The sequence below is a fragment of the Pleurodeles waltl genome, chromosome 12 (assembly GCF_031143425.1).
Source record: "Pleurodeles waltl isolate 20211129_DDA chromosome 12, aPleWal1.hap1.20221129, whole genome shotgun sequence".
Taxonomy (NCBI): domain Eukaryota; kingdom Metazoa; phylum Chordata; class Amphibia; order Caudata; family Salamandridae; genus Pleurodeles; species Pleurodeles waltl.
The window spans coordinates 716,133,528-716,205,616 of record NC_090451.1 but is presented as its reverse complement, the minus strand read 5'-3'; the positions used below and the strand labels follow the sequence as shown (position 1 = coordinate 716,205,616).

The 72,089-nt window shown below is 45.5% G+C and overlaps 2 protein-coding genes across 2 annotated transcripts; both read left to right on the top strand.

The window, feature by feature from the left end:
- Positions 1 to 2,815: 2,815 nt before the first annotated feature.
- On the top strand, positions 2,816 to 3,930 carry LOC138266969 (zinc finger protein 79-like). The gene has a single exon (XM_069215776.1). The coding sequence runs from the start codon at positions 2,949 to 2,951 to the stop codon at positions 3,789 to 3,791; it is 843 nt and encodes a 280-aa protein (XP_069071877.1). The 5' UTR covers positions 2,816 to 2,948; the 3' UTR covers positions 3,792 to 3,930.
- A 40,893-nt stretch (positions 3,931 to 44,823) lies between these two features.
- On the top strand, positions 44,824 to 55,078 carry LOC138266970 (zinc finger protein 79-like). Its single transcript, XM_069215777.1, has 2 exons — positions 44,824 to 44,968; positions 49,814 to 55,078. Exon 2 carries the CDS (start codon positions 50,487 to 50,489, stop codon positions 51,318 to 51,320), a length of 834 nt encoding a protein of 277 aa, XP_069071878.1. The 5' UTR covers positions 44,824 to 44,968; positions 49,814 to 50,486; the 3' UTR covers positions 51,321 to 55,078.
- The last annotated feature ends 17,011 nt before the right edge of the window (positions 55,079 to 72,089 follow it).

Here is a 72,089-nt window from a genome sequence, read left to right as displayed (position 1 = left end):
CTGATTAGACACCTTCACGCTCATGGTGTGGCGCTTTAAATCGGCTCCATTATGTGAAATTGTACTACTTTTCATTTTCAGTTTGTGGCAAACTCTGGTCAGGAGTTTACAATGCTAATAACTCAAGAAAAGTTTGAGACCCTTTGCATTGCAAATGCTTGTTTTAGATTGTATTCAAGTCCTGTTCAGTTTTCACTAGAGTAGCTAATCTAGTGTGCTTTAAAAACACATTTGTTATCCCAAGAATTCCATGTGCAAGACATAGAAACCGTCGATAAAGTTATCGTTAAATGACATCACCATTACTATTTCACTGCCCCTTGCAACACACCAGTCATCACTAATGACGACTGGGGCTGAACGGTTTCTGACCATAAGCCCTTGGTTGTAGGAGCCAGGTTGGAGGGGGGGTTCCGCATTTTGCTATACCCATGTAGAAGTTTCAGCCCTCTTAACTTGAGGACCAGGTGTCTCATGCTGCTCTTCACAGCAAAGTTGTAGACTATTTTCAGCCTTAATCAATACAGACTCTAAAAGGGGATGCATTTGAAGACTTGTTCAGGGCACTTTGCATTGCGACAGTAGTAGATGCTCGCACCATACTTGATACAGATCTACTGACTAGCAAGGAGTCCCTGCCATGTCTGGAGTGTCAGGTGTTTAATAATGCCACCTGCCAACTCGTGTCCTTGCGGCTCTAGTGAAGTAGTTTGAGCTGCTTGAATGCTCAGTTGCACTCATTTGGCTGCATACACAATGAAAACCTACACCAGTCACAAAATCTGGGGCCCTTCTCAGGTGGCTCATAAAGTAAGAGTAACTCTACCTCACTATTCCTTCTATTCAACTCATTCAGGACATGTATCCGCATTCCCAGACTGACATACACAAACCTTTATGCCACAGGAAGTGATGTCAACCTTCCTGGCTGAGGTTCCTCAGCCTAAGCTCCACTCAGAGCAAGCAGCACCAATAGCTTGACAGCCCCAGTTCTGCTGCTGGAAAAAGGAGGTAATATAGGCATTGGGGACTAGCAAGTCCCCAGGTTCAGACGGATGCCTGCCAGACCTCTTCTGATCTCCTATCCAGCAGCTGGAGGGAGCGGTATATGAGACCGCTATGGAGGGCAGCCTAGTGGACTTTAGCATTCGTTGAATGGCTGGAAAGCAGCTGCACGTGGACGTGTGCTATAGTTTTATCTCAAGGCATTAACCTTCTGTAGAAAGGTAGACTTGGAAGAACAAAGCCTGAAATAATCTGGTTTGTTTCAGGTGCTCATATGCAGTTGTGATATATTTTCATAAATAAATTGCTAACAATGACATGAGCAAGTCCAGAGTTAAGCTCTGTAGACAACACATGATTATTCTTGTTTGTGTCATTATTTGCCGTGCTCGAGCACTTTCAATAATTGTAGATTGTAAGTGGTGGAAAAGTGAGAATTGTCAAAGCAGCGGGTACGTAAATAAACACAGTAGGTAGAGGACATTCGCTGCTTGTCTCTTTGAAAAGCCTTAATTAGGGGTAGAGAATATGCTTTGGGTTAATGTAATGTTAGTCTAGAGTATACATTTGTGTTCTGTTGCATAGTACATGTTATTTTTATAGTGCTTCCCATATTCCCTGCTAGGCCTAAAGTGCTTCCTGGGTGATAAAACTGAATTATTTGTATAGCACATCATATCTCTTGTGAGCTTGAGAAGCGCCCCAACTTACAGTGGGTGCATAGATGAAGGTGAGTGGTTTATTGCTTGGCCTACATGAGACATGCTGCCGAAACGGTTATGGTATGATGGTGTGAGTCATACATTGTGTGATGAGTATCTGTACATAGGTCTGGCCATTGCGAGTGTGTGAGATGTTGTGACATATTTTGGGTCGGGCAGTATCTTACCTAAAATTTACCAATTATGTGCATTATTACAGTAAATATTGACTCTTAAAAATCTCTAAAAGTAACTTTTTTTTAGAAAAAAAGTTTACTTAAATAACATTCTTACTAACTCCTCATCTTTTTTTCTGGTTGATTTTGCTACTTGTGTTAGACAGTTTTGTTGTTTTCAGTGTTTTGTTACCTGTAGTGCCATTCATAATTTATTGTATTTATCTTATTTGAAATATGTTACTTCATGAAGCACTTTCTTAAACCTCTAGTTAAATGTTTTGTGGTGCTTTTAATTAGTGTGAAAGACGTAGTTTAGGTTTTAACAATGGTAAATATATTTGCATCCCACAGAAACCTTCAGACACATGTAGAGAAGATGGAACATAAATTGAATTACTGCTGACGGATGACTCTTATCAGATAACTGCTAGAAGCACCGGGGAAGAAATGTTCTGCAACAGAAACAAAAGGAACAAGATTGAAAACGAGCAACTCTCAAACAAACAGGCACACACTTGAAGAAACAAGCAAGGTTCTGTCGGGTGGTTGTAAGACTCTAAGCTGAGTGCCATCAGGTACATTGACTCCTAAAATATCTGTGTAGAATGTGAATAAATCAAATGCAGTGCTGTACAAAAACCTGGTATAGAAACATGCTGGCAATCAGCTCTGATCTAGAAAAAGGGGATAAGAGGTTTCATACAATTCTAACCTTTTAAAAAAACCTACAAACATCATCAGTTGTCAGCCCTACTCTGTGGATCACTGCAAACAGAAATAGCTCACATGTGCAACAATCATAAATAAAGAGCTGAATACCTGAAGGTCAAACAGAAAAGGTGTTTTCAGTCCAGTGCAGAAGACTTGGCTGCAATTCCGCAACTCAACAATAAGGTTATTTCATCAAATTATTTGTAAAGAAAGCTCTTCACCAACTTGGAAACTGCACCTCGCACATTTACGTTTGTTGTGCCATAACTGTGATAGTCTTTTTAGTGACATTTGAACAGTGCTGTGAAATTAGTGAAGGTTTATGTGAAGTACCATGTACTGGCATTGAATAATGATGGCCCAGCAGCAGTCACTTGCACATGGAGTTAAACCAACGTTTGCTCCTCTGCCTACAAGAGAAACATTATACATTTGTATAGAATGTGGAAAAAGCTTTACTCGCTCATCCAGCCTAAACCGCCATCAGCAAACACACACAGGTGAAAAACCATACATCTGTAGTGAATGTGGGATGGCTTTCAGACGGTCATTTGATCGAGCAACTCATCAGCGAATACATACTGGGGAAAAACCATACACATGCAGTGAATGTGGAAAGAGTTTTAATGACTCTTCAGTCCTGAGAAAACATGAGCGAACACACGTAGGAGAAAAATTGTACGTGTGCCCAGAGTGTAGTATAAGTTTCAATGACTTGTCATCATTGCGAGCCCATCAGCAAGTACATGTAGAAAGAAAAACTTACATATGCAAAGACTGTGGGATGGACTGTTCTCAGTTATCAAACTTAAGGGCGCATGAGCGAACACACACAGGAGAAAAGCCATACATATGTGGAGAGTGTGGGGTAAGTTTCAGTGTCTCATCAGCCCTAAAACGCCATCAGAGAACGCACACGGGAGAAAAACCTTATACATGCAGTGAATGTGGAATGAATTTCAGGGCCTTATCTAACCTAACAGCCCATCGGAAAATACATTCAGGAGAAAAACCGCATGAATGCAATGATTGTGGGATGACTTTCAGAGCCTTGTCAAATCTGAGGGCCCATATGCGAAGACACACAGGGGAAAAACCATATACCTGCAATGAATGCAACAGGGGTTTTGGAGTCTCATCAGCCCTAAAGCGACACCAGCAAACACACAGAGAGAAAAAACACACAAAAGTGTGAAAGTGGGGTGAATTGCAGGTGATCTTGAGATCAAAGTTCCAGTCAATGAACACACACAAAAGAAGAACCACCATATGTTATGGTAGAGGTATTTATACACGCTTACAACCCCTGACGAGGCCCTGAAGTGCTTTATAGATGGACAGCATGCAGCTTCATACCTAGTAGTTAGTGAATTATAAGCTGTGTAGTTAGTCATGTTGTTTCTACTGGGTATCAAGCAATGTGAAATATTCTTCTCGTGCAAATCAATGTGAAATAGTCCTGCCTCCAAATGTAATACTAATCAAACCTGCTTGGGTTAAAACGTATGTTTCACACTATTGGTAACATTATATTCTATATGGCTAATAGATCGGCATGCTGTTTGTGGACTTGTATATTAATAATGCATAATGTTGCCATTCGTGGACCGTTTTCAAAGTGATACTGTTGGACAGAAATTAGTTGTACTTGGTTTCCAAGCTGCCATTTAGCATGAGTATGAATGTTTCAAGCTATGCAGTAGCGTTTGATTTCAGAGCAGAACCATGATTTGAGGAAAAATGTTCAGGCTTCTTATTTAGTTTAAACCTATCATAGCAGGACCACATTTAGAAATTATGTCCAGGGTCATGTAATGTGTGAAATTATGCAATAATGATTTCACAATTTCTGTGCTTACTGTGAGAAATATTTTGCTAGAAACAGATCTATGCTTTAAACTGTGAAGGAATACTCTTTGTTGGTACAGATACAGTGAACGCGGAAATTGTTTTAAACAGACCTAGTACTGAAGGATGCTTCAGTACTCATGGCAAACAAATACACCTGCATTTAATGTTGCAAGAGTATTAGTTGCATATCAAAACTAAAGACACTTCGGTGAACGCACCCACCACTATTTCTGGCTTCCAGTTAAAGTTGGTGGAAACAAAGCGAGTTCTTGCACATCTAAAACATCTTGCTGTACCAGGAGTCCATCATGAACACTGGAGGTTTTACAACAGTAGTAATATAATAAAATCCAAAGATGCAGAAGCCATGAGACTAGAAGCTGTGCATTGTATTGGCGCTAAAAGCTCTAGAGTCCTGCTTCCTACTTTGCAGACTATTATTCGGGACGTGTCTTCACTTCGAAATGAGGTTAATTCCTGTAACTGTGTTTATGCTAAAAACAAACCCAACCAGGAGATTCTAACACCGAAAAACAGCATGGTTGAGAGGTTTGGAGAGAGATTGTCCTGCCCGCCTTGTTACAAGTGCATTATAACCAGTGACACAGGAAATAAAGAGGATATGTCATTTTTGTGATGGGGTAACCCATCTATGAAACTCTAAATTGGACCTAAAGTGTGCAATTGTGGAAAAGGCTTTATTCACTTATAAGCCATGAGAACTCATCAGAACTGCCAGGAAAATAAACATACAAAGTGCTGGATGCATTTTAATGGCCCACACAGAGTAAGGGTGCATCGGAATAGCTAAGCACAATTAGTGGATTTCAGAGGTTTTCCAGTTCCACTTGCTTTCTATGGATCCATTGGAACAAAAAATAAGCATAATGAATGTGCACCTACAGAAGGCATCCCAACGTGCTAACCAGTTACCTTCATGTGCCAGAATTCATGAACATTTGTTTACAAATGACAGCAAGACAAGACACTGGCATGATGCTTAAGTTGTTAACATTGTTTCAGTTCCTGACACTGTCAACACTCGGTAACATCCCTTGTTATGTTTTTTTCATTCACTGTAAAGCTTGTTGATGGTCACACATTTGCAGTCGGACCAAAAAAGGTGGAAGTCAGAAAAGCAGAAGTGGAAACTGTTGTGGAATGCAAAAACAACTGTCAAAGACAACTGTATTTGCAGATAGTATCCATTGAAGAGAAGATGTGTCAGGTTTAACATCAATGACAGAGGGATTCGCAAGGAATTTCACGTGTTGTTTTTGATTAATTCAGGCTGTCCAGCTCATGGTACGACATTCTGAAGAGTAGTGCAGCAGGGCATAATCACCCCTGATCCTGTGTGCTTATTTGCCTCCATTACTGCTGGGCCGGTCCTAAGGCACTGTGCTATATAGATGGGCTCTTTTTTTCCTGTGCGTCACTCTTTGCTTCCCAGCTTAGCTTGACTGCTAAGGCCTCCCTGGTGCTTAGAGAGTTTGAATACATTAGTGCTTGCCGGGTATAGTTCACACACTACTAGGCTAAGGGAGAAGATGCAGCATGTGGAGATACCAGACCATGGTTGTGTATGCTGACACTGACTGGAATAATACTGTAAAGGATCTGTGTAGCAGGGGCGGCAAATGCGAGGGCTGTCCATGCCCTGTGTGGTAGGGCGAGCAAAGTGCAGCCAGCCCTCCACAGCAGGAAAAAAACGCAGTGGTGAAACTATCCATGCACTCAGAGAAGCCAACAGTTGTGGGATGTTAAGGCCTGAAATATTTAGAGTGTGTGGATTGTGATGTCCTCTGATGATCTCTGAGTAGTTTCCACATGCTTAGGTGCTGCAATGAAGTGTGATTTCAGTGCTCGCAGGTAATGAGCGTGTGAAACTGTTGTATTAAACAAATAAACAGATGGCCACAGTTTACTTTGAGTTATTCCTGGATTCTGTAAGCAAGCTACAGCCCAGGGCATTAAGCTGGTTTGAGTTTTTTGTTTTAGTTGTGCACAGTCGGGGGCTGGAAGAAAGACTGATTGGTTGGGCTTGAACGTTTTGCTCCATTTTCTTCCGTTTGGTGTGCAAGTCACTGCTTTTAACTTATGTTTTTTTTTTTTTTTTGCTTCATTTGTTTTAAGGTCTCGTCTGGGACTAAGCATACACTCTTGTTTCCGAGATGTATTGTATACAGAAAGGGGCTTTCAGCCCGTTCATGGCGCACCAGTTGTTGTTTGTTTTTGCCACTCTCATTTGCTGCCTTGCAATTGTGTTGTAATGTGGATTTGTAGAGCACAGACTTGTCACCAGTGAGGGTATCCAGGTGCTGAGTAGGTGCGGGCTATGCAAGCAGGTTCAGATGAAGAGCCAGGTTTTCAGTTTCTTGCAGAACTCCATAAGAGTCGTGTTTGCCCTAATGTGCAGGGGAGGTCGTTACAGGGTTTGGCTGCCAAGTAAGAGACCAACCTGCCTCCTGTCCTGCTTCTCTGGATACAGGGGAGGGTAGATGAGCGCAAGTGAAGCCGAGCAGAGGTTCCTCGTTGGTTTGTGGAAGTGTAGTCAGTGGTTGAGGTAGGTTGGGGGCCAAGTTTTGTAGTGCCCTGTAGGAGTGAGTATCTTGAATTGGCAGCTTTTCTGAATGGGGAGCCAGTAAAGTTGTTGGAGTTGAAATATGATGTATGTGTGGCAAGGAAAGTTGAGTACTAGTCTGGCTGCTGCTTTTTTGGTGGCTTGCAGCTTCTACAGCAGGTGACCGTAGATGCCGTAAGAGAGGGCATTGCCGTACTCCAGACTGCTTGTGATGAGGGCCTGGGTGATGGTCTTTCTGATATTGGGAGGGAGCCATTTGACAATATTTCTGAGCATGTGGAGTAAATGAAAGCAGGCTTAGGTGACGGCGTTGATCTAATGTCTCATGGTGAAGTTGGTGTCCAAGATGATGCCAAGGTTTCTGGTGTGGTCGGAGGGTTTGGGGGGGGTGGGGCCTCATTCTGTGGGCCACCAGGTGGAGTCCCAGGGTGAGCTGTATATCGGAACTTCCATCTTGTCAGTGTTGAACTGTTCTGTCATCCAGTTGGCCACTCTGGTCATGCTCATTTTGAAGTTACTTTTGGTGGTGTTTGTGTCTCATGAGAGGGATAGAGATGATGTCAATGCAGAGGATGCGGTTGAGATGTTAGTGTATGATGAAGTGGCCGTCCAGGTGAGTGGGGAGACGTGTCTGATCTTGATTTTGTCACTGGAGGTGAAAATAGCGTACATGCGTGTCCTGCAGAGTGCGTGTGCCCCTCCACATGTTGTGAGGCCGATGTTGTGTAGGCTGTCTAGTAGTCTGTGGTGCTGTCGTCACCTAAGAGTAAGAAGTCTTCAGTGTTAATGTGTTAATGGTAAAGGGGGTGACCAGGTCAGTGTGGAGGTTGCTGAAGGTGCTCTTGGGATCTTGGTGTGCGAGGATCCCCCTGATGGTGGATTTGCTGTCTCTGTGAAACTTGAAATGTAGATGTTCTGTGAAAGTCGTTTCTGGGGCGTTGGATGGGGTGCATTTGATGGTGTCTTTGTGGATGATGACGATGCCACCACCTGGTTTGTTAATTCGGTCCCGGTGCAAGATCTTGGTGGGATGGCATTGGCGATATTAGGTACAGACGATGGGTAGAGCCAGGTTCCAGTGAGTAAGACGAGGTAAGTTGTGTGGGTGAGGGCCCAGACCTCAGTGACTTGCTTGTTAAGCGAGGGGTGTTGAGCATTCAGTCATGCGATTGTCGGTGAGTGGGTGAGGCGATCTGTGGGAGGTGACGTCTGGAGAGGTGCTGTGTGAGTGGGTTTGTCTGGAAGGTCCGATAGTGTGGTTGCAGGTAAAGCGGGAGTAAAAGCATGTGGAAGGACCCACTGTGGCTTGGGGTGCGGTGACGCAGCAGCGGTCTTGGTGGTGTCTGGGGTAGTGTCACTGTGGGCGCTCGGAGGTACAGGGTTCCTGGTGCTGGGCTCGGTCCCGGTATAGACGGCTGTGCCTTTAGCGAGCCGGCCTTCTGCCCTCTGTGCAGCCGCGCTGCAGCATGCATTAAGAAGGCCCTGAGATGTGTGGGGCTCAGAATTGGCAGGAAATGGCGTGGCGAGAACCGGGCAACTGTGATGTGGTGGAGGCAGGAACTGGTCCTGGCGCAGGAGCAGCTAAGCCAGTGGTTCCCAATCTGTGCGCCGTGGCACCCCGGTGCGTGTTTAAAACTAGCCAAGGGCGTCGCAAACAGATGCGCACATTAATTTTGAGCATGTCTCCAACATGTTGTTTGACATGCTGTGGGCGCATCGAAGCAGGCTCCAACCTGCTGTTAAGAAATAGTAGCAGTGAGAGACTGCGATTCTATGCTTGATACAGATGGTGGTGAGTGAGAAAAAATGCTGATTGAAATTCAGCAAAGCAGCAGCGACTGTTTCACAACATGCTCAGGTTTGAACAGCCGCTAACCAACACTGTTTCAAGGGAAACCTGTATTTTTTGGTCCCTTTAGCGTGTAATGCTCTCCGCTTTCTGCTGAACATAAGAAAAGTTGTGCTTTTTTAAAACGACATGCCTTTCTTCTGTATTTGGTAGTAAAGCAGAGCAGATTGTTATATTAATTATTTACAAATTACGTGCTGGCATTTGAATGCACCAATAAAATGGGCAACCTGTAAACACCACAAAGAGACTTTATTCATTCTTGCTGCACAGCCACCAGTATATGTCCCCCTGTGAAAACCCAAAGGGAAAGCATTAATCACAATTATTATTAACTTGGGACTAACCAGCATTAAATACAGGCAATGAGTTAGGCTGGCATTATGTTCAGAGTGTATTGCAACCACACTATACTATTAACGGGACAGCTATTCAGAAAATATGTGAAACAAGACAGGTACAGACAGAACCAATGTAAGGGTAATCATGGCACCACATGTAAAGTGCATTTTGCCTGCAGGGCTGCTGCTCCCCCACCCCACACACCAAAATCATATTTTGAACTACTAGCTGTATGGAGGCACTGGTTGCTGCCCTCTGTTAGTGCCACGGAAAGGCGTCTGTTTTTTGGCGTGTTTTTCACATGTTCAGAAATAGGTGTTTCTCGCATTTCACAAACCACTGACGCATGGAATTTACCTTCACTATGATGTGTGAAGACTTGTATTCATTTTATTTGGTACATTTAGGATTACATCTATGATTATAATACCTTCATCGCAATTATTCTTAGGGAGAAAAATAAAAGCACTCCCACGGACAGGCTGACATCCCTCCACCTGCCAAAAAAAAATTATATAATGGGGAGCCACGGCCAATGGCTAATATGTCAAGGGAGTCGCTAGTCGAAAAAGTTTGGGAACAACTGAGCTAAGCTGAGCAGGAGTAGATAACCTTTGGCTCGCAAGATGCACAGGTGCCTACTCCTGGGCAGTATGTGCAGACGTAATTTCTTCTTCTTTGGCTGGAGTGTGGACCAAGTACAGATTACTTCAGCTTGATTGCTGTCCTTTTGCTGTTCAAGATACTTTTTTGTTATTTTTTTTTCTTTGTTTTGCTTCTTCCCTTCAATCCCCACCCGCTATAGGAAAGACACGTGTTATGATGCAGCCGGCGCTGCCTGCATCGTAACTTTTTTTTTTTTTAATAAATGGTCCGGTTTCCTGTTCCCTTCCACGACTCAAAAAGTTTGCCTGTACTGAAGTATTTTCCATAATCTTGTATTAATGGTGAGATGTCTGCCTATGAAAATAGGCCACAATCTCAGAATGTTCTGTAAAGCATGTCGCCCCCAAAATTGTTCTGAAGTTGCACCGCGATTAGAGTAGAGAGACGCATAATAGACATGTAAACCACAAGCATTGTCACCAAAATCTATGTGCACGGGGCGAAGTACGGTTCACAAGCCTCAGGGGGATCATTTTAATACTGTACAACATTTTCACCTTTGCAATACCACTTTCAAATAGTGATTTGAAAACGTGCCATTCAACCACCTGCATCCTAACACCAGAAAGCAGAGTTGCATGTGGAATTAAAGTTATCTCAGTTGTGTGCCACATGTTCTTTGCTTACGATTGCTTCCTCTCACTTCAGTTCTCTAAACATATCAAAGGGATTGCGTTTTTGAGATTGTGCGTACTGCAGAAACATGGGGTAGTGATTAAAAAGATCCTGGCCACACAGGGCAGCATTAGTCTTCGATGAACATTTCTGTAAACTGTTGGACACGGCGAGTAGATGGGTTAGGGGGCGTGGACATTTTTGTTTCTTTCTCATTTTCTGAAGTCAAATTAAAGATAGCATTCTGTACAGTGTGCGCAGCACTAGGAGCGAGCTTTGGCACAGTCCGTGTGAGGGCTGCGGCTTTGCCAATGTCTTCGCCTTGTGCAGCAGCAGATCTGTGCAGCATGGTTTAAGGTCAAGGGGAAAAGTGCTGTTTGGCCGGTGGTTTTATGTTATCACAATGCATCATACTCACCCGAAATGAGTCCGCGTCCTGGCGGCAGGCGTTTTACCTGCTTCTGCACTTCTGGTCCCTGGATTTGTCGTCAGGGCGTTCTTCTGGCCGAACCTTATTAATTTACTTTCCTGTCCACAAGCGACAGGTTCCTGGCGCAGCAGAGGAGGAGTGGAGCCCAAGTACTAGGGCCAGCAGAAGGTCGGGACATTAAGCTCTGGAGAAACCCTTCCAAAGATGGGGTGCAGCCTGACTCGCTGTAGATTCAATATCAATCCCTGTTTGACATTCAAAATATGCTTCAGCCTTTTCTTTATTAGTGTTTCGGTGACTTTAAAATTAATTGACATACCATTGTTTTTTCTATTGCACAAAATAACTTTTAACATCATCTTTTCTTTCTAGTGGATGCATTTTCTCTGTTAGTGTGTCTTAAATGTGTAGGTCTGTGTGATCATATAAATTCTGAATCAGAAAAATAAGTATTTAGTATCAGAGTAGTCTTTGTTAATATTTCAGCAGCTAGTAAAATATAGTAGATGGCTCATTTTTTCCTGTGGATTGTTTCCTAAAAGTAGTTTTGCAAGATCATTTAAAATATGTTTTCTGTCGTAACCTAAAGGATACATGTACTGCTTTCTCAAATTCTTTAATAAATAAAGGGAAAATGTGCCCATCTCTCTCTCTCCTTTTTTTTTTTTTTTTTAAAGTTGTGTATTTTTTGTATGCTATAAAACAGAGTCTGATGACTCACTTTCCTAAATGTACTTTTCTATAATCAAAAGAACGGTCCTCTGCTGTTTGTGGCAGCATTTTCTCTGCATTTTAAATGTTTTTAAAATGAAACAGACTAATTCCTTGGGATGGGTATTTGCTCATCCCTTATCTGGGGATGCGCCATTCTGGGACTAGAAAGGGAAAAGGCAGCTCCTAGGCCTGTAGGTATCATTAGGAGCAAGCCTTCTGCCTGTCTTTTCTGCAAAAACGCCTGCAGTGTATCCTGCTTGCCATGTGAACCCAGGTACTGGAGGTGCTCTGCAAGGGTGAATCAGTTCGCTGGCTATACTGCCTCAGTCACAAATGGCTGAATGAGGACTCCATCCTGTGTGGGAGAACCACCTGGCGAGTGGGTAGTGGACAATAGTTGACCCTGTGCGAGAACTAGCTGGAGCGAGACCAGAATCCCAAGAGCCTTCTCTGGGAGAAGCCAGGAGTGACTTTTTCCAGTGTCTTCAAAAAGTGGGATTATGGCATTTATTGACGTGTGAAGGACTGTGGCAATGTTGCCTTAAGGTTGCTTGTTTGGCCTGCTCACTGTGTTCTTTTTTTTTTCCCTCTCTAGTTTGAGGACATTGCCAAACTGTTAAAAATAAATCCCTGACTGTGAACCCTCGTCGGCTTAGGCCTATTGTCTTGTCCAGCTGCAGAACTCTGAGAATTGAGAAGAAAAGTTCAAAAGTAGGGCCTGGATCTGCAGCAAAGTGACAAATCAATTCCATTCTTTAAGCAACCTTTGTAGCTTGAAATTAGGGTTTGTCATGCTCTGAGGTTTTTAGCGCCAGACCTTATGGTTTCAGCAGGAACCTGACTTCAAGGAACCTTCCTGACTATTGCCTACTACTGTGGGGAGGTTTGACTTCCAGAAAAGAACAGAACAAGGGCTTTATTTAGACTTTGAGAGATGTAAAAAGTGTCGATGTCCCATCTGCTGTGCATGTGCATTGATGCCAGTGGCACTTTAAATCCAGTGAATGAGGCATCCACCGGGGTTTGGTGAATTCTGGTCTGCCGAACTTTAAATAAGGTTCCAAGGTTAATTTTTGACTGGTATGAATGTGGCTATCACGCCCTCCAGTTGGTGGGAATGTAAACGACAAATGCTTAATTAAAACAAGTCTGAAAGCTCCCAAGCCACAAAGTCCTTCTAGGAAATAGGAGACGTGGAAACCGCCCCACTGGTTTTTCACTGAGTACCAAGTCATGTTTAACCCGGTCTCCCTGATGAGTAGCTTATTCATTGAGTCATTAATGATGGAAGGGTGCCTAAATTATATAATATAAAAAAAACCTTCGGGATGATTTCAGCCACCAAAATGCCTGAGTCTCAACAGTGTAATCAGTGCTGTGTTCCACTGCTAAGAAAAATAAGGCTTGTGTTGAAAGCAGGTGCGGGGTAGGGGTAAACGGAAGACTGGCAACGAGAGGTGAGCAAACGCAACTTTTTTAAGGAAAATGCGGGGATGAAGCGTTTTCGTTACGCTCTTTAAAAAAAAAAAAAAAAATTGTCATTGGCGAGTTGCTTCCTGGATAGGTAATCGATGGCAAAGTGAATGTGCCAGCTTAGAGTCTAGGACACCTGTGAGATTGGTGAGCCTACACTTAAATGAGGAAGAAATATTTATTAATTTTGATATCGTTTTCTGCTTTCAAACTGATCACTTCTGCACGCCTTATAATTAACCTTTTTCAATCAAGAGTATATCCAACCTTTGAGCCCCCAGAATTTATCTACGATGCCCTCCAGAATAACCCATTGTCTATTCCAGTGCAACCTTCTTAAAGGTATGGCTGCCAAGAAGCCTTCTGCTTGCATTTTAAGTCCTTACTAAATAAAGTGGTATTCATTATGGTTCCTAAATTTGATTTTTGTATCTAAAAATGAGTGAAATGTACACTTGTTCACGTTAGTAGCATGATGCACACATTTGAACAGCTAGAAAAAAAACCTATGTAGGCAACATTCAGGCAAAGTATAGGCGAACCACTAAGCCAAGAATACAGTGCGAATGGTAATGATGGCAAACTGGCCAGTGGAAACCAACTAGAATGGGAACATCAGATCGCTAACTGCAGGGTAGTTGGTCTCTCAATTCCTGGGTCTGAAGTCATTTTTAGGTTAAATACGGCAGATTCATATTTAAGGCCACAAATGGTCCATAGACTAAACCTAGCAAAATGTCATTAGTTGCATTGGCTTTGCGTTGTCATATTTCGTACTCTGTATATCCTAACGTTTGTTTTCTTCCCTTTCAGTTCCTCAGATGGTCAGATATACTTACCTGTTTCCCTCTGTCTTTCGGCTGATCCAGTTTGACCTATCTCTGCAACTTTGAGGTAGTGTTGTGCTGCCCCTAAGGTGAGGCAGTTCTGTGCTTGAGAGCTGAGCTCCGGTTCATTACTACTATCTCACTCCCATTCCCTGTTTTCCAGATACGCCTAATGGCTGTAGTAAGTACAACTTTGTTCACCAGTGTAGGTATTCATGGACGGCCAGGGTTTTCAGCAGGTCTGCAACTCTAGAACCTAGCAGTTCACCTGGCCTAAAAATAACCATTCTGAAAACCGAATTCAGGCATCACAACGTTTCACAAAGAGCTAGACTTGCTCATCAAGAGAGAGCCTTTCTGCTAAACCAAATTACACCTAACCCTTCTAGTTACATTACCCCCTTGCATTGTATAGAAGACCTTATGGTGAGTGCTAATAATGCTCCAAAAATAATAGTATGTATACAGGGTATGAATTAAATCCTCCTTCCAAAATTAGTTTTTTTTTTTTTTTTTTTGCCTGCTGAGAAGTTAGGGGGATAATCTTAAATTCTAGCATTTTGTGGCTCAATGCCAATTGCACTTTTTGGCAGATACACATACAATATTCTGGCAATCATTGGGGAATAATAACTTTTATGTTCGATGGCATCTGTCGCTGTAGATACACATGTTCTGCATAGCTCGCCATCTGGTGTTGGGTCGGAGTGTTACAAGTTGTTTTTCTTCGAAGAAGTCTTTCGAGTCACGGGACCGAGTGACTCCTCCTTTTGTCTCCATTGCGCATGGGCGTCGACTCCATCTTCGATTGTTTTCTTTCCGCCATCGGGTTCGGACGGGTTCCTGACGCTCCGAGTTTCGGAACGGAAAGTTAGTAGATTTCGGAAGATTTTCGTCGGTATTGTTGCGTTCGGGATCGGCGTAGTTAGATTCAACACCGCATCGAAGATCGCTGCGCTCCGGTGCCCTTTGGGGTAGTTTTCGAGCCCCCGTCGGGGCCTGGTCGGCCCGACCGCGTGTCCAACACCGCCGATGGAACGGACCCCGTTCCGTTTTTGTCCCAAATGCCACAACAAATACCCGTATACAGACCAACATTTGGTCTGTAACCTGTGCCTGTCACCTGAGCACAGTGAGGAGACTTGCGAAGCCTGTCGCGCGTTCCGGTCCCGAAAGACACTCCGTGACCGTCGAGCCAGGAGACTTCAGATGGCGTCCACGCCGACAGCGCACTGAGAGTTCGAGGAACAAGAGGAAGAAGAAACCTTTTCAATCCACGAATCGGACTCCGAGGAATTCGACGATCAAAGAACCGTGAGTAAGACGTCGAAAACAACACATAAGAAAAGTGACAAGGCCCAGGGGACGCCACTGCCACCAGGCCATGGCTCCACCCATAAGTTCGGTGACCGACCATCGGCACCGAAAAAGGCCAAAACAGTGCCGAGATCGTCCGACTCCGGTCGAGACACCGGCACGCAGCCTTCTCGGGATCGAGAAAGTGCTGGAGAGAAGCAACGACACCGAAATAGCGGTGTAGAAACGGCTCGACGCCGAGACAGCGGCACCGACGAAGATCGACGCCGAGAGGTTTCGACTCCAAAAAAGTAAAAAGCCACCTCGGAGCCGAAAAAAGATACAGGCAGGGTTTCGGTGCCGAAACAACCCGTAACCGACCCAGGTCCAGGCTCTTATACAGAGGAGCAATCACTGTCCTCTCAGATAAGAAAGCATAGGTTTGAGGAAGAGCTGCAATCCACCGAAGTGGACCATACGCAAAAACGTATTTTCATACAGCAGGGAACAGGAAGAATAAGCACCCTTCCCCCTATTAGGAGAAAAAGGAGACTGGAGTTTCAAACAGACCAGGCGCCACAAACAAAAATGGTGAAAAAGGTGACTCCGCCACCCTCTCCTCCACCTGTACTTAACGTCTCACCAGCGCAAACTCCGTCACATTCCCCGGCTCACACCACCATGAGCCAAGGTGACCAGGATCAAGACGCTTGGGACTTATATGACGCCCCAGTGTCGGACAACAGTCCGGAGGCATATCCAACAAAGCCCTCACCACCTGAAGACAGCACAGCATATTCTCAAGTGGTGGCTAGAGCAGCACAATTCCACAACGTAAACCTCCACTCAGAACAAGTCGAGGATGACTTTTTATTCAACACCCTCTCCTCCACCCACAGCTCCTACCAAAGCCTGCCTATGCTGCCAGGTATGCTTCGGCACGCAAAGGAAATCTTCAAGGAGCCGGTCAAAAGTAGGGCAATAACGCCAAGGGTGGACAAAAAATATAAAGCACCTCCTACAGACCCTGTTTTCATCACCACACAGCTGCCACCAGATTCCGTCGTAGTGGGAGCAGCTCGGAAGAGAGCCAACTCCCACACATCTGGGGATGCACCACCCCCAGATAAAGAGAGCCGCAAGTTCGATGCAGCTGGGAAAAGAGTCGCAGTACAAGCTGCAAACCAGTGGCGCATCGCTAACTCTCAAGCACTACTTGCGCGCTATGACAGAGCCCATTGGGATGAGATGCAACACCTCATCGAGCATCTACCCAAGGAACTTCAAAAAAGGGCAAAGCAGGTGGTTGAGGAAGGACAGAACATATCAAATAACCAGATACGATCTTCTATGGACGCAGCAGACACAGCTGCAAGAACAATTAATACATCTGTGACCATTAGAAGGCACGCATGGCTAAGAACGTCTGGGTTCAAACCAGAGATACAGCAGGCAGTGCTCAATATGCCATTCAACGAAAAACAACTGTTCGGACCAGAAGTGGACACGGCAATCGAAAAACTTAAAAAAGACACTGACACTGCTAAAGCCATGGGCGCACTCTACTCCCCGCAGAGCAGAGGAACCTACAGCACCTTCCGCAAGACACCCTTTAGAGGGGGGTTTCGGGGTCAGGCCACACAAGCCAGCACCTCGCAGGCAACACCGTCCAGCTACCAGGGACAGTACAGGGGAGGCTTTCGGGGCCAATACAGAGGAGGGCAATTCCCTAGGAATAGAGGACAATTTCAAAGCCCCAAAACCCCTACAACCAAGCAGTGACTCAGATGTCACTCACCCCCTCCACACAACACCAGTGGGGGGAAGAATAGGTCATTATTACAAAGCATGGGAGGAAAGAACTACAGACACTTGGGTCTTAGCAATTATCCAACATGGTTATTGCATAGAATTCCTACAATTCCCTCCAAACATACCACCAAAAGCACAGAAATTGTCAAAACAACATTCTGACCTTCTGGAAATAGAAGTTCAAGCACTATTGCAAAAGAATGTAATCGAATTAGTACCAATCACACAAACAAACACAGGAGTCTATTCACTGTACTTCTTAATACGAAAAAAGGACAAAACACTGAGACCAATCCTAGACCTCAGAATACTAAACACCTACATCAAATCAGACCACTTTCACATGGTCACGCTACAAGAGGTGTTACCATTGCTAAAACTACAGGACTACATGACAACCTTCGACCTCAAAGACGCGTATTTCCATATACCAATACATCCATCTCACAGAAAATACCTACGGTTCGTATTCAAAGGAATACATTACCAATTCAAAGTATTGCCTTTTGGTTTAACAACCGCACCAAGAGTCTTTACAAAATGTCTAGCAGTAGTGGCTGCACACATCAGAAGGCAGCAAATACATGTATTCCCGTATCTAGACGATTGGCTAATCAAAACCAATTCACTAACAAAGTGCTTACAACACACAAATCAAATCATACAAACCCTCTACAAACTAGGTTTCACCGTCCACTTTGCAAAATCCAACATTTTGCCGTGCAAAGTACAACAATACCTGGGAGCCATAATAGACACAACAAAAGGAGTAGCCACTCCAAGTCCACAAAGAATTCAAAATTTCAACAAGATCATACAACGCATGTATCCAACACAAACAATACAAGCAAAGATGATATTACAACTCCTAGGCATGATGTCTTCATGCATAGCCATTGTCCCGAACGCAAGACTACACATGAGGCCCTTACAACAGTGCCTAGCATCACAATGGTCACAAGCACAGGGTCACCTTCTAGATCTGGTGTTGATAGACCGCCAAACTTACCTCTCGCTTCTATGGTGGAACAGTATAAATTTAAACAAAGGGCGGCCATTCCAAGACCCAGTGCCACCATACGTAATAACAACAGATGCTTCCATGACAGGGTGGGGAGCACACCTCGATCAACACAGCATGCAAGGACAATGGAACGTACATCAAACAAAACTGCATATAAATCACCTAGAAATGCTAGCAGTTTTTCACGCATTGCGGGCTTTCCAACCAATTATAACTCACAAATACATTCTTGTCAAAACAGACAACATGACAACTATGTATTATCTAAACAAACAGGGGGGGACACACTCAACGCAGTTGAGTCTTCTAGCACAGAAAATATGGCGATGGGCAATTCACAACCACATTCGCCTAATAGCGCAGTTTATTCCAGGGATCCAGAATCAACTTGCAGACAATCTCTCTCGAGATCACCAACAAGTCCACGAATGGGAAATTCACCCCCAAGTTCTAAACACTTACTTCAGTCTCTGGGGAACACCTCAAATAGACTTGTTTGCAACAAGAGAGAACGCAAAATGCCAAAACTTCGCATCCAGATACCCACACAGGCAGTCCCAAGGCAATGCCCTATGGATGAACTGGTCAGGGATATTTGCCTACGCTTTTCCTCCTCTCCCTCTCCTTCCTTATCTGGTAAACAAATTGAGTCAAAACAAACTCAAACTCATTTTAATAGCACCAACTTGGGCAAGGCAACCCTGGTACACAACACTGCTAGACCTATCAGTAGTACCCCACATCAAATTGCCCAACAGGCCGGATCTGTTAACACAACACAACCGACAGATCAGACATCCAGATCCAGCATCGCTGAATCTAGCAATCTGGCTCCTGAAATCCTAGAATTCGGACACTTACAACTTACCCAAGAATGTATGGAAGTCATAAAGCAAGCCAGAAGGCCGTCCACTAGGCACTGCTATGCAAGTAAATGGAAGAGGTTTGTCTGTTACTGCCATCATAATCAGATCCAACCTATACACGCAACTCCAAAGGATGTAGTGGGTTACTTGCTTCACTTACAGAAATCTAGCCTAGCCTAGCCTTCTCTTCCATTAAAATACACCTTGCGGCAATATCTGCATACCTGCAGACTACCTATTCAACTTCCCTATATAGGATACCAGTCATTAAAGCATTCATGGAAGGGCTTAAAAGAATTATACCACCAAGAACACCACCTGTTCCTTCATGGAACTTAAATGTTGTCTTAACAAGACTCATGGGTCCACCTTTTGAACCCATGCACTCTTGCGAAATACAGTTCCTCACCTGGAAGGTTGCATTTCTCATCGCCATTACATCTCTAAGAAGAGTAAGCGAAATTCAGGCGTTTACAATACAAGAACCTTTTATACAACTACACAAAAATAAAGTCGTCCTAAGGACTAATCCTACATTTTTACCAAAGGTTATTTCACCGTTCCACCTAAATCAAACAGTGGAACTACCAGTGTTCTTCCCACAGCCAGATTCCGTAGCTGAGAGGGCACTACATACATTAGATGTCAAAAGAGCATTAATGTACTACATTGACAGAACGAAAAACATCAGAAAGACTAAACAACTGTTTATTGCATTCCAAAAACCTCATGCAGGAAACCCAATATCAAAACAAGGTATAGCCAGATGGATAGTTAAATGCATCCAAATCTGCTACCTTAAAGCAAAACGACAACTGCCCATTACACCAAGGGCACACTCAACCAGAAAAAAAGGTGCTACCATGGCCTTTCTAGGAAACATCCCAATGCAAGAAATATGTAAGGCAGCCACATGGTCTACGCCACACACGTTCACCAAGCACTACTGTGTAGACGTGCTATCCGCACAGCAAGCCACAGTAGGTCAAGCCGTGTTAAGAACGTTATTTCAAACCACTTCCACTCCTACAGGCTGATCCACCGCTTTTGGGGAGATAACTGCTTACTAGTCTATGCAGAACATGTGTATCTACAGCGACAGATGCCATCGAACTGAAAATGTCACTTACCCAGTGTACATCTGTTCGTGGCATCAGTCGCTGGAGATTCACATGTGCCCACCCACATCCCCGGGAGCCTGTAGCAATTCGGAAGTTAGCTTCAACTTTGTATATTTGTATATATATTATTTTAGCCTTAAATAGGTACATACTTAGTCACTCCATTGCATGGGCACTATTACTACAACACAACTCCTACCTCACCCTCTGCGGGGAAAACAATCGAAGATGGAGTCGACGCCCATGCGCAATGGAGACAAAAGGAGGAGTCACTCGGTCCCGTGACTCGAAAGACTTCTTCGAAGAAAAACAACTTGTAACACTCCGACCCAACACCAGATGGCGAGCTATGCAGAACATGTGAATCTCCAGCGACTGATGCCACGAACAGATGTACACTGGGTAAGTGACATTTTCATTCCAAGGCTTAATCTTATATTCATTTAAACAATAAATGCCACACAAAGTATAAAAATAGTTTTTTCAGTGTATTGCAATAGAAACATCATTGTAGTAAACAAGTGATTAAATCAATTGAATAACTCCTTATACCTTAAAATTAGAACAAATAATAGCTAATCTCATAATATCGCAGTTACGGTTAAATGCATTAGGTTTTCATTGCAGATCCACTAGCGTGTAGTCAATAAGGACTTGATAGCCCATGCACATAAAGCATGGTATCTGGACTTTACCTGTTTTTGGGAATAACGCTATCTTTGATAAGAAGCTTGGCCGCTGTAAAGTGAAAAGGCTAAAAAGCAGGAGATTTGGGACACACCTGTGCCCTAAACCATTTTATGCTGAGATTTTTTCAGATAAATTCCGTTCCCATCTGAATCCATTTACATCCAATATCTGATAGAAATTACTACCTGCAGATTCCTTACCTTTAAATTTCCCAGGCATCACACTGGATCTGGTAGATTTTTCTTGAGCAGTACCCTGCATGCTGGTAGGTGGCATTGATCAGCACAGTGTATCTCATCAGTTTCGTCCATCATGGAAGTGACGTTGTGGTACCTGTGTAAGCGCCACCGAGGTGTGCTGACGTCCGTTCTTTTCTTTCCACCCCAGTCAGCGCTGATCTGGAGAAGAGCTTCCTCTCAGTCACTTTTTGGATCTGATGACTGTTTTGTTGAGTGTTTTTGAGGTTTTTACTGTTGGTGTGTAGGATGTCATTTGGAAAGACAGGATTTGAACCCTGCGGAGCCTGTCATCTGCAAATGTTGGTAATGGACCCCTACCATGTCTGCCTGTGGGGTCTGGAGCACGATTATGACCTAAGTTGTGCTCCAAATGCCTCACACTGCACCCGAAAGCTTGGAGGGAGCGGTCCCTAATGCTCATGGCAGCCTGGCATGCGACTCCATGCAAATCGAGCTCGCAGTCGGGAGTAAGGTCCTGGGACTGGCTGTGAGGCCCGAAGTCATCATCGTACCACTCCAAATCCTCTGGTAAGTTGAGGCACAAGATGTGTCAAGAAGCATAGCATTCTTCAACATCTCCTCATCCATCGGCTGATGAGGGAGCCTCAACATTGAAGGCCCGGTTCCTCAGTACCTGGGCCAACTCCACGCCTCTATGACTTTCTGGGAGCCAGAGTGACCCCACCCAGCTTAAAGTTTTATTATGCTAGGCGCCTCATGTTTGGGCAACCTGACCCTCTAACGCACCTTCAGGCCCCATGGAGGTCAAAGGGGTCCCCATCTGGTTCTGTCAGTGGCTTCAGCTACTGTGGCCCCCCCAAGGTATTCATTCGTGGAACCGGAATGGCATCGGTCATACCATCTCGACCTTCCCCAGCCCTGATGCCGACACTCCAAACACCCACCAGCGGTACCATCTCCATTATGATTCTGATTCCAACACTGAGCCAGAGGGGTGTCACACGATGCTGTATCTGACCAAGCAGGAACAATGCTTCCTAGGTCAAAGCCAGAGCCGTGTTCCCAGGGAGGAATGGGAGGTTTGCTGGGCCCTGCACAATTCCAGCCATATGAGGGCGACCCAAATATGGTCTTTTGTGAGGAACTGGGTGAAGCCATTGGCCTGGATACTTCTCCAAATGGTGGTCTGCTTCCTCCCCTTACCATGGATGTGGAAAAGGGAACCTCAAATGCAATGGTGGTGCGTAGGGCAGGTGAGGTCTTTGGCCTTCAACTGACTTTGGTGGCAGGCAAGACGGTACCCTCCCTTTAACCCCACCCCAGGCAGCTGCAGCCTCTAAGCCTACCTAATCGGCCCCTTTACCATCCTGGGCATTTGGAAGGTGGCATGATTCGCCATCACCTGCCCCACTGGCAGTCCATAACATCAGACAGGTAGGTCTTGCAGATTGTCCGAAGGGGCTACTCCCTCCCCTTCGAGTCTGCCCCACCTTCCATGCCACCATCTCATGACCGACCGGCTAACTGAGGATCATCTGTCCCTTCTCTGCAAAGAAGTCGCAACTCTCTTGGTCAAGCGAGCCACAGAGAGGGTTCTGTTGCCAAAAGTAGGCTGTGGTTGCAATTCCCGCTACTTTTTGGTTCCCGACAAGGCAAGGGCCTTCGTCCTATCCTAGATCTCCGAGCCCTCAACTTCTTCCTCAAGAATGAGAAAAACAGAATGCTCACGTTGGCTTAATTCTTGGCTGCCCTGTACCCGGGAGACTTGATGGTATTGTTGGACTTGCAGGATGCTTATTTCTGTGTTCCTGTCCTGCCTGCTCAATGGTGCTATCTGTGATTTCATGTAAGCCACAAGCATTTTTAGTTTACTGTGCTCCCCTTTGTCCTTACCGGCACCCTTGGGAATTCACCAAGGTGATGGTGGTGATCGCGGCCCATCTGAAGAGATCAGGGGTGCCAGTCTTCCCCAGTCTCAACGACTGGCTGTTGAAGTTGGGCTCGCCCCAGGCTGTCATCTCCCACCTCCAGACTACGGCGGACCTTCTGCACTTGCTGGGATTTACTATCCATGTGTGGAAGTTACACCTGACTCCTTCTTAGACGCTCCCTTTCATCGGAGCTATTCTAGACATAGTGCCGTTTTGGGCTTATCTTCCTGAGCTGCCAGTCCAGGATATTCAGGCTATAATACCGATATTTTCAGCCTCTATCCAGGATTTTGTTGAGAATCACTATAAGGCTGCTGGGCCTCATGATCTCCTACGTTCCGCTAGTGACACATGCCTGGTGTCATATATGGGCTCTGCAGTGGGACCTGAAATGCCAGTGGGCACAGCATCAGTGGAGTCTTTCCGACATGGTCCATATCTTAGAGGAAACTGTACAAGATCTGCTGTTGTGACTAATAAACTGCATTTGGGTCAGAGGCAGTCCTCTCTCCCTTCCCTACCCAGATCTGATACTAAAGACAGATGCGTTACTCCTGGGATGGTGCAGCCATCTGGGAGAGGTGGATTCAGATTAATCTTTATTTGCATAGTTCCGTTAGAAATGGGGTCTCTAGTTGGCAGTTTGCACCCTGTCCAAGTAGGGACCCTCACAATAGTCAGGATAAGGAAGATACCCGCTGAGAACCCCTGCTCACTACCTTGGTATATTGGCACAAGCAGTCCGGCTTATCTCAGAAGCAATGTGTAAAGCATTTGCAAATATGGCACACAGTAATAGGTGAAAACAATACCAAAGGAAACCACACCAGTTTAAGAGAAATAGCCAACATTTATCCATGCAAAATAAGACCAAAACGATAAAAATCCGACATACAGTAATAAAGATATGATTATTTGAAGATTTAACTTAAAAATACAGTTCCTTGAAGTCGATGACTCCACCTAAGGTCATCAAGGCATCGTGATCAACAAAACCAACAGTTCAGACCGGCAGTGGCGTTGGCGGCCAGCTACGGTGTCAGGAAGACCCGCAAACAGTACCTTTGGAATTGCAGGACGTTGCGATCCTCGCAGGCTCTGTAGAGCGGCATCGCTGGCGTTGTCTGTTCCGGAGTCGTCGGGCCCTTGAAGTCACGCACCTCGGGGATCGAACTCTGGGCTGATGAAATCAAGTGCGCTGGCGTGGATGGCGTTGGGGCTGTGGTGCAAATCGGAACGGTGCGATGTGTGGTGGTCACGGTGCAGGCAGCGGCTCAATGACGGTCGTGCAGCGGCGTCTGTGAGACTAAGGCTGCGGTGTGAAGCGGGCGGTGCGATGTGCAGTCTCACCAGGTCACGGTGCAGGCAGCGTCATTGTTGCTGAAGCGCTGTCGTCAGTAGGCCCAAGTCAGCGTGACGGGACAGTGCTTTGTGACCCTCACGACAGGTGTCCACAGGCCACAGTGAATGCAGCGGCCTTGGTGTCAGCAGGAGCAGTGGCGTCGGAGATGACCAGGCTGTGGTGTGAGCAGGCGATGGCAGAGTGCAGGGCCCACTGGTCACGGTGCGAGCAGCGGCTCAGTGAAGTCGTCCGATGGCAGTGTCGGTGAGACCAGGGTCATGGTGCGAAGCGGGACAGTGTGGCTCTGTGCGGCATCACCAGGTCATGGTGCAGGCCAGCAGCGTCGTAGCCCTCATTGCAATGGTTTCTCCTCTTGAACAGCACAAAACACACAGTTCCCAGTGCTGCAGGTCGAGGAAACTGAAGTCTTTGGTGTCCCTGAGACTTCCAACAGGAGACAAGCTCTACTCCAAGCCCTTGAAGAATTTTCTCAAAAAGGACACACAGCAAAGTTCACCCTTTGCACTCTTTTCAGGCAGATGCAACAACTGCGGGGCAGTCCAGCAAAGCAGCACAGCAAAGGGACAGTACTCCTCCTTCAGCTTTTCAGCTCTTCTCCTGGGCAGAGGTTCTTCTTGATTCCAGAAAGATTCTAAAAGTCTGATGGTTTGGGTCTTCTTATACTCCTTTCTGCCTTTGAAGTTGGCAAACTTCAAAGCAAAGTCTCAAGTGTTTGCAAGATCCTTCCTTGTCAAGACAAGGCCCCAAACACAAACTAGGGGGTCGGCGACTGCATTGTGTGAGGACAGGACCAGTCCTCTCAGGTGTGAATATGAACTCCTTCCTCCCCTCTAGCTCAGATGGCTCATCAGGATATGCAGGCTACACATACCGCCCCCTTTGTGTCACTGTCTACAGAGATGCAAAACAGCCAAACTGTCAAACTGAGCCAGACAGACAATCCACAAACAGGCAGAGTCACAGAATGGTTTAAGTAAGAAAATGCCTATTTTCCAAAAGTGGCATTTTCAAACAGACAGTTTTAAAAAACTACTTCACTAAAAGAGGTATCTTTAAATTGTGAGCTCAGAGACCCTAAACTCTACATTTTTATCTGCTCTCAAGGGGAATCTGCGCTTTAAGGATATTTAAAGGCAGCCCCCATGTTAACCTATATGAGAGAGAGAGGCCTTCCACAGTGAAAACAAAATTTGCAGTATTTCACTAGTGGGACATATGAAACACACTAGTATATGTCCAACCTTAAACATACACTGCACCCTGCCCCTGGGGCTATCAAGTTCCTATCTTAGGGGTGGGTGACATGTAGTTAAAGGGAAGGTTTAGGCCTGGCAAGTGGGTACACTTGCCAAGTCGAATTGTCAGTTTAAAACTGCACACACAGACACTGCAGTGGCAGGTCTGAGCCATGTTTGCAGGGCTACTAATGTGGGTGGCACAACCAGTGCTGCAGGCCCACTAGTAACATTTGATTTACAGACCCTTGGACCACTGGTGCACTTTACCAGGGACTTACCAGTAAATTAAATATGCCAGTTATGGGTAAAACAATCAACAGTACAATTTGCACAGAGAGCATATGCACTTTAGCACTGTTTAACAGTGGTAAATTGCCCAGAGTCCTAAAGCCAGCAACAACTTGTCAGAAAAATTAGGAGGAAGGAGGCAAAGAGATTGGGGATGACCCTGCAAAAATGGCAAGGTGCAACAGTTACTTAAAACCATTGCAATAAAACCAACGACATTTAAAACTTAAGTATGCACAACATACCGTATTGCACACATATAACATAAAATATTTCCCAAACTCTAACCAATTGAAATTTAATAAAAAAGCTCTAGTGAGTTGTGACAGATGCAGATATGTGGGAAGAAAGCACCTAGAGGTAGAGTACCAGGGCGTTTGCTGGAGTTAAAGCAGGGTCATTGTGCAATAATGTGGGAGGTCATACCCCTGGAAAGTGCTATGTAGAGATTAAACTGACCTAGTCATCTGCAGTTCCGCCTAAAACTGAGGCCAGGAGTGCATGTGAGCTAGCTATGAAAATCAAGTCAGTTATGTAGCCCTAAGAGGTTTCCTGTTCACCAGTTTGAGAAATTTTACCAGTCAGCAGTTCAGCTGTGGGTCATCGGGTGCAAGGCAGGCCAACACAGCCTCTCTCTGAGAACAGATCTTTTAAAAGCTGTCTCCTTTTCAGTAGCACCTCTTCATAGGTGCATAGCAAGTGTGGTAAGTCCTCAATGCTCGTACCACACAGACGTCAAGTTTTCATGTGATCTCTCTGCCAGTGTGGTAAGTGGGGTGCACATGGTACCAGTCCCAGACAGTACTTCAGAAATTGCTCTTTAATGGATCTAGGAAAGCTGAGGCAATTCTGGGGTGCCAGTACAGTGAAGGAGTTTAGTGTCCTCTAGGCATGGGCTCTGGCTGCAAATGTCACTCTATCCTCCACTAGGGAGAGAAGTTTAATTGATTTCCATGCAGATTTTTTAAAGACCCGGTGAGTAGTGGGGGGTCTCCCGTAACTGAGTCAACCCTGTCCTAGCCAAGGATTCCCTGAGGTGTGCTGTAGTGGGTGATGAGTCCCTCTGTAAAAGCTCCTGCCATAAATTATAATTAAGAGTGCCGGGAACAACCTCCCTAATCTTACCCCAGATGTTAATGAAAACACCTCGCCTTGCCAAGGAATGCTTTTGCAGACCGAACTCTAGCCCATTTGTGCAGCGGAGGTATGTTTGGGGAAGCCGAAGATGATCCTGTATGCTTTCACTAGTGTACTGTCTAAGGTCTTCGCGTCCCTGCATCTTTGGATCACACAGCCATATGTTATTGTAGGCAGAAGTTTGGTTTGTATTACCTGCAGAAGAGGGGAAAATGATGGCCCAATCAGTTTTGTTTTTAAGCTTTTTAATGTCACTACTAGAGCCAGGCCTTTTATTTTTATGGAGTCCTGTTGTACAAAATTGCCTGCATTGTCAATGATCAGTCCGTGGCAGACTGGATTTGCATCTTGCCCCAGAACCATGCCGAAGGATTTGGCCTCCTATTGCTAATAGTCCTAGTATGTGTTTTGTCAAAATTGATGTTCAATGCATTTACCTCAGAATATTCCTGCGTTATATTAAGAAGGCTCTGGCGGCCTACCTTAGTGTGACTAATTAGACTAGATTGTCAGGCTTGGCAGCACCAGGCCCCACTGGCCTTGGCACTTGCAGTTATCCAATGCCCGAGCCAGATCAGCTAAAAAGAGTTTGAACAATGTGGGAGCCAGAACACACCCCTGCTTCAGCCCTTTGCTGGTTGGGATTCGTCTGGAGAGGTGCATTCCTTCTCCCAACTTTACCTGCACCCATGTGTCTGTTTGAAGAGCCATTAATGAGTCCTGAAGTGGCCAGGGGATGCCCCTGTGCGATAGTTTGCTTCAGAGGCTGGTCCTCACCGTGTGATCAGAGACGGACATAAAATCAATTAAGCAGAAGTGTAGTGGCTGTTTAGAAACTTTCACCTTTTCTATGAGGAGTGAAATGGCCATAATGTTGGTTGTTGTACCAGAGGTTTTTGAAAACCAAGTTTGATTAAGACATATTACTGTTTCTTCAGTTGCCTGTGTTGACAATTCTTCCACTAAAGTTCCTGCAAGACACTTTGCCTGGTTGTCAATAAGGGCGATTAAGCAACAGTTCTTCGACATAGGTCTGTCCCCACTTTTAAATATTGGGGAAATTAATGACCCCCTCCAAGAAGATGGAATTATGCTGGTGAGTCTGATTTTGGAAAAAAAGGGGCTCCAGTGCTCCTACTCATTGTGTTTAAAGATTGCTGGATGAATGCCTTTTGGCCATGGGCCCCTTCTCCTGCCTTTCATGATCTGACTCCTGATTGAGTCCATTCTGTAGGACCCCTGCAAGTGGCCTGGTGCAGCTTCTGGTAAATGGGAGTGCCTCAACTGATTAGTGCTCTTCAGGGAGAATTTTGAGTGGGTGCCTGTTGATCTCATAGTGAGTCCTAAACATATAGGCGATCATTATGAACATAGGCGGTCTGGACCGCCATGGTGGTGGAAATTACCGGCATGGCGGTCCGGACCGCCATATAATGTTCATGGCATGATCGGCACAGGTGGAACTCTGCCACTGCCAGGCTACCGCCGCCAGGCAGCCTGACGATGGCGGAGTTCCTTATCCGACAGGGCAGCACTGCAAGCAGCACTGCCCGCCGGATAAAGAACCTGTGTCCCCCAGCCTTTCCCCGGCGGTGTCCCCCACCAGGAAAAGGCTGGCGGAATGGGGGCCCCTGGCCCCTGTGCACAGCCCAATCGTACATGTCACTGCCCGATTTACGACAGATATGGAGCCGTTGGCAATGTCCAGACCCAGCATTCCGCTGGGCCGGCTGATGGAAACACCATTTCTGCCCGCCAGCCCAGCGGAATGTTCTTTATTGGGCCGGCGAGGTCCTCAACAGGCTGGTGGTCTGTGTTTAGACCTCCAGCCTGAACATGGTGGGTAATCCCGCCGTGTTCATAATGAGGGCCATAGTGTCCACAAAAAGGTGACAATCAAAGTGGGTGCCGTGCGTTGCCAAGGCTTCTTCAGGTATCTGGGAGGTGACACCCCTATGTGAAGGACATATAAGCTTGTTTAGTTTTCCCCAAAATTGCATACTATCACTGCATTTGGTGTCTGCAGATAACTTTGCCCAAACCTATCATTTACGTGACCTGTGGATGGTCCACTTTAACTTCTTAAGTGTTCTTTTGTGCTGTCATAGGGCGTCTTGCTGAGCGATGTCTTCAGGTTTACCCCGAGCAGACCTTAAAGTGCTGTTTATTGATCTTTTGAGTTGCCTTAGCTGAATCCTTTGAGACGTGCTCCAGCCCAGAAGATACTGGAGGGGCAGTAACTTGTAATCAGTGTAGCAACGATTCCCCCCAGCTTGGTGGTAAAGGACTTCCACCTTACTATTTTGCTGAATGTTGTACCCCCTTGTTCACATACTAGTGCCATTGCAGAATGAGATAGAGGCTCTGTAGTTGCATGTGCACACTTACTCCTCTTATATTGGTGGTGAAGATAGTGTTGGGAGGTTCTTTCCCACTATTCACTTAGGGGTTAGTTATTGATAACTGTCTCTTGAGGGCGACAATCACTAACACCTCCGTTTCCTAAATGAAAAAAAACGACACGTTTGAACAGTGGAAGGAAGACAACGGTGTAGTCAATCATTGTGCAGGAAGACCTGGTCGGAAGTCTTTCTGATGAGACTGTTAACATTCCATATACAAAGCCAAAGGTGATTGTTGCAGGGCACAGTGTCTTCTGCGCTGTTCCATGCATGTCATTGATTCCTGTATTGATTGTTCTAGAGATCCACCTAGGATCAGTTGAGGATACCTGCTGCCCAACACTGGATTCCCTCCGTGCTGTTTCCAGCACAGGGATAGCAACACTGGTTGGTGTTGGAGAGGGAGATGGGATAGCTGTACCCCTAGTAGATATTGGTTTAGGTTTTAGCCCACCTCCTATGCTTGCATCGCTTGTTAGGTTCCTCTGAGGAACTGTCTTTGACGTGCAAAGGTGGTGCACTAGCTGAAAAGTTGATGATGCTGTAGATAGTAAGTGAGGCGTCTAGGTGGTATCTTGCAGCTCCTTGCTGATGTGAAACCTCTTCAGTTGGTGGCTACTTGGGGCCCACTGGCACCTCTGGGGGTCGACTGTCTTGTTCCATTGCAGTGTCCACTTTCTGTGCTGTTGTGGGCCTGAAGATTGAAGAGATATCTGCATGATTTTGAGCGGGGGTTTATTCTGTCCTTTCCTCCTTTGGGCCCGCCTTTGCCTTGCCTTTATTTTAGTTTCTACAGTGCCTTCTAGGGGGCTGTTCCCTTTCAGCAAGTATACCAAGAACTCTTTTGGGATCTGAAATACCAGTGGCAATTGGGGTGCCCATTTGCAGATTTTCGTCTCTTGACACACTATCTCCTGTTGTCCTATCAGATGTTTTTTCTTTGATACTGGTTGGCAGAATTAGTATGGGTGCTTGCTCTTCATAGGATGTTGTATTTTTCTTGTTTTGAAACAGAGCGCAATTGTTTAAACTACTAAGAATGGAAGGGAGGGCAAATAATATGTCCACACCCACAACTAACTTGTGCGCCAAGCTGGTTAGACTGTACTTGGTTGAGGAATAACTTCAGATCGCCTAACTTCCCAACGATACCCGCAACGAAGACTGCCAAGGTATTAAGTAATGTCAACTGAATGACCATTTTATATGATTGATATTGAAGAGCCTTGACCAGAAGTTGCATGTTTTTAACTTGATGCGGCCTCACTGCCTTACTCCTTCCTTGCTCCTTTCACGTTTCGGCGGGCAACACCACATCCCCGGTGTCAGCGTCAGTAGTAGCAACATGGCAGCCCTGTCGGCGTCTCCTGTAGACCCTCCCTAATTCTCTCGGCTGCCTTGCAGCTGCACGAAGGGTGGTACTTTGGGGTAACTTTGGTAAACAGATGCCACTGCAGTCTCCAAACGATCTCCAAGCACCACCGTTGCGAACCAGCGTACCGACAGCCTCTCTGTTTGGCTCAGACTCCTCAAACACAGAGTATGGAGTATATGCTGCTAAAGATGGTCACAAAGCTAGATTGAAGGCCATAAACAGAGAAGAGGGAGAGGTGGCGATTGGAGGACTCTGGGTTCTGGCAGAATCCGACGCCACATCAACATGCTGGAGCTTTGAGTGATCCAACGGGTATTGTGATCCTCTCTACCTTTAGTCAAGGGAAGGCTAGTGCAGGTGTTCATGGACAACACCACTGCTATGTGGTACTGCAACAGCAGGGCTTAGTGGGGTCATGGACACTGTCAAGAGTCCTGTGCCTCTGGATCTCTATGGAACAGCAAGGCAAATTCCTAATATTTCAACACCTGGCAGGCTGTCTGAATGACAGGGCAGACAAACTCAGCTGTTGATGCCTAGGGGATCACAAATCACATCTCCATCCGGAGGTGGCGCAAGGTCTCTTTCAGCAGTGGGAACAGCATTGGTTAAATCTGTTCGCCTCCACCAAGAACGCGCAATGTCAGTAGTTTTGCATGCTGAAAATTCCAAGCCGGTTCTTACTTGGAGATGCTTTTTGTCTCAAGTGGAGCTCAAGCCTCCTTTGCACCTTTCTGTCCATATCACCCCATTGAGAGTTCTCAAGAAGATCAGGAACAACCGGGTCTAGCCATTCTTGTGGCTCCAGGCTGGGCATGGAGAGTCTGGTATCCTGAGATACTAAGCCTGGCCATCGATCCTCCGATGAGACTGCCCCTGCTGGAAAATCTTCTGTCACAGCACCATCGGAGGGTTCTTCACCTGAACTGGTCTACTCTGCCTCTTGCGTTGTGATTGAGCGGCAGCAGTTGACAACTTTCAACCTTCCTCCTGAAGTCTCTTTCATTATCTTGGAAGCCAGGCATCCCTCCGGCTAGACGGTGTATACCTGCCATTGGAAGAACTTTGTGGCCTGGTGTGCACAGAAACATGTTGATCCTCTTTCTGCCCTCCTTTCTGAAGTCTGGCTCTTTTCCTTGCCCAGCAGTTGTTGTTCTGCCTTGACTGCACACAAGAGTTCTGGGTGGACGACCATTTCTTCATAGGGAATATTGGTGTGAAGAAAGGTCGGTGGTACAGAAGTGGACCATCTCCTGATGGGTTGTGCTCTGTATAGGAATATGCTATGCGTTTGCCAAGAAGCAGTTTCCTAATGGCTTACAAGCTCATTGCATCAGAGTTAAAGCTTTGACCACTACGGTAGCATGTGGAATGTTCTGGTGTGGAAAGTCGAGAATCAAAACTGACGTCAGCATGCCTAGATGGCGCCTATATAGGTACTGTAACGTCACTTCTGGCTCCAACAAAGTATGTGGAGGCGATCAATGCCACCTATCTGCAAGCAGGGGTACTGCTCATGAAAAAACTTCCAGATCCAGTCAGGCGCCTGGGAAATTCAATAACAAGTAACTTGTTCTTCTAGGTTTCACCTGTTCGATCATAAATAACAAGTCTTGGGGAGTATTGTACCCCTGAAGCTTATTGATAATAAATCACTGTCAACCAGGTCAAAAGCAGCCCAGAAATCCTCAAAGCAGCAGTATAATCGTCCAACAGCTACAATTGATTTCCTGGCCTCCGACCAAAAGACCATACAGTGATTAGCTATGGAGTAATTTTCCCTGGAAGTGCCTGGTTTGCTTGGTATGCCTAAACCGAACACTCAACCCACAAGATATTTTAAGAGTTTTTTTTTTGCATAGACCGTACACATTGTGAGTACAGAAATGTATCTATATTTTGGTGCCCTCCCCCTTCACCCGGATTATTTTGAACTTTCGGAATGGTAATCACCAGTAGTGCAGAGGCAGGCAGGGGAAGAAAGTTTGTCCTGGGCTGCCACCCCTATGAACTCTCTTGACTAAATGTACCATAGGGAGAACCTTCTGTGCTTGTTAAGTTAGAGTTTTGTTAAGTTAGAGTTTATTGGATGGATAGCCATTACTACTCTGACCTGGGGAGCGGACTTTTGGGTAAGTTTGTATTTAGTAGCCAAGTTGAATTACACTGTCCCAATATATTATCACTGACATTTTTACTAAAAAGGGCTTGGTGTTGAAAAGTCCGTAGTCTGATTGTGGGGTGCTGGGCATGACCACTACTACAAGAGCATGTTTTTGAGATAGGAATGCATTCTTTTTAGGTGTACTAAGGTTTGCGACTGGTCCAGGCTTCATACGAAAGACTGTACTTCAACTTTACTCTATAATTTACATATCTTTCTCCCAATGTATGTACTAAAGCTGGTAAACGGGAAATAATGTTTGGGGGTTCCATTGATTTTCATTCGAGCCCTGTTTTTGGACTACAATTTCCAGTTTGTTCTTTGTGTCTTCTTCACTTGTTGGCCAAGTCCCATCCTTATACTCTCATATAGGTTGATTTGTTTAGCCTGTTTTATTGTAGTATTTACCACACCCTGCTCTTGCAGCATGTCTTGAAATGTAGTCTGCATCAAAGACATGTTCAGCATAGAAACGTCTGCCGCTGCTTCTGCATCATGAGAGGTCAGAAACAAAATACCAGCTTGCGTACATTTGGAGAGTACCAATTCCTCATCTCCTGTAAATAAATGCGGTGTTCAGAGTTCAATCGTGGTTATCACTAAATTCTGGATTGACACTCGGAGAGAAAGATCAGCGTAGTACTCTCTCATTGCCATGCTTGATGAGGATCTCTTGATGGTATTGACAGCAAAATTAAAATCCTCATCGACCTTTTGTACTAGAGATATAGCGGAAAGAATGACTCTGGAGACTCTCAGCCTAAAATGTTTTGTTCAAAATGTTGTACTGTGGCCAACATTGGTGGAAAGGTCTCCTTTTGAGTGAAAGCTGAGGAAACAGAGCATCTTCTACTGCTTGTTCCATCACACTTTAGAAGTACAGTTCGTAAGTTATTTGCAGATGTTATAACTGAACTCTAACAATCAGTTCAATTCAGTTAGCTTCACTGGCATGATATCATCTACCAGGGTACAGGGATAGCACTGTGTCAGTCCATGATATAATGGTAGGGTCCTCCCCACGGTCAACCAAGCCCACCTGTGTCGGTCTTGCTGGTGGCTTGCCCACTCTGCAGGATACAACAGAACTTTCTAGGGCTTGGAATCTACAATTTCCTTTTCTGAGGTGCGCCTCTTTACCGAGAAATGGCTTAAAAATATATTTCTGGCACGGTGCCACCAATCAAGTCTGATTAGGTCATCTTAAGCTGCTAAGTCAAATTGAGTCCAACGTCAACATTTTCTGGCAGCAAGCTTGCGGTTGCTGAGTCTAAACGCCTCACTCTAGCCCCAGGGGTCCAGTATCGGGATGGAAGCAGTACATTCGCAAACCTTACCCCATATTTAAACTTTGATGCCCAAGCTCGCGGACGTCGAAATTCCTCTGTGTGAGTCATTTTTTGGATGCGGTAAACTGCCTTGTGTTAATGACATGCAAGGTAGGTGTTCTCCAATCTCCCCCCCCCAAAAAAAATTACTTTAAGGTCTGTGCGCCTTATTTTTATTCCCACGTCATTTTGATGCACAGGAGAGGGTGGCCCTTAAAAAATGGCGCACAGCCTGATATGCGCCATTTTTTAACGCCTGGGTCAGGGCAGGCGCTAAGGGATCTGTGGGCTCACTTCCATGGTCTCTGACCATGGAAGGAGTCCAGAGATGCCCTTCCCTGTCCCCAGGGACACCCCCTGCCACCCTCGCCCATCCCTGGAGGACACCCATGGATGGGGGGGGACCCATCCCAGGTAAGTAGATTTTTTTTATTTTATTTTAAGTGGCATGGGGCGCCTATTTTGGGCCCCCCTACATGCCACTGTGCCCAGTGGCCATGCCCAGGGGACAGAAGTCCCCTGGGCATGGCCATTGGGCAAGGGGGCATGACTCCTGTCTTTGCTAAGACAGGAGTCATTTCAATGGGGTTTGTGCGTCAAAAAATTACGCAAGTCGGGTTTGAGGCACGATTTTTACCTCAAACCTGACTTGCACCATTTTTTGACGCACAACCCCCATTTTCCCCTACGCCGGCGCTGCCTGGTTTGAGACATTTTTTTTTTTACTCTGACCAGTCCGCAGCTCCGGTTAACGTCATTCCTTAAATAATGCGCCCGCATGGCACGTAGGAATGGTGTTAGCCGGCGGTAACATTTGCGTCAAAAAGTATAAATATGGGCCTCAGACCTCCAAGATAGACCGCTTAAGGACACTTGACCCTTCAATGATTTCAATTGATTCTGCTATTTAGGGCTTCTGCGGGGCCTTCTCTGACACTCTGCAATCACCGCAGTCTCTCCTTGGCATCCAGTCACCAGCAGCCGAGCACCACAACATCTTTATTTAAAATAGGGCCACCGAGTTATAACTCGGGAGCCCCGCTCCTTCACTTATACATGGGCTCCTGGGTCATCCCCCTGTGGCTATCAGATCAACATCACCTCTGTACTGGACCTCTAACTGTGACAGGGTCTTAAACCAGTTAATGTCTGCATTGGGCCATCACAACTCTCCTGTGACTCCTGCTGAGGTCTTCGCCCAGTCTAAAACTGCACCACCAACCTCAGTGCACCCACTCACACATGGGCTCTCTCTGATGGTGCCCATCCTTGGGCCAGGGCTCAGGGCTCTGGAGCGTATGGAAGAGGGTGGGGTGGGTCGCTGCATAGTCTGACCAGCCCAACCGCTCAGGGTGCATGGTATAGGCTGTACACAAGGGAGACACCAGCGACACGAGCACCCCGCCATCTTGGGACTCTGGGTCAGGCTCCTCGGCCTCTGCCCTACTTCCTCTCCCTCCTCTAGCTTGCCCCCTTGCTTGCTGGTGCCAGTGTCTTCTCAGCCTGAAAGTAATTGCAAGGTAACGTTCTTGTCTTATTTACATAAGGATGCAATGGTGTGGGTCATATTTTTGCCAAATAACTGAGCACAGTTCCCTAACTGGTTCATGGCATAGCACCTAGTCTGCTTATGCAAGCTTTTCAACATTAATGACATTGAAATTAAGACCTTATTAGCTGTATCAGTCCATATCAACAACTGGTAACTGATGCTGTCTAAACAGGCAAGTCTGCAGCCGCCGTGGTCTTTGGTTGTGAATCAGCCTGCCACCTTTGCAGCATTGATTGATTTAAACACTTTAGACAGACGCGGAAGAAACGATCCTTCTATGTTGAGCAAGGGGCTATAATCATAGAATGTAGATTCTGAGAACGGAACCAGTGCAGATCAGAGAGATGTGCAAAGCACTTTGACCAGAAGAAAAAGAGCATTGAAGAAAGGCAGGGCTCTGCCTGTACTGTGGGAAGAGAAGAAATGTTGTCAGCATCTGGGAAATGACTTGGCTTTTATCCCCGAATAATCTACCAGGGACAGACTCATCAATGCATCCAGAGCACCTAATACTGTGTGTGGCCTTATTAGACTTAGCATCTCTGTATGTTTTATGGCTAACACATTCTAGGCAGAGTCCTAAATTCTTACTACAAATAAAATGTGAATGATGAAATTCAAGGAATACATGGAACACCCACTCAGGAACAGGCTGTCAAGAAACTTTGCCATTATTAATGTCTATGCAAACTTAGCACGTGGAGAGTACATGCTTTGGGTTTATCACTGCACTCTCCTTTCCACGTGTACTAGTTATTAACGACCAATTGTAAGACAGGAAAATTATTTTTCATCATATTGTACAGAGTTCTGTTTTTCAAATGCAACTTAAAGAAAAATCTCAGTCTCTGTTTTGCTTAACACTTTAACAAGCCTCTACAGTGTCAACAGAGGGACGGGTATTGATACTACAAATCCTGCACCCACTTCAAGTTGTTAGTCCTTGCTCAACATAAACACTCTCTTCCTGGGGTCTTTAAGGGTTAGTGTTGGCAGATCCATATATAGGGCCACTAAAGGATCTTGATCTTTTCCGGTCAATTTGTTGTTAGTTGCTTTGGCTTTCTGCTTGTATGAGTTCGCACTTGTATCAGTCAGTCACGTTTGTTGTTTTTTTTCCAGTTCGGTTCCCCAGTTAGTCATCCTTTTACCCTGTCCCGAACGTTTGTGCTTTGCCTCTTCACATTTATTCTTTCCGGTGTGGGGCTTGGCTCATCACAGCAACTGCTAGAGCTGAAACTGGTAAGTTTTGTAAACTTAATGTGTACTCCACATGTTCTAACAGCATGTTCAAATATACTTCCCGAAGCCCTCTGTTTTTTGGCTGGGTCAGTTTGACCTCGCTCCGAAACATCAAGGTAACTTTAAGCTGTCTCTCAACCAAGAAGATCCCGCACTGGAGGTTGATCTGCGGTCCAGTGCTTCTCACTCACGCCCCATCTCTATTTTTCCGCAGACTCCTAGCACAGTCAGCAAGCAGATTTCAGCTCATTAGCATAAGTATTCAGCGATGTAATGACGCTAGCTTTATTCCCAATCTGAAGCTAAAGTAATGCCTAACAGAGATTTGCCCGGGAGGCCCTGGGTTCTTGTAGACTGGACATCTTTAGGAGTGAGAAGCAGTCCATCCCTTTATCCTAGCTTTGGCAGGAGAGTGGGAAACAGCCCTCCATCTCACTGTCAGACAGCCCATTCCTACAAGCATATGACGTATTTTATCCTCTGGGGGGGGGGGGGGGGGGGGGGGTGTGTGTGTGTGTGTGTGTGTGTGTGCGTGGTGTGCGCGTGTGTGCGCGTGTGTGCGCGTGTGTGCGCGTGTGTGCGCGTGTGTGCGTGTGTGCGCGTGTGTGTGTGCGTGTGTGCGCGCGCGCGCGCGGTTCTGCAATGTTTCTCCTGCCTGTGCTTACATGATGAGTGGCAAGCAGCCATTTTCTTGCTTATGTTTTCACAACGTCGCTTCGATTACCTCAGGATGTCACAGCTTGCACCTCTATTCCTGTGAGGTATCTCTAATGGAATTTCCTCACTAGTGGAGTATTTATATGCTGTGCTCTCCTTTTACCTTGCAGAACTGCAAGTGTCTGGCATTTCAAATTAGAAGTATAAGTTATATTAGTATGTAACTGCATATCGCCTATGTTAATTCCTTTTCAATTTGCTGGGTTTATGTTCTGCTACAACAATACTAGGTTTCATTTTTTTTTATTCATGCCTGATGTACCCCTCTTGGGAAAAACAAGAAAGCTCAAACTAGTGAATAAATGTTATCAGTCAGTGAATTTGCATTTCATTCCATTGCATGGTGATCACTCAATGACAAGCATAGTCAATCTTCATAGGCTAATGTCTTCAGAAATTTCTAAAGTTAATACTACAATCAAATCCCAGAGTGTGAGCTCTACTAGAAGACTTAAGCAGGATCATCTCTCACCTGACAAATCCTCCTCATCTATTTCCATGGAACTCTTGCTGGATGAAATAACGGCGCTATGTCCTTACGTGAAGGAAACAAATTTAAGGATTCAGAACCTGGATGCAAAGTGGTCATCTGTATGTTCCCACAGTTGAACAAAGAGTAACACTGAGGATTACTTTAATAAGGCTGCATCCATGCAACAGGAACTAACTTTTTTTAAAGAAGCAAGATGAAGATTTAGAAAAGGAATAGACATAATAATCTCTGTGTTGATGGTCTTCCTGAAAATATAGAATGCAACAAATCCAGTCACATTCTTTTCAGCTTTTCTGCCTCAGATTTTTGATCTTCCAACCTCACCAGATATAAGCATCCAAAGGGCTTACAGACTGGGTCAAAAGCATCATTCACCCACATCTGCTTCTAAACCCAGAGGAGTTATTATTTTGTTCTTTTAGTTCACTGATCCTTAAGTTCTTAAAGCTGTAAAAGCTCATTCAGACCAGGCAGGTAGATACACTACAAGGCAAATTTACTTGGGTCCATTATCCCGAACTCAATTACAAATCCACAAAGAAGTTTTTTTTATCTTGCATGAGGAGGAGCTATATTTCAATGTTTCCCCCTTTTTTTTCCAGCATATCAGTGGTCGCAAAGTCCAAAAGGGATGAACAGAGCTCTCACGTTTTTAAACTGTAATATTTTGCAGGTTTAACCGGCAATAAAGGCACCACTATGGCTGGGCACAGACAAGCTCTCTAGGATGCCCATTGTCTACACTGAGGAACAACAGGACTCTCACTGCCCCACATTTTTCTTTCCTATCACTTTTAACCCTCTCAAAAGACTAGCAACTTTCACTCTTTCTGGTCTCTTTATGAGCTGTGAAAAAAGTACTTATTGGTGACTAGGAGTGTTTTACATGTCCTGATAGTGAAATACTGCTAAATTTGATTTTCACTATTGCAAGGACTATCCCATAAGGTGACAGGGGGATTGCTTTAAAATATCTTTTAAGTGTAATTTCCCATTGGGAGCAAATATAGGTGTGGAGTTTGGGGTCTCTGAGCTCACAATTTAAATATACATCTTTTGGTGAAGGTGGGTTTTAAATTGTCGTTTGAAAATGCAAGTTTTAGAAAGTTATCATTTTTCTTGCTTTACCATTCTGTGCCTCAGCTTCAGCCTGTCTGTGGAATACACTTCTGGATCAGGATGACAGTTGGGTTTTTGTGAATTCACTTTAGACAGTCACACAGAGTGCCCTGCATATCCTGATGGGTCTTGGTGTGAGGAGCTGACACTTGCACCTGACCAAGCACAAATTGATTCAAGTTAATCAGTGCCTGCTGCTCCTGACGTGACTGAGATACTATTTCTTACCCTTCTGAATCCCCCTACCTGCCGCTCCCACCATAGTGCTTGTGCTTTATTCTTGTTTTCTTTCCAGTGTGAAACTCCATGTGAAACTCCATGAGAATGCACTTATTTGCTTGGATGCTTCTCTCCCTGCACTTATGTTGCTGCCAAGCACTGTGTGCTTCTGTGAAACCCAGTGCGCCACATTACTGTTTTGCTCCTTCTTATTTCTCTGCGTGCTTCTCACTGCATTCCTGCAAACCATCACCTGGCCCACTTTCTAGATAAAACCTTGTCATGACATCCTTGGGAGGAAGAAGTGCAGTCTGACCAGCCCTGTGACTGGGGTGCTGTCTGGTAAGCTGTATAAGGTGGGCTGGTACCACAAACTGTGTCATTGGAGCTGCACAAAGACCCGATGCTAGGTCAGTGCTCAATAAATAACAACATATTGAGATTCTATTATTAAAGCAACAGCCTGCCCGAAAATCTCGCAGTCAGCTTTCCCAGATGACATTTAAATACAGGATGAAAATAGAGGCAGCTGTGAATCTGACTCTCTTGGAGGTGAGGATTGCCATTGAGAAAGTTTTCCAGTTGCATAAACACACCAAGCATGGTGGTAGGCCACCCCGAGCCAGTACAGTCTGCAGTCACCACTCCCCAACCTTCTTTTCCAACCTTTTGTAGACATGAAGTCAGGCAGGCACTGTGGGTCTGTCATGCCAGTGCAAGGGCAGCTGTCCACAAAGAGGTGTCCCTGCCTTAAGACCTGAGTAGTGTAGGTTGTTGTAGTGCCTGCTGTGCTGTAGTGCCTTAAAGAGGCACACCTTTCCCTCTGATATTCATGGCCGATTTGTTGAAAAGATAGTCTGTTCCTGGTGTCTGTACTCGAGACACTAGCTCTGCATGGACAGAGTCAGTCTGCGATATTTAAGTTCTTATTTCCTGCAGCTATTAAAAAATCGCTTGAGTGCATGTTTCACTTTTGGTGCACCTCCGATGGAGTGCACTACACAGAAGGCATTTGCTTGACTTCGCCTTTGCTGCAAGTATACACTAAGCCCTGCAGCCGGCACATTAACTCAGCAAGCATCTTATGAGAGCGGCCAACGTACATGGTTTGGTGTACAGGCTTCCTTGGGTGCACTCTTGTTCGAGACGCATGTGTAAATGCACAAACACTCATCCATCCTCTGCATCAAGCAAATTAATCCTCTGCAATGTCATAGTAGACAACAAGTCTGCAGCAGGTTCACTAACTTTTTCGTTGCAGTGTTCATGGGGATATTGTCCTAATATAGTTTATTTTTTTTATGTATTTCTGTAGGTGGCTAGTGGTAATCTAGGGAAGGTGCATGAACCCACTGTACTGTAGTACTATTAGTGTCACAGTGAGCTGGGCAGTCAAGTTCTTTAAAAACGGAGTTCTGAGTTAAAGGCGATAGTTGGAGTCTGGAGTTTAGCTCACTGTAACACAAATTACTCTGTGTCCTTGTGTTTTGTGGACTAAGAGAAAAATTCTGTGTGCGGGAGGACCCTGCGTAGGAGGCGAGGCTTCTACTTACTGCTGCTGCAATTGGCCACATTAATTTCTGAGCAGAAGCGACGTGCAACAAAAAATTAAAAGTGCAGCTCACACTTCTAAGCTGCGCCAAGGGAAGGGTATCAAGACAAAGTGGCAAACATAGGGTAAGGTACTTTTCCTCCAACAGGCTACGCACTCTTGGTGCATTTGGATACCACGCTCCATGCCTTAAATATTTGTGAATAGCTAATACTTTCATTGCTCAATACTGTGCATAATGTAGCCCTAAAATAACCGTCTCCTGAGTAACTTACTTTCTTCTACACTTCTGCATAATCAAGGACTTGTTCTGTGCTCACCACACAATACTGCAGAACCAGGGTCGCGCGCTTCAGTTAGGGCCCTACTTGCTAACCTTCCACGCAGTGTAGCAAGGCAACTTGCTGTGCTGTGTTGAATGAAAGGGAAATGGCACATTTACGCTATATCTACTAGGACATGGTGCCCTACTGCTCTCTCATAGAGCTGGCGTACTTAAGGCAGCCTAGTGCCAACACAGGCTGCATTACAAATTATGTTTGTGGTGGACTGGGGCATCTTACTCTTTGTGTGCATGCTGCAGATTGCTGCACATATAGAAAGAGGAGACAATGAGGAGAAGAAAGATGTTTCTCCTCATTACGCCATCCTCTGGGAGGTGTAGCAGTGTTAATTAGTAAATCTGGCACTAAGTCTTACTTTTCTTTTTTACACAAGAGCTCGCTGTGTGCTGACTTGCGCTGCAGCAGACTGAAAATCTTGCTTCGCGGTTACTCACACGTAACATGGCCAAGAACTCACTGTGTTCATGCAGTCATGCACAGCCATGAACTCCCTTTCTGATGCTTCTGCCGCTCCACCCCCAAGCTGTGCCGCTTCTGCCCCTCCACCCCTCAAGCTGTGCCGCTTCTGCCCCTCCACCCCCAAGCTGTGACGCTTCTGCCTCTCCACCCCCAAGCTGTGACGCTTCTGCCCCGCCACCCCCCAAGCTGTGACGCTTCTGCCCCGCCACCCCCCCAAGCTGTGACGCTTCTGCCCCGCCACCCCCCAAGCTGTGACGCTTCTGTCCCTCCACCCCCAAGCTGTGACACTTCTGCCCCTCCACCCCCAAGCTGTGAGGCTTCTGCCCCTCCACCCCCAAGCTATGAGGCTTCTGCCCCTCCACCCCCCAAGCTGTGAGGCTTCTGCCCCTCCACCCCCAAGCTGTGACGCTTCTGCCCCACCACCCCAAGCTGTGACGCTTCTGCCCCTCCACCCCCAAGCTGTGACGCTTCTGCCCCTCCACCCCCAAGCTGTGACGCTTCTGCCCCTCCACCCCCAAGCTGTGACGCTTCTGCCCCTTCACCCCCAAGCTGTGAGGCTTCTGCCCCTCCACCCCCAAGCTGTGAGGCTTCTGCCCCTCCACCCCCCAAGCTGTGGGGCTTCTGCCCCTCCACCCCCCAAGCTGTGGGGCTTCTGCCCCTCCACCCCCCAAGCTGTGAGGCTTCTGCCCCTCCACCCCCCAAGCTGTGACGCTTCTGCCCCTCCACCCCCCAAGCTGTGACGCTTCTGCCCCTCCACCCCCCAAGCTGTGACGCTTCTGCCCCTCCACCCCAAGCTGTGACGCTTCTGCCCCTCCACCCCAAGCTGTGACGCTTCTGCCCCTCCACCCCCAAGCTGTGACGCTTCTGCCCCTCCACCCCCAAGCTGTGACGCTTCTGCCCCTCCACCCCCCCAAGCTGTGACGCTTCTGCCCCTCCACCCCCCCAAGCTGTGACGCTTTTGCCCCTCCACCCCCCAAGCTGTGACGCTTCTGCCCCTCCACCCCCCAAGCTGTGACGCTTCTGCCCCTCCACCCCCCAAGCTGTGACGCTTCTGCCCCTCCACCCCCCAAGCTGTGACGCTTCTGCCCCTCCACCCCCCAAGCTGTGAGGCTTCTGCCCCTCCACCCCCCAAGCTGTGAGGCTTCTGCCCCTCCACCCCCCAAGCTGTGACGCTTCTGCCCCTCCACCCCAAGCTGTGAGGCTTCTGCCCCTCCACCCCCCAAGCTGTGACGCTTCTGCCCCTCCACCCCCCAAGCTGTGACGCTTCTGCCCCTCCACCCCCAAGCTGTGACGCTTCTGCCCCTCCACCCCAAGCTGTGACGCTTCTGCCCCTCCACCCCCAAGCTGTGACGCTTCTGCCCCTCCACCCCCAAGCTGTGACGCTTCTGCCCCTCCACCCCCAAGCTGTGACGCTTCTGCCTCTCCACCCCCAAGCTGTGACGCTTCTGCCCCTCTGCCCCTCCACCCCCCAAGCTGTGACGCTTCTGCCCCTCCACCCCCCAAGCTGTGACGCTTCTGCCCCTCCACCCCCCAAGCTGTGACGCTTCTGCCCCTCCACCCCCCAAGCTGTGACGCTTCTGCCCCTCCACCCCCCAAGCTGTGAGGCTTCTGCCCCTCCACCCCCCAAGCTGTGAGGCTTCTGCCCCTCCACCCCCCAAGCTGTGACGCTTCTGCCCCTCCACCCCAAGCTGTGAGGCTTCTGCCCCACCACCCCCCCAAGCTGTGAGGCTTCTGCCCCTCCACCCCCCAAGCTGTGACGCTTCTGCCCCTCCACCCCAAGCTGTGAGGCTTCTGCCCCTCCACCCCCCAAGCTGTGACGCTTCTGCCCCTCCACCCCCCAAGCTGTGACGCTTCTGCCCCTCCACCCCCAAGCTGTGACGCTTCTGCCTCTCCACCCCCAAGCTGTGACGCTTCTGCCCCTCCACCCCCCAAGCTGTGACGCTTCTGCCCCTCCACCCCCCAAGCTGTGACGCTTCTGCCCCTCCACCCCCCAAGCTGTGACGCTTCTGCCCCTCCACCCCCCAAGCTGTGAGGCTTCTGCCCCTTCACCCCCCAAGCTGTGACGCTTCTGCCCCTCCACCCCCCAAGCTGTGAGGCTTCTGCCCCTCCACCCCCAAGCTGTGACGCTTCTGCCCCTCCACCCCCCAAGCTGTGAGGCTTCTGCCCCTTCACCCCCCAAGCTGTGACGCTTCTGTCCCTCCACCCCCCAAGCTGTGAGGCTTCTGCCCCACCACCCCCCAAGCTGTGAGGCTTCTGCCCCTCCACCCCCCAAGCTGTGACGCTTCTGCCCCTCCACCCCCCAAGCTGTGACGCTTCTGCCCCTCCACCCCCCAAGCTGTGACGCTTCTGCCCCTCCACCCCCCAAGCTGTGACGCTTCTGCCCCTCCACCCCCCAAGCTGTGAGGCTTCTGCCCCTTCACCCCCCAAGCTGTGACGCTTCTGCCCCTCCACCCCCCAAGCTGTGAGGCTTCTGCCCCACCACCCCCCAAGCTGTGACGCTTCTGCACCCCTTCTCCCAAGCTGTTGGTTCTCCCCCTGTTTTTTGGTTTGTAATTATCGATTCAGCCTGGGTTAATAACTACAAAAAGACGGCTACATAAAAGACAATGTTTTTAATTCTTCAGCCATGCTTCAGCGCATCAAAGATGCTGTACAGCACATCTGATCACCATGAGTAAAGCCAATAGATGCTGTTGGCTTTGCCAATGCTTGATTTTCCCGTCTGGGGCAGAGGCCCATCGCCTGCCGACAGCCTCGGTCGCTGCGGAGTATAATATGGAGAGTCTCCACTTCCGGGTCAGCGGCGGCAGCGCCAGCGATACATTGTCACAAATCTCAGCTTCGTACCCCCGGCCCTGGTTCCTACTTCCGGGTCACCGATAGCAGAGGCAGCCGTCGCCTCCAGCCGCAGATGATGACATCACTTCCGGCAGCAGCAGGTGATGGCATCACATCCGGCTCTCCCGCAACTTCCCGCTTGCGGCAGGAGAGGAAGGACTCAGCGGCCGGTGGCGGGACCTTCATGTCCGGACCCTCGGGGAGCCCTCGGACCGGCCCCGGGAGGAGCGGCTGCAGCGGCTCCTGCTCAGGTAGGGAGGGTGCGCAGCGGCTCCGCCTGAAGGCTCCCCCGTGTCATCGTCATCCGACCCCCCCCCCCCCAGGGGCCTGGGCCGAGCGCCCCCGGTACCGGCTCGGGGCGGACTTCAGCTCTGCCGCTTACCCTCTAAACAGCCAAAAGCGGCGTTTTCCTAGTGTTTCCAAACTATGTTTATTGCAATAATTGTAATAAGGCACATGCTCAATTAGATGGAAGCCGCTGCGCACCGTGGATTACTGCCCCGTCGGCAGTGTCCCTGCGCAGGCTTCAGAACGTCACAAACATTTACTAGACCTGCAGCTCAGTGACTTATTCTTCTCCATCCTAATTGTAATGCTCCGGACCCACAAACTGGTTTCCAATGATGTAACCCTAAGCAAATATTTTAAATCACTGAGCTGCCATTTTCTTCATTATCACATATGATAGCACCTTCAAATATGTTAGTGCAGCATGTCTGACGTACAAAAAAAAATCTTGTTTAATAGATTAAATGTATGCTCCATATATAATGCAAATGTAGCCACACACAGGATACACATAGATGTGCTGCACATGCCTCATAATCTGTCATGTGCTGCATAATCTACAGATTTTAACCCAAAAAAATGTTTCTAGTTCAAGCAGTTCGAAAAAAGGCTGCTAAATAAGTGACGACACATTGCAGCGCAGTGAAAGGCCCTTTTCAAAGCTGGACTGGTCACCTTTCTGTAGCTTATTGCTATAGTTGGGTGTTAAATTGGTTCTAATGTGGTGTATCCAATGCCCAGCAAGTTTTACCAAGTTTAAAAATGACAAATTAACGAAGTAATAATGTTACAAAACGTGCTGCATTATGCTGCATAATTTGACTTTTCTTTCCATATACTTTACTCAAACCTGCTGCATAACTTGGACCTCTCCTGCTGTATAATTCCAGTGGCCCTTCTCTTAGATCATTCACAGTGTTGTAAACAGTACGGACCAAGAATGCTTTTCTAATCATGGTTCAAGACTTTTACTTTTAATTAATATATAACTAAAGCATGAAGTGGTAGCGTACTGTAATTTCCAATTAATACATTTTTAAAATGAAATACCCACAGAATTTCCAAGTGACATGCAGTTTTACTGATGAAACTATATAGTGTACAAACAGTAATGTTTGGAAATCGAGTTTCTGCAAATGTTTGTCATTTGGACATCACCAAGTAAAGTGTTCTGATTTGTTGTTTTGCTCCTATTTAAATATTTGCCTCTCACTTCTGAATTACAAGAAAAGTGCATGTGTAATTCCTGATCTATTGTGAAATATTTATACTATTTATTTACAAGATATTTAAATGTATATTAGAAAAAAATATGCAGCCTTTTTCGCTTCACAATGATTGACAGCTCACTATACAAAACCCTCTAACCTTAGAGAATAAACTCAGGGTGAGAAAATAAGCAGCACCTAGTAAAAAGACAATCTGATATTTGACCTTTGTCATTGAACAGGCAGCAAAGGCAACAAGATAAAACAAGATCTAAAGGCATCTTTATTGCACATTAATTTTCTGAATGAAAATAACTCCTATTCCTTTCCAGCTCAAGTTCACTCGTCAGAAAGGATCAGGAGATCCAAAAAATAGTTCAACCTGATAAAATCTTAATTGCCTTGGCAAGTGGGTGAGTAGATTTTTCTAGGCCTGGTATGGGAAACTGCTTGAGGCATAGTAAGTCTGTGTAGGGCATGCACACTCTACTCATTAGCCATCATCATTGATGGGGACCTGACCTCAAAACCACAAATGGGTGCGTTAATCTTCTTGTGTATTAACATTGAGAAAGATTACAAAAATAGTGAGGTTTCTCTTTGGAGAAGCATGAAAAATTGTAATTTTACCATTAGTAATATCATGCAAACTCTATTTAGCCTTACAAAAGACTAAGTTGATCTACAGGTTACAAATGGTCCAGAATCAAGCAAGCATCAAGACACACATTTCACCTCTGCTTAGGGAAGTTCATTGGTTGTCTGTAGAATAAATACGGATCAAATTTGAGATTTGCTGCCTTATCTGCAAAGCCGTAGTAGAAGAGGGATCTCAATATTCAAGGAAAAATCTAACACAGTATTATTCAGTATGGGAACTTTCGCTCTTCTTCACTGATGGTCCGTATATTTCAGAAAATGGGAGAGCCGCAACTTTTATTAATAAACTCCATCACTTTGGAACTTGCTGCCATTCTCATTGATGCAAAAAGAACAAGTGATGGACGGAATGCTGAACAGTGTCAAACATTCACCCCCAGTATGGAGATCTGGGTTTAAATCCATAGTTTTTTTTTGCCACCCATGCCATTCCAGTTTGGACCCAGCTATTTGCAAATCAGTCTTGACCCTGTTCCCCATGGGAACAGTCCAGCCCGAACTGCCAAGCCAGATCCTCCCTCAACTGGAAAAAAGCATCCTAGGACCGGTTTCAGGGTATCACCCTTCATCAGCCAGGCTAGCTTGAACCCAGGTCTTTGGCAAACCTCCTTAAATTGGTCATGCGACGAGTGGCGATGGACTGGTGTGCCAAAATGGAGCGACCAATATACGCATCTAGGGGTTGCCTGCAGAATAATTGCTAAGTTTGTGGGAAGTGGTGGGCATATTATTGACTGCCCTAAATGTGTCTGGATCATGATTCATGTAATGGACAACATGGTTTTCGCTTTATTCTACAACTGTATGTATATTCCCATTTTTGAATGTTGATGTGTATGCACCATCAGTAAAAATCTTGGTTATTAAAAAAAGACATTCTGCACAAGACGTTCCAGCATGTAATTAAAGCAAGCCCCTCTTTGAGAGTTCCTTGATGAAATATGTCTGTGCCAGAGCTTTGCTCAACTTGCACGTGTACAGTTTGGAACCCCAGAGTCCATGCTTTGGTGTATAAAGGCCACGTCACAGGCTGCTGGTGTCATATTGTACATGGCGAGCCCAAGGCTACAAAAAAAGTCCACTAATTATTGATACATTTGGGGAATGTTTATAAAGTTTAAAAGATTCAGCTTGCCCTCCTACAGTTTTCTTTTTACATAAACTTCCTTCTAAAATGATTTTGGTGGTCATAATGATTTTTTTATGCATAAAGTCTGAGTTCTCTGCAGTGTGACCATAAACATGCCACATCTCACCACAAAGGCAGGACTTGCTCTGTAGTCTGCAGACCTCCAGCCAAGACCACAGACTATTTTCCAAGTTTAAAGAGCTTTCCAGTGGTTGAAAGTTCAGGAATCCTTCCACCTCCAAGGCCAGGGGACTGCGGGTGCAAAGGTACCTTTTAGGTGCTGTGCAATCTTCACCGGAGCCAGTCGTGGTCAGGGGAGTCCTCTGGATTTGGGCTGCAGGCAAATGTCTTGTTGGTCAGGAGGGGTCAACCCAGTGTGGACTCGAGGTCAGAATCGCCTGTGGACCTTCTCTGTACTAGTGGGCCACCTGGGTCGTGGAAGTTGGGTGCAGAGTGGGCAGGACTCGTTGATCTGGGTTTGCTTTGGGGTCCTTGGAGGTTTCTTTTTGGACATGCCCAATATTCTCGAGAGGTCTTGGGGTTTGTAGAGGTCTCTGGTCCTGCAGGACGAGTTGTCTTCTTGTAGCAGGATTCTTAAAGCTGCAGATAGGCCTGTAGAGCTGGGACCAAGTCAGTTGTCGTCTGGAATCTTTGCTGCTGGATTGGCTTTTCAGTTCTTCGGTCGCCGGGAATCTGAAGAGCAAGGTTCAGGGGTACCCCTAAATACTAGATTTAGAGGCGTTACAGGGGTCAGAGGGAAGTATCCAATGGCTACTGCCCCTGAGGGTGGTTACCATAGGTTTGGTCCTAGCTGGGGTGGGCACAACTTCTGTTGTTTACTAATTTTCCTGCCACACCTGCTGCTAAAAGTGGGGCTTGTTCCAGGGATTGGAATTTTTCAGTAGCTGAAGTGCCCTGTGGCAGTGTAACATGAGGCAGGAATCTTTGAGGCTCACCACCAAGTGTTGTAGTTACAGCAGGGGGAGGTGTGAAGCATCCCAACTTAGAGTAAGCTTTGTTTCTGACCCAGAGAGCACAAAGGCTCTCACTCCATGGGGTCAGAAATGTGTTTGTTAGTGTCAGGCTGGCACAGATTGGTCATCCTTACACTAAAGGGTTGGGTGAAATACAGGGGGCACCTCTAAGATGCCCGCTGTGTGCATTTTTCAATGAATCCAACACTTGCATCAGTGTGTGTTTATTAAGTTGAGAAGTTTGATACCAAACTTCCCAGTCTTCAGTGAAGCCATAATGGAGCTGCGGAGTTCGTAGTGAAAACCCCCCAGCCTATGTACTCGATATGGCCACAATGCACTTCAAATGTCTAAGAATGGATTTAGACACTATAGGGGCATATTGTTCATGCAGCTAGGCCCTCACCTGTGGTATAGTGCACCGTATCTTAGGGCTATAAGGCCTGTTAGAGGGGTGACCTACCTATGCCACAGGCAGTGGTTTGTGGGAATGGCACCCAGAGAGGGGTGCCATGTTAACTTTACCTTTTTCTCCCCACCAGCACACAAGCTGCAATGGCAGTGTACATGTGTTTGCTGAAAATATAACATTCTGGATACATCTATTTTCTGGTTCATTTTGCTACTTGCGTTTATGACAGTTTGATAGTTTTGTGGCTTTCAATGTTTTTTGTTATTTGTAGTTCCATTTATGACTTATTTCATTTTTAAATGTGAAATATGTTAATTTGTGAATTAAGCTCTTAAACTAGTTAAATATTTTTTTGTGGTGTGTTTAATTAGTATGAAATACATATTCTAGGTTATAACTGTGGTAAATATATTCACATCCAACAGAAACCTTTAAAGACCTGTAAAGAAAAGATGGAACACAAATGAATTACTGATTCCCTGTCGGATAACTGCTGGGAGAACAAGGGAGAAACTGGTCTGCAATCAGAAACGTAAGGAGCAAGATTGAAACGGAGAAACCCTCACATGAACAGACACACCCTTGAAGAATGAGGCAAGTTCACTTAAGTTTTTGAAAGAGTAGAGTCTCACCCGGCAGTTGGACTCCTAAAATATCTGCATAGAATTTGAACGTGTGACTTGATCTGCTATCCACCATCTGGCATAGAAACATTCTGGTGACGAGCGCTGGTCTAGAAATGTGGATACAAGCTTTTGTACACAGCTAACCTTTTAAAAACATAAAAGCTTCCTCAGTTGTCAGCCCCACTTCAAACAGATGGCTCAAAGGCGCAACAAGCATAAATGAAGAGCTGGACAAAAGAAGATCAAATAGAAAAGGTGTTTTCAGTCCAGTGCAGAACATTTAGCTGCAATTCCCCAACTCAACAGTAAGGTTCATTCCTCAAACTATTCTCTAGGAAAACTACTGCCCAGCTTGGAAACTGTACCTATAAGTTTGTTGTGCCATATGTGATAGTCCTTTAAGTGACATTTAAACCAAGCTGTGAAATTGGCAAGCCTTTATCTGAAATACCATGAACCAGCATTAAACACAATGATGGCCCAACAGCAATCACTTCCACACCGAGTAAGACCCTTGTTTGCCCCTCTACCTACAAGAGAAATATTATATGTATGTATTGAATGTGGGAAGAGCTTTACTCGCTCATCCAGCCTAAAACGCCACCAGCAAGCACACACAGGAGAAAAACCATACATATGTGGTGAATGTGGGATGGCTTTCAGGCGGTCATTTGATCGAACAATTCATCAGCGAATACACACAGGAGAAAAACCATTCACTTGCAGTGAATGTGGAAAGAATTTTAATGACTCCTCTGTCCTGAGAAAACATGAGCGAACACATGTAGGAGAAAATTCATATGTGTGTCCAGACTGTAGCATAAGCTTCAATGACTTATCGTCTCTACGGATCCATCAGCAAATACATGTAGAAAGAAAAACATACATATGCAAAGAATGTGGGATGGACTGTGCTCGGTTATCAAACCTAAGAGCGCACGAGCGAACACACACAGGAGAAAAGCCATACGTATGCAATGAGTGTGGGATGCGTTTCAATGTCTCATCGGCCCTAAAACGCCATCAGAGAACACACACAGGAGAAAAACCACATACGTGCACTGAATGTGGGATGAATTTCAGAGCCTCCTCTAGCCTAACAGCCCATCGGAGAATACATTCAGGAGAAAAACCATATAAATGCAGTGACTGTGGGATGACCTTCAGAGCCTTGTCACATCTAAGAGCCCATAAGCGACGACACACAGGGGAAAAGCCATATCGCTGCAATGAATGCGGCAGGGGTTTTGGAGTCTCATCAGCCCTAAAACGACACCAGCGAACACACACAGGGGAAAAAACATAGGCATATGAAAGAGGAGTGCATTTCAGTTCATCTTAAGGTCAACACATTAGTGAACACGCAAAAGAGAAGAAACACCATATGCAGTGGTAGAGATATTTATATATCGCTTTCAGCCTCTGATAGGATGTTGAAGTGCATTGCAGATGGCCAGCTCGCTACTCCTTACCAAGTGTGAGTGAATTATAAACAGTCCAGTTGGTCGTGTTGTTTCTATTGGGTGCCAAGCAATGTGAAATATTATTCTCAGGCTTATTAGCTTGAGATAGTCCTTGCTCCAGATGTGATCCTCGCTCCAGGTGTGATGACAATTTAATGTGCTTGGGTTGATAAGGATGTTTCACAGTATTGGTAACATTGTCACCTTTATGACTAATAGATTGGCATGCTGTTTGTGGACATTTATATCAATAATGCATTGCCCTGCCATTTTTGGACAGTTTTCTGAGCAGTAATGTTGGGATAGAAATTAGTTGTATTGAGTTTTCAAACTGCTACTTAGCCTGAGTATGAATGTTTCAAGCTATGGTATGCAATAGTGTTCAATGGAACAGCAGAACCATAATTTAGGAAAAAACGTTCATTCTTATTATTTACTTCAAACATATCCTAGCCGGACCAAGTTTAGAAATTGCATGCAAGGTCATGTTAAGTGTAAAATTATGCAGTAATGATTTCAGAAATTGTGAACTTAGTGTAAGAAATGTTTTATTGGAAACAGACGTAAGGTCTGACCTGTGAAGGAATACCATTTGTTGCAGATACACTGAAAACCGAAATTGTTTTAAACCAACATAACAACTGAAGGATGCTTCAGGGAATGCAGTCATAGCAAAAAGAATACACATGCATTGAGTGTGGCAAGAGTGTAATCACTGATCACATCTAAAGACACTTCGGTGAACGCATCCACCACTATTTCTGGCCTCCAGTTTAAGTTTGTGGAAACAAAGCGAGTTCTTACACATCTAAAACATCTTTACTGTACCAGGAGTTCCTCATGAACACTGGAGGTCTTAAACGCCAGTAAGATGATAAAATCCAAAGATGCAGGATCCGGAAGACAAGAACATGTGCATTGTATTGGTGCTCAAAGCTCTAGAATCATGCTACCTACTTTGCAGACTGTTATTCGGGTGTGCCTTCCCTTCGAAATGTGGTTCATTCCGGTAACTATGTTTATGCTAATACAAACCCAACCTGGAGATTATAGCACCAGAAAGCAACCTGGATTTGACTTTGGCAGACAGATAATCCTGCCTGCTTTAGTATAAGTGAGTTATAGCCTGTGGCACATGAAATAAAGCATATATGTCACATTTGTGATGGAGTAACCCGTCTACCAAACTCTAAATATGACCTAAATTTTGCAGTTGCAGAAAAAGCTTTAATCTCTCTGTCCATGAGAATTCACCAGAACTGCCAGGAAAATAAACATACAAAGTGAATGCTGGATGCTCTTAAATCACCCGCACTGAGTAAGGGTGCATCAGAATAACTAAGCACAATTTTTCGATTCCAGATGTTTTCCAATTCCACTTGCTCTATGGATTTATACAAAAAAAATACAAATAGGCATGATGAATGTGCACCCACAGAAGGCATAATACAACTTGTGCTAACCAAGTACTTTCGTGTGTCAGAATTCATGAACTTTTGTTTAAAAACGAGACAGACACCGGCATAAAATTGTTAAAGTAGTTTCCATCGTCTCTGACCCTGGTTGGTTCTAAGTATTTCCAATACTGGCAATAGTCAGTAAGGCGTCTTGTTGTGTTCTTAATTTATTGTTAATCTTGTTAATTCACCTGGCGGACCAAAAAAGTTGTAAGTCACGAAAGCAGCAGATGTGGAATCTGTTAAGGACTGAAAAAAAAACCTCTACTTGCAGGTAGTATCCATTGGGGAAAACGTGTGCCAGAGTTTACCATCAGTGACAAATTCACAAGGAACTTCACACATTCTAGAATAATTCAGGATGTTCATCCCATGATGCAACCTTCAGGAGAAAAAAGTAGCAGGACATAATCACCTCTGACCCTCTGTGCTTATTTGTCTCAGTTACTGCTGGGTTTGTCCCACGGCACTTTTCTCTTTTTTTCCAGGTTTTCATCACGCAGTGCTTCCCAACTTAACTTGGCTGCTAAGGATTCCTTAAGGATGAGAGGGTTTCAATACATTTGTGCTGGCACATATCACAGCAAATTCATGCTGGGTGTAGTTCACAAACTACTAGACCCAACGAGAAGATTCAACATGTGGAGACCTCAGTTCATGGTCATGTATTCTGACACTGACTGGAATAATGCTGTAAAGGATATGGGTAGCAGGGACTACAAAGTCAAGTGCTTTCCATGCCTTGTGTAGCAGGGCAGGGCAGCTAAGTGCAAACAGATCTCCCCAGCAGAAGGAATGCAGCGGTGAAGCTATCCAGGCAGTGAGAGGAGTCGAAATTGTGGGATGTTAACTCGATAAATATTTAGGGGGTGAGGATTGTTGTGTCCTCGGATTACCAATAAGTAGTTGTCCCTCTTATAGGTGCTTCAGGCAAGCATGATGTTAGACTTTACAGGAAACAAGTGTCTGAAACTGTTGCAATAAACAAGTAAACAGAGGACTGCAGTTTACTTGAGACTCTAAGAAGGTTGCAGTCTAGGGCATTAAGCTGGTTAGAGTTTGGTTTTTGAAATGCCTGATCTGGAACAGGCACCGTTCCATTTGTTTTTGTTTGGTGTGTGTCAATGCTTTTAACTTTTGTAGGTTGTTTATATTAGTTTTATTTGTTCTATTAGTTTATTTCCTTTTATATTTTACCTTGTTCATTGATCCATGGCTGTAGCTAGTGTATCACAACCCCATTGTTTCTGAATGAGGCTTGGAGCCTTTTTTCTATTGAAAAAGCTGTTTGAATCCTACTTAATTGCAGTTGGAGGAGAATACTTCTTTCAGGAAGTTGCATGTATTGCTTCACAATTTGAGAGTGCATCAAGTTTATGGTAGCCCTCTAGAGATTCAAGTGGGAAAGAGTACGGTGGCTGTGCCGGTGTATGGCCTGTGTTTGAAATTGTTGAAGAATTTGTGAAAAATTATGTTGTATTTGAAGGTTTTTATCAGTTCTCTTTGTTAAAGATTGTTTCTTGTATTAAAGTGATATAAAAGTCACAAATTATACTATGATAGGTGGTATTATGGAAGAAGCATGTTAGTGCAAAAATCTTAAAGGTGTCTCATCGCGGGTCAGAGCAGGCGCAAGGCATTATAGAAGAGCCTCCATGCCCAAGCGTGCTTTGGGTCATTAAGTGACCATGGGGGTCTTGTGCGGGGGAATAAAAGAGGCTGCACCTAAAATCTCCAGTTGCCCTGTTTATCATCTGTTATTGCTTTAAGCATGTCTACTGCTTCAACCTGTCAGTACCCCGAATAGCATCAGTGCATTATCTCATGTCTAACTTTACATCCCTGTGGCTTGGGCACCAAACAACAAGCAAACCGTGACTTCAGACCTTCAAGACGATTCTATCAGTGCTTCTCTCAAGGACCTTGACCCATTAATTCTCTTTGACAAGTGTTTTCCAGATTAGATGGTTGAAGTCCTGAATATGTCCACATTTGTGATATATATCTTCTGCTGTCATTAAATTCTCAAAGCAACATCAGTGACATGTATGCCTTGTGCAAAACTTGGATTGTAATAATTAAAACTTCACATTGGAGGGCAATATTTTCAAAAATAAAAATACGTTTCCCTGTTCATATCTTCAGATTGTGTTACGCTGTTTCCTTGCCAGCCAGTTATGACCCCAGTGTGGGCCTTGCCTTGTTCTTCAGCAATGCTCTGTATATTCTTGTATACCACCTAACACCTGGTGCCAAGGCCAGCACATCGTGTACTTTGGCCTCAGGCAGCTTATCCACTCAGGAGCTCCCTGGGTCCTTAGTTGCCTTGAGCAGTGTTGCAATATTTGGCAGGGCTTGATATGAACTCTTTTCCCGAGTTCACCTACTGTCAGATTTCTTTTTCAGCAATGGGTTGTCCACAATTGCACAGTTCCCTGCCCACCACTGAGACTGCCGTCACTCATCACCTTCTGAACCATGGGAGGATCCACAGTGGTATTTGCTCTGCAATTTCCTGTGAATTTAAGATCTTTCAAAATCGTTTTGCCAGGTGTATGATGTATTAGGGCAGCATTGTTATGGAGCTAGAGGTCACACTGATACACCAGCAGATTGTCTTTGTAGAATCACACAATGTGCTCCTTAACCCCTCCTTGATCTTCGTCCCCTCATGTTGTTAAGTGGTATGACCAAAGAAACAAGGAGGTCTACACACATAACCCTACTATACCTGGGTAAGGTTAAGCAAAAATAGAAGGTGTGGTATAATAGTAGGAAACAATATATACAATTTTCTACAAGTGGTAAGATCAACAATAGAGAAAAAGGAGAACATGAGAGGGGCCAGCTGTGTCTTAAACATTTTCCAGCCTCTCAGACACTACTTTCATAGTCTCTGAGCCAGAATTGTATAATGTAGTTGCTCATCCAAGGGAAACAACCTGTCCCACAAGTTCAAGTCATGTAGTGGGTCAAGCAAACATGGCTATCCAATTGTATTGAATGCATTTTTAACGTTTTAAGGTGCTACCTCAAAATATTTGAGTCTTCTCAGCTACCACATAGGGTAGTGTACTCATGTTCTTAGAAATATTCTCAGAGTAGGAACCAGTCCTTACCTATGCATCCCAGTGATGCCACCGCCCCTGCACTCTTGTAGCAAGCACATTTCTAAAAATGTTAGTGTCGGCATGGAGCAGGATGTGTATGCTGTATAGGACATATGGTTGTTGTCTAGTTTGGTGATTTATCACTACTCCATCTTCCCTCAGCGATCGTGAGCGGGTTCCCTTTACGATTGCTTCTTCAGGCAGTAATGTGACTTGCAATGTTTTATCAATGGATAGGCTGCATTATGCTACTGCTATCACTGTTCTGTTCAGCAGTTTATTTAAACTAACCCTGAACATAATGTCCATGTTTGGAGTCTCAGAAGCTATTGGTATGTTCTCCATGTGTTTTAGGTGTGGATTGGGCATGGAAATGGCTCTTGGTTGCCTGTTGTGTGAGGACTAGGGTGTCTTTCCATAGCTCTGTCACTGTACTTCAGAATTCTTCCATTTTTGAGTAGCCTGGGCAGTAGTCGGCCACCATTGACCTAGTGAGGTCTTTGTACCGCATATTATAAAAATTCTGAAGATGCCCTTGTGTGAAACTTGGGTGGATGTGGTTCACTGAATGGTGATGGAGAAGTGGGCAGTTAATCAGAGGAAAATGGAATATAAATGTAACCATCATCAAAGAGCGCAAGAGACCATGTCTGTGGGGGATGATCTTATGTAAGTGCTTTGTTCTGGAGTTGGCTATGAACATTTAGAAGTTTACTGGTTTGTTCAGAGCCCGTTATTGTACAGTGGTCGGTTATGTATATAGGAAGGTTGTCTGCAGAGTAAGATGCTTGAGAGTGCTATCAGGTTCAGTGAATGCAGGTGGAGATTTATCTTAGAGAATTATTTTAGACTATTTCCCAGTGTCTTTTCACCTTAACATGATATCAGTGTTGCTGCTTTTCTTGGGTGAGAAAGTGCGGGAGGATTATTTAATTTAAGTAAGGGAGAGGGGCTGGGCTCTGCATATCAGCTTGTACATATTGTGTTACGTTATGCAGCTTCTTGGAGCTCTCTTTTTTCACCCGGGATGGTATCCTGGCGCTGAGCGGGTGTGAGCTTAGCCAAACTTAAGGCCTAGTGGGACTACTCAGACAGTCGGGTCTTCAACTTCTGCATAATTCAAGTAGTGAGAAGGAGTCTCTTGGTGTAGTGGCATGTCCTTCCACGCTTTTGGAGTGATTAAAAAATGGCTAAACTGCCAGTGCTTGCTTTCCGTATGCGTGGGATGTGTTCAGTTAAGAGTCCGGACGAGCAGGGTAACTGGAACATTTATGAAAGCAGATTGGATTGTTGAGGTATGCTGGACTACTGTTGTGGTGCCTTGAAAGTGTGCATGAGCAGTTGGAACTGTTAGTTTGTGAAAGTGTGATGTGGGTTCTGCCTTCTCAGGTTGAGAGTGATTCTGGCCACCAAATTCTGAATGGTCTTTAGCCTCTAGTGAGGTGTGTGGTGTTTTTTTTTTTTTTTTTGTTTTTTTTTTTTGTTGTTGTTTTTTTTTTTTTGACCTGGCATAGAGGGTGTTCCCATAGTCCAGCTTACTTGTGAATGGAATGGGTGCTGATTGGGAGCCATTTGAATAATGCCCTCAACATCTTGGTATGGATGCCTAAAGCAGTGAAGGCATTGACTTCAGCGGTCATTTCGAGTTTTCTGTTGATGACGATCCGAGGTGGGAGTGGGTGTTGGTCCTATCTCTGTTCGCCACAGGTGGAGTCCCAAGGTGAAGTGTTGTTCCAGAAGATCATTATTTTGGCCTTGTCGATGTTCAGCTTCACTCGTGTAAGCATTAAACTTGATCCTGGTCCTGGGCATCTTGTCTGTGAGGGAGAGATTGAGTTGTGTATTGTCAGCGTAGGAGAGGACGTTGATGTCCTGAGAACGGATGATGCTGACGAGAGGGATCATGAATGCATTTAAGAGGGTGGGGCTCAGGGAGTATCCTTGTGAAACTCTGCAGATGAGGTCACCAGCATCCAAGGTGTAAGGTGCCAGGCTACCTGACTAAGTCATTCCAGTCAGGAAGAAGCAGATTCATTGGAGTGCATGCCCTTAGATTCAAATGTCATATACGCATTGGCTAGGGTTGGAGATTGTGTCAAATGCTGCAGAGAGGTCCAGGAGAGGAGAGCTAACAAGCCTCCTTTATCCGGATGTCAATCGCGGCAACAATGAAGGCAGTTTTTCTGCTGTAGTTTGGTCTGCAGGTAGAACAGAGTAGTTTCGAGCAGAGTTTGTCATTGAGTTATTCGGTGGGGCTTCTGTTGCTGACTGTCTCGATGACCTTTTCCAGAAATGGTAACGGGGAGATCGGTCTGTAGTTGGTGAGTATTTAAGAATTCTCTGAGGGTTTCTTCAGCAATGGGAAGACAGTTGCATGTTTCAAGCATCTGGGAGAGTCGCATAAGAGGTGGAAGTATTCATAATGGGTGTGAACATGGCATTGGTGATTTGCAGTCCTCTGGGGTAGGCATGGTGGGAGTGGGTGGGTCTGAGTAGACTTCAGGGTGGCTGCAGTTTCTTCTGGGGGGTGGGGTGACGGGCCATGTAGTCAGCATGGATTCTTTAAATGAGATTGGGAGGCTTTTGGTGAGATCTATCTGGTCCAGTTGTGGTTTGAAGTTATTGTAAAAGGCGGTGATCGTGTTGCTGAAGAATTGACCGAGATTTGTGCAGATATGCTGCAAGGGAGTGATCAAGTTGGAGGTGGCCACTGGTGAGGTGAAATCCTACACAATTGCGAAGATTTCTTTGCTTCTGTTGACGCTGGCATCTTTGCAGTCCGCCAGAGTAGCACTTTTGGTGGTACATTCTCAGGACAGACTTGAATATCTTCATGTTTGTATTGTCCGGTCTCATTCTCCATTTGGACTCCAGCTGTTTGCAGTGGTATTTCATCAGTCTGAGTTTCTCTGAATACCAACTGGCTTGTGGTGTAAAACTTGTTGTGTTGCTGTGTTCAAAGTGTGCCAGGGAGTCGACGCAGGGGGGTGATCCAATTATTGAAATTCTTTAGTCTTTTGAGGAGGCTCTTGCTGTGTTCGAGTCGGTGATCCAGTCCTTATCGGTTAATCTATTCCAGTTTAGGTGGGCTGGTCTGGCGGTGGTCCATGTGCATTAGGCCGGAATGGGAATGCTCAGAATGGTCTGTCATGATGAGTCATGTAGGGTAATCGACCCTGATGTTGTCTAAGGTGGTGAAACTAGGTTCTAGGCGGTGTCCAGCGATGTGAGTAGGTCCATTTACTTGTTGTGTGAGGCCCAGGCTATGAAGGTCTCGGAGTACTTTTGTGTTGCGGGTGGTGTGGTCTTCCAGATGGAAGTTCAGGTCTCCAGGCTAGTGACGAGTGTGAGTGGTGCGCTAAAGTCAGTGATCATGTCCGTCAAGTTGGTACATGGTCCCTAGGGTCTGTAGGTGAGTGTGCCACTTAGGGTGAAGTTGGCTCTGACGTGGAGCTTGAAGAATGTGTTCTATGTTGGAGTATTATGTGTTGGCTGATGGCGTTCTTGTGTATGATGGCGATTTCCCCCCTCTGGACTTGTGAAGTTTGTCTTGCCTGGGGCTCTGACTGTGGTGATGTCTGGTGCCGATGCAGGGCTTAGCCACGTTTCGATGAGAAAAATTAGGTTTGGGGCATTGTCATAATTGGTACCAGATCTTTGTAGCATGTTTGGTAAGTGAACGGGTGTTGAGGCTTATGCATGCAGGTGCAGAGTGTTGTGTGGGTGGTTGCAGGACTTTGTGAGTGAAGTATTTGGTGTAGGTGCAGTGAGTGTTGGGTGTGGGTAAGTGCATGAAAACTTGTAGAAAGCGAAATGCTCCCTTGCTGTTGCGTAGTGCAGCAAGGCAGCAGTGTTTGGGGCAGCGGTCAGGGTTAGGGGTCTCATCGTGGTAGCAAGAGGACCAGGATGCCTGGTGTTGGGCACATTCCAGCCACAGATGGGCTTGCCAGCAGCGCATCCATAATGTGGACACCATTAAGTAGGTCCTGGGAGTGGAAGTAGTGATGTCACTTCCTGTGCAGATGGATGGTAGGAATTCCAGTGAAGTCACTTCCTGTGTAGATGGGTGATGGGAAATACAGTGATGTCCAGTGTAGTCATTGAAAACTGCATGGGATATAGAAAGTTGGGCAGGTGTCTGCAGACTGTAGATTCTGCTTAATTTTCCCTCTACTGCCAGTTTTGCTCAGAAGGGAGAACTGTAGGGTTTTTGATAATTTGTACTTTGTTACAAAAGTTTCCTTTAACTATGAGCCATTATTGTAAGATTGGAATAATGTGAAAGGTTTCGGTAGTTCATTAAGAGTGATGTAAGCCTATCTAATGTGCCGAAACACTGTCCAACAAACATGTATCAAGACCACCCATTTCTAGGACAAAAGCAATAACATGCTACTTGGGGAGTGGGGAGAAGTACTCTGGTGCCAGCAAAATAGCAAAGGTAAACACAAAACAATAAGAAACAAGAACACAGGGAAATAGAGTAGAAGTGGAGCTAAAATATATTTTACAGGGTGCCCCAACATGTTACACAAGAGCAGAGCATGATGTAACAAAATGTCCGTATAAGTCAAGAAGATAATCCCTCTGACACTTTATTGTGGAATGATAAACATTAAAACAAGGAGCATGAATCAGCCTTTGCTTTGATGTGAGAAAAATCGCATATTTTGGAAAAATGCACAATTTAAATCCTTTCTTACACTTTAACATCTTTGTCAACCTAATATCACAAAAGCCATAATAGTTTTTAAAGTAAGCATTTTTGTGCAAATTAAAGTCCTAGTGAAGACACATTTGGTCACCATGACTGGAAAAGAAAGTATGTGAAAAGCACACCAGGTCAGAAAAATTCTGCTTGGGTGGAAAGTGACTGTGATTTGGACCTTGAACGGCGAAGTTGGCTGTCGTGTCCTTTATGAAGACTAGAACATTTTTGTTAAATACTTATAAGTATAAAACAAATTATAAAAATATGTACCACGTATGAGAATTTAGCAAGGTCACCTGAGGTTGTTTTTGTGATAAGTTGCATGTGTTATATAATGGTTGCCATATATTATTTTTGGTGGTCAGTCGGAAAAGGAGGGCAGGGCAAGAGACAGTATGTGGATCACCAATAATCAAATTATTTTTCTCTGTCAGTCTTGTTAATATGAAGTGTGACAGGTCCTCCTTCAATGGATCTATGCATTTCGGCCATAGGGAATTAATTATGAGGGTCTGTATCAGGATGAAGGTCCATAGAGTTGTATGAAGGTGACAACTTGGAAAAGGGGGGCAATTTCAAAGGTGTATAAAATGTAAGCAACAAACAAGAGGCAGCACCGATAGTCTCATGGTTTTGCTGTTAGCTGAAAATCCACAAATTTATTGACGCTAAAAATTAACAGTGGAGTTATGGCGGGCAGGACACATCTGTGTCATTTGGAAATTATGTATTACCACTACTAGCCAGGACTGTGACTTTTGTACTGTAAGCCAATGTTTTAGGTACTAAAAGGCGCAACGGGATGTCAACAAGAAAACAAATTTAAATGTGTTCCATGAGCCCGCTTTGTGTATTGGTATGTTGCGTAACTCTTTATGCCAGCCATCACTCTCTGTCCACAGTAAAGATTTAGTTAACACTTAACAGAATGTTAAAGTGTACTATAAAGTGCTTTAAGTTGTGTATTTTTATGAAAGAAAATGTTATTTTCTAACCTAACACGTCAGTCACAACTGTGCGATGTTCTTTATTTAAATTTAGGTTTTTGCACCATTTCTACTCAGAAAATGTATCTTCTTTAACATATATTAATTTTCCCAGGGTCCAGAAAAAAACATTGTTCTGTAATAGGCCTAATACTAAATTATCTTACGTGATACTAGAGGATTAGCAGACTGTGCAGTCTGGCATGTAAGTGGAGAAATGCTGCGAGTACACACAGAAGACATATAAAAAAGTGATTAAGCTGCAATAGTACGTTAACATGGTTATATCAGCTTCTAGTTAAGAGAAAGAAAACATTGATCTACCATATGTATCCATGACAATAGCTCGTGTCCTCCCCAGGGGAGTTCATACAGAGCTGGTGCATTTATGATCCCTGTGGATTCGTCGTCTGCACCGTCTTTTAGCTGAACCTTCTGCCTTCTTAATCTACTTTCCTCTTCCTCAAGCGACAAATTCCTGGCACGCAGCAGAGAAGGAGTGGAGCTAAGTATTAGAAGCAGCAGAAGGTCGGGACCTTAAGCTCTGAAGAAACACTTTCAAAGCTGGGGTGCAGCCTGCCTCGCTGTAGTTTCAATATCAATCCCTGTTTGACATTCAAAATATGCTCCAACCATTTTTTTAATAAGTGTTTCAGGTGACTTTAATATTAATTGAGATATCGGTTTGTTTCCTTTGAATTTTGTATTGTAAAAATATAAGTTTTAAAATCACTTTTCTTTCTTGAAGCAATATTTTTCTTTGTTAGTGTTTCTTAAATGTTTGTCTAGTGTATGTTCATATACATTCTGGATCAGAAAAATAAGCATATATTATCAGTGTTGTCTGTATTCATATTTCAGAAGTTAGTAAAATAAATTAGATGGCTCAATTTATTCCCTTTGAATTGTTTCTTAAAAAAGTTTTGCAAGATCATTTATAACTTGTTTTCTTCAATAACCTAAAGGAGACATGTAATCTCTGAAATTCCTCAACAAACAATAAAATGTGCTTTTCTTCTTTTTAGCTGTGTATTTTGTGGATAGATCTGTTGGAGTAGTGCACCGTAGAATGGAGTGGGGGAGTAGAAGAGTAGCGTTCAGTGGCAGCAAATGTCTAATAGTGGGGTGGAATAGGGTGAATTAGGGTGGATTGGGTTGGAGTGGATTGATGTCTTGTGGATTGGATTAGAGTGGTGTGGAATTGATTGGGGTAGAGTGGGGTGGACTGGGTGGAGTGGGGTGGATTTGAGTGAGTGGGCTGGTTGGATTGAAATGGGGTGAGGTGGATTGGAGTGGGGTAGAATACATTGGATTAAGGTGGGTGGATTAAATCGGAGTGATAGGGTTGAGGTGGATTGAAGTGGGGTGGATTAGATTGGACTGGGGTAGGGTTGATGAGAGAGGGGTGGATTGGATTGGGGTATATGGGGAGGATTGCAATATATTGGGGTGGATCGGATTGGATTAGGGTGGGGTGGGTTGGAGTGGGGTAAAAGGCGTATTGCATGGAGGTGGGATGGATTGGATTAGACCGGGTTGAACTCGGAGTGAGGTTGATTTGGATTTAGTGGGGCCGCTTAGATGCGGTGGACTGAAGTGGATTGGATTGCAGTGGGGTGGATTGGATTGGACTGGAATGTGGTGGAATGGATTCGATTGGATGGACTGTGTTGGAGCGGATTGGACTGAACTAGAGTTGGTTGGTTTGGGGCGGGGTAGATTGGATAAGGCTGTATTGGATTGGTGTGGGATGGATTTGAGTGGGGTGAAATGGGATGGAGTGGTCTGGCTTGGATTGGGGTGAGGTGGATTGAATTACAGTGGGGCAGTTTTGAATGGAGCATATTGGAGTGGGGTGCATTGCAGATTATATTGGAGTGGGGCTGCTTGGGAGAATTGGAGAGTGGTAGATAGGATTAGGGTTAGTGGTTTGGAGTGAGGTGGACTGGTCTGGGATAGATTGTATTGGTCTTGTGTGGATTGTATGGAGTGGGGTGGATTTGGTGTTTAATGCATGATTGTGTGTTAAAGCATAATTTTGGAAATTATACATAGGAAAGAAACCACGTTGATCTGCAATACTTAGAATAAAGATAATCTTTATCTTTTTAGAACAGCGCCCACAACCAAAAAGAAAAAACAAGTGCAAAGTGTGAAAAGAAGACTTGGCAAAATAAAATAAGAGTTAAAAATAGAAAATAAAACTTTACAATTTTGTTTGTCCTGCTGGGCATGTTTTTGCCTGTCACGCGCCTTTTGTTTGCAGGGCGCTAGAAGTTAAAAAGAACAAAATAGTACCTCAATCAGGTCAGAAGCAGCAGATGGGTACCGATTAAGTTGAATTATTCTGTACAGGGTCCCTGTGCCACAGAAAGTAACGGAAATGATGCCAGGCCTGAAGTAATGGATTATGAGGCTGTAAAGAAGAGGACCACGCAAGCCCACAAATTGTGAGTGACAGGCAGTCTCCAAGCCTTTTATTGTACACAACAGAGTGTTGCAGGGAAGACGCATGTGCTAATGCATGCACTTACAGGCTCAACCCTACAAACTAAGATAAGATACTTACAGCCGGGTGCTTGGGACAGGAGAGGACAGCTGTACACCATGCTGAGGACAGCTGTACACCATGCTGAGGACATTCCCAGTCCAACAGGTGGTACATCTCCTTTTCATGACCGGGGTGTCCTCCTCCTGAAATGCTGACAGCTGTCTCACCTGCATGGATTTAAATAATGCCAATTTTTCCATTAGCATCTGCTGCAACCAGCAAAAGTATTTCAAGGTCAGGTGTGCTGAAACGATAACCTAAATAATTGCCTTCCTTTTGATCCTTCCTACATCATGTCGTTCATTTTCTTAGGGAAAGGACTTTGTCCCTTTATTTACCCCAATGATCTATTTATTTTCTAAGTCTGTGTGCGACTCAACAACTGTGTCTCCCTTATGGATCAGTTTTTAGCGACCCAGAGGGTTTCAAACTTTTTTGGCACTTAAAGTGGTCACAAAAACTGTTCATTCAAACTTCCTCATGACAACTGCTTTAAGGACAGAGAAATGTATCTCCCTAATGGCAAAAGAAGCTTCCTTTTTGCACCCTTAACTAAATAATCATAACTTTTTGTATTTCAATTCTGGCTGTATTTCTGGATGAACTGTGTGGTGTGACAGAGACACTCAGAATTTTATAGGGACAGAAGAGGACTCGATCACATTAATATCACCTGTGTCATGGGGCCTTTATGAAAACAAAAAAGAAAACTGTGCCAAGATCTCAGTTTCCATTGAAGCCACTAAGAGGACATGAGGAACAGCTGGTGTATATATTGGGACACAGGCCTTTTACACTGCACCTCATGGAAGTACCAGGGGCTGCGATGCCAGATGATAAATGCCTGACATGTTAGACCAGTCACATCTTCCCAGCCTGAGGCTGATTGCAACAGCCCCGTCCGCATTCCTGAGGCTAATTGTGTCTGCTGACACCTCCTATGCACCACTGCCACTCTCACCCTGGCCCCTTTCACCTTCCAGGACATATATTGGAGGCCGCAACGCAGTCTTGGTGAGAAGTGCCTGATCCATTGGGCTAGTCATATTTCCTAAACTTGATTGCGTCTGCCCCTGCCGACACCTTTTGTGCTTCTGCCGCTCCCAGGACATATAATGTAGGTCGTGCTGCCATCATGGCAAAGACTAACCTGGAGTGCGACCAACGGCAGGACCTCTGGTACTCCCAACCCCCACCGCTAAACCACCAAGAAGCTCCAGGCCCTGAATGTCAGACAGACCACTCAACAGCTGCTTCATGGCCTCCCCAGGCTCATCCAAAGGACCCTACACCTGCCTGAACTGCCTTCCTCTTGCAACGTGGACCCACCTCCACAAAGTAACGCTCGCACTGCAACCACACAGAAGACCCCGAATAACTCTACACCACATTTCAGTGCATCCTGCTAAACTCCTGCTCCTTATGCAAACATACCATGGAAATCTGGGACATGATCAACACCCATGACCTGGATGTCGCCTTCATCACCGAAACCTAGCTAACACCCTTCTCAAACCCCATTGCTATGGCCACCCTGACTGCTACAAGATGATACACCGAGACCGCACCAACAAACATGGCGGGGTCATTGCCATCATCTTCAAAGAAACATTCAAAAGCACCATCACTGACGACCCAACGCTCCTCATGGAACACCTCCACTTCCAACGCTAGACTGATGCCAACACCACAATGTGAGGCACCCTTGCACACAGACTCCCGGGACCGCGCCCAGCCTTCTGCAACACCATCCCCCCCTCGCCATTGACTCCCTCCACTACATCCTACTGTGCAATCTTAATTTCCACCTTAACGACTCCACAATGACACCAACTCCATTTCCCTCATAGAGGACCTCAGCAAAATCGGCTGTACCCAACTGGTCACCATGCCCTCACACAAAGCCGGACACACCCTGGATTCGTCTTCACTTCTGGAGACAGAATCAATTTCACACACATGACTGAACTCACCTGGACAGTTCTCACCCCCTTTACCATCTCCAATTTCTAGCACACCACATCCAAGCACCTCCACACCAGCACCAAAGCTGGAGCAAGGTAACTGTCACCCTATGGGCACAGGCCCTATACACCGCACAACCCAAGCCCATGGCAGACCTCGACCTCAACCAGGCCGTCCAAAACTTCATCTGCTGAAACCATCTAAAACCAACAACACTTCCAAACCAGTCAGATTGCACACTCCGATGCCTGAAACTCCAAACCTGACTGCCACTGACTCGAGAAACAATGGTAGTGACCAAGGACCCCTCCAACAGAGCTGCCTACTACAAGGCAGCCCTCAACAACTACTACAACTACCATCACCACATCATCAAGGCAGCAAAAAAAGCAGCAGTGACTGCCTGCATCAACACTGTAACCACAACAAAGAACTCTAACCTGTTCTGTGAGGAATCAAAGCTTACAGTGCTGCTGTCTGATTTGTATCTATTCTGTGATGGGGAAAGCTTGAGCCGCTGCTGCCCCAAATGTACCAGTTTTGAACAACAAAAAAATGATACATTGAAAGCACTTGCATGACATGGGCACGGCCTATGAACCAGGAATTGTTTCATAATATTAGATATGAGATACCAATAGTCCTGAGCTATATTCATGTGACAAAACGTGTAGACGTAGAGAGAAGCAGGGCCCATTGCTGGATCCTCCTGCTTTTATTCTTGTTACAACGGCACCAGAAGCAGCGACAGCCTGTCATTAAAGGCCCCACACCTTTTTTCCCCAAACCTGAAGAGCGTCAGTCTGAGCAGAGGTCCTCCTGACAGACACTCTTCTTGTTCAGGTCAGGCAGGCAGTGTACTTGTACTGAATGCACTAGTGCCTGGCTGCCTGAGCTGAACTTTGCTGGGCCGAAGACCTCACAGCTATGAGTGCAGTGAATGACCTCCTCAGCGTTGCAAAGCACACAATGAGTCTCCACATTATGACGAGGGGTAGCGTCATTGACTGCCTAGGACCTGGGCACTTCAGTTGTAAACCCTGAAGTGCCCAGGCCGAAATGTCCAGGAGTGATGTGAAGGAGTCTCACTCACCCCATCCCACTTCGTGAACAGATGCACCACTTGCTGTAAGTGCTGGGTGGCCAGTGCATGGAAAATGGAAGCCCTCCGAGATGGACAAACCCCCTGTTTTTTTTGTTTTCAGTAGAAAGAGAAGGGCAGCTGTTTACTGGCCCTGAGCAAAACTCACCAAAGAAATATCAGCCATTAGAGACCCACGACAGAGATGCATACAAGCCCCCTCCCATATCCACCCCTCCCAGGTTTTCTGCTGTGGAATCCGCTGGTACTGAGACGAGTAGCTGTCACTTTCAGGATCTGACTGTGGATGAGAAACTGCACTCCAGAACTCAGCAAAGACCAGGCTTTACGCTCCATGCACACAGTCTGGCATAGTTATCGAAACTGCGCTGCTGCAAAGTTGAAAAAGTATTTACTTTCCAGTACAAAGCTGGAAAGTTGTCACTAAAGGACTGGAAATGGCACTTGTCTCTACTTTGTACTTCCACATTTGGTATTTCGGAATTCCAGTGTTACCACCCATGATGAGTGAAAACCCTCATCTATATAGATCAGGGGTCTTCAAACTGGGGGGTGGGCCCAGGCTCTGGCCAAACAGGGCTTTATTTTAAGTTGAAAAAAACGTGCCTTAGCAAACTGCTCTATAATGGGCCTTTAATAAAAAAAAAAATTGTAATTTATATCCAAGCTGGGAGTATGTATCTAAAGGGAAAGGGCTACAAATACTCTTCAAAACCCTCACCCCCACTTCTAATATTCACACTGTGGCTACTTTTACACTTTAGTGAGGCCTGCCTGACCAGAATAGTATATTTGGCATCATGTATTTGATCACATTTTTAAAACAGTATCAGAACTTAACTGCAATGTTTAAATAAGTCTATACTTATTTAAACATTGCCAATTTAATAGAATGATTATGAAAAATTTGGAAAGAGGGCCCTACTGCCATTTTTTTTTCTCACTTAAGGGGGTGCAAGATAAAAACGTTTGAAGACCACTGATAAAGATGGTCTCCTACTGGCTTTGAGTATATAAAAAAAAAATATTAAAAAAAAGATGCAAATGCTGAGGAATGTTTTAATTTCACCAAACATTAAACTCATTGGATGTATGGTGAACTGTACGCTCACACTAGTGGGCAGATTTACTCATTTTTCACGCAGGGCAGCAGGCAGTTATTGCACTGGGCTACGTGAAAGGGAGACAGCGGAAATGTTTCATATCAACTTGGATATGGCACACTTCTGCTGCTTCATAGCGCCGGTGCACTGTGTGGTGACTTGCGCCAACCCAGGCACTATTGTGCAGAGTGCCTTTGTTGCATGCAGGATTGTTAGTGCGCAAAAACAATCTTTAACAGCATTTTTCTTTTTCTATGTGTTCTGCGAATTACAGCATGCTTGTAAAGAAGAAATAACGTGGAGAAATTAAGATATTTTTCCTTGTTGCGCCTTACAGGGGAAGGCATAGCATTTTGACGCAATCCCAGGTTTGAAAGTCTGGAAACGTGCCATAATCCAAGGGTGGATGCATGGGAACGCCCACCCTCCATTCATGGAACGCTTTTCGATGCAAGGCTATGCTATGTGATGCTTTGCGGTAGTGGCTTTTTATGGCTTAGTAAATAACAAAAATGTTTTTGCATTGGGGTTGTGTCACAAAAGTTACGCAACTCAATACTACATCTTGGTAAACCTGTGAAGTGTTTAAAATTGTCTCAGCATAGGATATTGTGCTTGAAGGGTATCCTGGCGTAGGAAGGGTATACTGATGTATGAAACCTACGCTAGGCTCAAGTTCAACAAAATATTCAATCGAATTTCAATAATAGTCCATAAGAGTACAAATACAAAAATTACATTAAATACGTAACTTAATTAGTCACCTTCTTTCTCTCATTTACAGATGGCGAAGTGAAACGATAAATAGCAGCACAAGCCCTATCAGTGTGTAATAGCTGTAAATATCAAATTGTTCCTTACATGTCCTGATATTTAGTAACCTAAGAAACGGGCTTAAGAAGATCCTTCTCTGAACATTGCGTAACTCACAAAATAGAAACCTATCCAATTGCTTTTGCTCTGATCGAGGATCACGTCTGCAACATGTTAAATCCCTTTGAAGGGTAATCAACCAAAAAGTGAGCCATTCCCAACCAGGACCTCAACAAGTAAAATCTATATTATCGTGGAGTATACAGTAAATAACGCTCAGTTTTCGGAGTAGTACATATGCTGCCACCATATTGTTCCCAAATTAGACCTCCACCTATCCTCAGCGATTTTTACAAGCAACACATGTTTTATCATTACAGACGCCCGCTGAGTTATAGACCTGAGGTTAGTGTACAGGTCTAATCTATTGTTGCTATCCAGTATTTCCTTAATATACATTAACTATGTGCACCCCTTCCAAATCCATACAGTCAAAAATCAATGACTGAGTAAGGGCCACTTCTGGTCTATTCAGTCCATAAGGAAAACCGCAAAAATACTGGGGCTAACTTGCATTGGATATGAACCCTGTTTGGCAGACTAATGACCCTCCACCTTGGGAAGGCGATTGGTGACTCGCCACTGAAGAGGCCAAAAAGAGGGATCAGTGCAGATACAGCAGTTGCACTTTCAGCAAAGATAAATGCTAAGTGGGTGTGAGAAAGTAGCTTCTTTGTAGCATGGTTACCCCCATTTTGGCCTGTTTGTCAGTGTGCCCCACCCCCCTCTATAAGTCCCCAGTATATGGGACCTAGGTACCCAGGGCATTGGAGTTCCAGGGAATCCATATGGGCTGAAGCATTTCTTTTGCCACCCATAGGAAGCTCATACAAAGACTTCTTCAGAACTGCCATTGCAGCCTGAGTGAAATAGTGTAAGCACTATTTCACAGCCGTTTTCACTGCGCCAGGTTACTTATAAGTCACATATATATCAGGCCTTCAGACTCTGAAGGCTGGGTGCAAAGCAACTGTATGTGAAGGCACCCCTGCACTAGCAGAGATGTCATCCCGTCACCCAGGCCCATTTTCCTGGGCTTCGTGAGGGCCGGGGCGCCATGATAAGTGTGCACTATACATAGGTCAATACTTATGTACAGCTTCACAATGGTAACCCCGAATATGGACATGTAAGGTGTCTAACAACTGGGAATTGTACCACAATACTGATTCCAGTATTGGTTGCACAATCCCATACACTCTGGGGGCTCCACAGTGGACCCCCAGTACTGCCATGCCAGCCTTCAGAGGTTTTCACTGCAGCCCCATCTGCTGCCACCTCACAGACAGAGTTCTGACCTCCTGGGGCTTGAGCAGCCCAATCCCAGGAAGGCAGAGCAAAGCATTTCCTTTGGGACAGGGGTGTTACAGGCATGGGAGGGGTATTCTCCCAGAGCCTCTGGAAGTGCTTTGAAGGGCACAGATGGTGCCCTCCTTGCATAATCCAGTTTACACCGGTTCATGAACTCCCACTCCCTGCTCTGGCGCAAAACTAGACAAAGGAAAGGGGAGTAACCACTCCCCTGTCCATCACCACCCCAGGGGTGGTGCCCAGAGCTCCTCCAGAGTGTCCCTGGGTTTTGCAATCTTGGATTCCAAGGTGGTGGGGCACTCAGAGAGTATCTGAGTGGCCAGTGCCAGTAGGTGACGTCGGAGACCCCTCCTGATTTGTGCATACCTGGTTAGGTGACCAACCCCCCTCAGGGCTATTTAAGGTCTCTCCTGTGAGTGATTCCTGAGATTCAGGTTGAAAGACTCTAGCAGGACTTCTCTGCATCCTTTACTTCACCTTCTACCATCGATTCAACCGCAGATCTTCTCCAGGAACTCTACAACTTGCAACAAAGAAGCAAAGATGAGTTCTGCAACACTGTAATTCCAGCTTCTTCCAGCAACTGCAGCAGTTTCCAGGTCGTGCACCCATAGAGGACTGCCTGTCTTTAGCCTGCAACAGAAGAACTAAAGGAATCTCCCGTGGAGTCACACTCACTTCCTGCTTTGGCAGGCACCTTTCTGCAGCAACGACTGGTGCTGTGGGTCCCTTCTCCTGACGACGAGCTTGGATCCTGGAACACGGGTGGTGGACTAAAGTGACCCTGACTGTCCAAAGGTCCAGTTGTCCAAATTTGGGTGAGGTAAGAGCTTGCCTACCCACACAGGACAGTACCCCCGTGCACTGCATGTTTTGCAGGTGCTAGGGCTTGTGTGCGACTTTCCAAAAAGTTATTAATGCACAGCACAGCCCAGGTCTCCAGCACTCTATCCTGCGACGCATAGCTCTGAGCGGTTCTCCAGTGGTGTGAGATATCTTTCTATAGTGCTGCATGGACCGCCATTTACACCTCCTTTGTGCCTGTGCTGTGGGACTCCTGTGAGTGCTGCCTGGTCTTCTGATAGCTCTTTGAGTTGCTGAGAGCCCCCTCTGTCTCCTCCTCCTTAGTTGAGACCTCCAGGTCCCCCTGGGCCCGGGCAGCGCCATTTTCCGCAAATCACGTATTTTGCGTGAACCAAGGCTTGTTGGTGGAATACAGCAACGCAAACCAGCCTGCATTCATCCATTTGACGTGAAACATCTCCTGCACCAAACAGGACCCCGCAGCTGTTTTCTTTGGTGCATTACTGACTTTATATTTGAACCAGAGGTTCCACTTTTGCACCTTCATCCGGGTTAGCAGGGACTCCTGTCCTCCCTGGACTCTTCATCGGTTCTTGGACTTGGTCCCTTCTTCCACAGATCTTCAGGTCAAGGAATCCA

Excerpts from the sequence above, each read along its gene's own strand:
- LOC138266969 (XM_069215776.1), top strand. The coding sequence starts at position 2,949 with ATGATGGCCCAGCAGCAGTCACTTGCACATGGAGTTAAACCAACGTTT.
- LOC138266970 (XM_069215777.1), top strand. The coding sequence starts at position 50,487 with ATGATGGCCCAACAGCAATCACTTCCACACCGAGTAAGACCCTTGTTT.